Source organism: Castanea sativa, chromosome 4 (assembly GCF_040712315.1).
Source record: "Castanea sativa cultivar Marrone di Chiusa Pesio chromosome 4, ASM4071231v1".
Lineage (NCBI taxonomy): Eukaryota > Viridiplantae > Streptophyta > Magnoliopsida > Fagales > Fagaceae > Castanea > Castanea sativa.
Genome location: NC_134016.1, coordinates 12,584,151 through 12,656,239, shown reverse-complemented (window position 1 = coordinate 12,656,239; position 72,089 = coordinate 12,584,151). Strand labels below are relative to the sequence as shown.

The 72,089-nt window shown below is 34.1% G+C and overlaps 3 protein-coding genes across 4 annotated transcripts; all 3 read right to left on the bottom strand.

Annotated features, from left to right (window-relative positions):
• Positions 1–2,621: 2,621 nt before the first annotated feature.
• LOC142631124 (ras-related protein RABA5c-like) lies at positions 2,622–8,499 on the bottom strand. The gene is made up of 2 exons (XM_075805204.1): positions 7,907–8,499; positions 2,622–3,220 (listed from the first exon to the last, which is right to left on the bottom strand). Exons 1-2 carry the CDS (start codon positions 8,238–8,240, stop codon positions 2,901–2,903), a joined length of 654 nt encoding a protein of 217 aa, XP_075661319.1. The 5' UTR covers positions 8,241–8,499; the 3' UTR covers positions 2,622–2,900.
• Positions 8,500–22,902: 14,403 nt separating this feature from the next.
• LOC142631190 (transcription factor bHLH128-like) lies at positions 22,903–32,676 on the bottom strand. The gene is made up of 6 exons (XM_075805288.1): positions 31,941–32,676; positions 28,795–29,117; positions 26,287–26,418; positions 25,781–25,846; positions 24,291–24,359; positions 22,903–23,313 (listed from the first exon to the last, which is right to left on the bottom strand). Exons 1-6 carry the CDS (start codon positions 32,497–32,499, stop codon positions 23,260–23,262), a joined length of 1,203 nt encoding a protein of 400 aa, XP_075661403.1. The 5' UTR covers positions 32,500–32,676; the 3' UTR covers positions 22,903–23,259.
• A 17,227-nt stretch (positions 32,677–49,903) lies between these two features.
• LOC142630830 (proteinaceous RNase P 1, chloroplastic/mitochondrial-like) lies at positions 49,904–58,671 on the bottom strand. Of its 2 annotated transcripts, XM_075804882.1 has the most exons (8): positions 58,064–58,671; positions 57,000–57,945; positions 56,689–56,856; positions 54,034–54,063; positions 53,488–53,578; positions 50,910–50,934; positions 50,260–50,321; positions 49,904–50,141 (listed from the first exon to the last, which is right to left on the bottom strand). In XM_075804882.1, exons 3-7 carry the CDS (start codon positions 56,838–56,840, stop codon positions 50,293–50,295), a joined length of 327 nt encoding a protein of 108 aa, XP_075660997.1. In that variant the 5' UTR covers positions 56,841–56,856; positions 57,000–57,945; positions 58,064–58,671; the 3' UTR covers positions 49,904–50,141; positions 50,260–50,292. The 2 variants fall into 2 exon arrangements, with proteins under 2 accessions (XP_075660997.1, XP_075660996.1); XM_075804881.1 differs by lacking the exon at positions 50,910–50,934.
• Positions 58,672–72,089: the final 13,418 nt, after the last annotated feature.

Below are 72,089 nucleotides of genomic sequence, written 5' to 3'. Positions count from 1 at the left end.
CGAACAAGAAAAATAAAAAAGAAGTGGACAGCAAGTGACTAAAAGGTGTGATCCATAGTTTTTTCATTTGCGTATCTACAATTTTTGATTTTGACAGGAGTGCTTTGATTTTGACGGGAGTGATGTAATTCAACTATCTCATTGTATTGCTTAATAAAATCACATTTTGACAGGAGTGCTTTGATTTTAAGGAATATAACAAAATTTGTGGTTGTGCTACATTGAGCAATACGACTCTTTAACTCTTATCCTCAATCATTTTCTATGAGAGGACAAGCAACACACACCACCATACCAATAGGGCTTAAGCAACCTTTGGGGTTTGGAATGTAGCCTATAAACCAATACAAGACATTTTGAATGTTTTAGTCAATTCAAATTTTCGGCCAATTCTACTCTACTTCCTCTTTCTCTTAAATTCAAACAAGTCATAAGTTACACTTGAAGGAGCTTTCAGATTTCACACCAAGCATTCACATTAGGTGTGCTAAAATAGCCAAAATGCTATTTTAACACCTCCAAATATCAAAAAACAATCTACACCTAATGAGCTATACTTAAATTTTAGCAACTTATTGTAGCTACAAAACTAAATATTAAACCCCAATTTTGTATTCAATTCTTTCTCTATTTTATACATAAAGAAATAATACAAAACAAAGAAAGAATGAAAGAAAAAATATTTAAATGAAATGCTAAATAATAGAGAATGGGATGGAGGATATATTTTTAAAGCGTGTGTATACAAATAAAGTAGCAACAGCTTGAAACTCGACCTTTGATTTGGTTTCAAGTCAACAAATGCCAACTCGACCCCACAAAATGATCATTGAGATCAAGTCGAAGAAAAGCTTGCAAATGCCTCTAAAAAAGATGAAAGCAACATCTATTTCTTCTCTTTAAGACGATGATGAACACCGCCAAAGAAGATGTTTTCATCTCTAAATACTACATTTTTGTCATCTATGAAGATGATGGAAGATGATGAAAGCCTATGGAGAAGATGTTTTCTTCTCTAAAGACAACAAGAATTTTGTCTTTGCCGACAACATCAATTACTTCCCAAGGAGATATTTAAATTCTTTGAACACCTTTTTTCGGTGAAAATTTGTGAAGGGATTTGTTTTTTATTTTTTATTTTTCTGTCTTTTGGGTGAAAATTTATGAATTTGTGGAAGGGTTGATTAAATTTGACTGCAAACAAAGAAAAAGCTGAAGTTGGGAAGGCTGAGAGAGAGAGAGAGAGAGTTCATACTTGTGGCTTGTTAATGAAATTGAGAGTATAAAGAGCATATAGGTGCATCTGCAAAATGAAGTAGCTAAAAGCCTAAAATACAGAAAGTGAGAATATGCCAACCGTTAGGTAAATGCTATAATTTTTATCTTTCCTAAGCCAATAAAGTGAGAGAATATGCCAACTATTAGGTAAATGCTATTATTTTAGCTTTCCTATGCCAACAATCTTTGCCCAAGATCTAAAATAATATCAATAATCTAATAGAGTACCACATAAGCATTCACATCAATGATGTTAAAATTTTAACTTTTAGCACTCAAAAAAGTTACTTTATCTATTTTAATTCATCATTTTACAACTCACTCTGCATCAATGCTCTTATTTTTCACAACACAGCTAAATACTATTCATTTATTTATTATTCTCCCTCTCTCTAACCCACAACCCTATGACCTCTCTTCTCCACTGTCTCTCTATCTTCTTCTTCTTCTTCCTCTCTTCAACCCACAGCCACCAAACCCACTGCCAAACCCACAAAACTTAGCCACAACCAAAATCAATCACCACCACCACAACGCCAAAATCCATCACCACCACCACGACGCCAAAATCCACCAAACCCATGGAGAGAGAGAGAGAGAGAGAGAGGAAGAGCCAGTGAAGAAAGAAAAAGAAAAGAGAGGAGATGAACGATGAAGAAAGAAAAAAAGAAAAGAGGTGAAGAAGAGGGGAGACGATCAGACAAACCAGAGAAAGAAAGAAAAATAGCAAAAGGAAAAAGTAAGAGAGAGAAATAATAAACAACTATTATTTTTTTAGCAAGTAAGCTACAGTAAATTGCCATAGATGGCAATTTAATATAGCTTCATTGCTAAAAAATTTAGCATTAGCACCAATAATGTTGCTCTATTTTTGTTTGGTGGATTGTTAAAAATAGCAATTTGGCACCACCACTTCGAATACTCTTAAATTATATTCATCCTCCACACCAGTCGAAGTAGTAAAGCTTTACCAATGTACCATTTGAGGAATTCACATCTAGAATGATGATAGTACCCAAGCAACAGAAAGAAACCACGCCAGCTCGCATCCCTTCCCAAAAGATATCTTAAGATGTTAAATGAGAGCTCCTTGTCAATGACGAATCTGTCCCAATCGCCCCTCCAGCCAAAAAAGAACAAGGTGATAACCTCTACCCTCAAATAGTAACAGAAATGATGAAGTACTCGAGGTAATCACTCGCAAACTCAGTCAATGGGTAACAAGTAGAACAAAAACATTCACACACTCTAAAACACCCATTAGAGGATGCCACACTAATCATAACTTGCTTAGTTGCTTAGTTTGAATAAAATCAGCATCCAACTGCTGCAAATAGAGAAAATGCTAACAAACCCAGTAGCTCAATTAACATTCCCATGAAGCATTACATTATCTTATACACTATTTTAGAGGATAAAAGAATATGACTGTCCAATTTATTTTGTGCAGTTACATACTTCCTGTATTGAAAATACAAAAAATTGACTCCTTGATTTACTTTAATCAAAGATATAACAATTTCATCTCTATTTTGATAATCACAAAAGGAAACAAACAAACAAAACAACCAACCAACCAAATCGAAGTAACAGACCAACCAGAAGCCCTCAACTGGTACACTTTACCGGGAACAGCAAGAAAACATGTTTGGGTTTTGCTTTCCATCACTCCCGTTATTAACAAGGCTTACCCTGTTGACGGATAATTCCGCTTTGTAAGTATCGGAGTTCAAGACCTTCCTGCTGACATTGTTGTATATTTCTCGAATAACAATCTCAAAAGCCTTCTTAACATTTGTTGAATCTAAGGCAGATGTCTCCATGAAGAACAATCCTTCTGCTTCTGCAAGGGTTGTGCCTTCCTCAACGCTCACAGCCCTAATATTCTCCAAATCACATTTGTTCCCCACCAGCATCATTGCCACAGTTGTATCAGAATGAGCTGGATGATTGTTTCAATCAAACTTAAATCTTGAGCGAGGAAACATTAAAAAAACGAATATAGCATAAAAAAGAATCTAGCACAAAACAGAACATAGAAGAAACAACTATCATGAAGTATAAGCAAACATATGTGCAAGCAGGACATTCAAGTGATTAGAATAATTATGATTCTTTGGAGTTCTATTCAGAGAAACAGATAGAAAATTATTATATATTCTTATTTCAAGTAATTCCATGACCAAGAAGTTGATAGTTTAAAAGAAATTTGAGCGGAATATTTAGTGAAAACCACACGAATGTGAGTGAGAGAGAGACTTATGATCAAATATGAAAAAGTATGTTGTACCCTTGCCAAGCAAATATGTAATAGGATGGGTAAAATTCATTGCCTGGCTATAAGGATAATTGAATGTAACAATAGTCTAATAGAAAAATCCCCATACGACCCCATAATTTGGAGGCAGTTTTCCTACAGACCACTCTGTGCTTCACTCCATCTTGACAGCAAGATAAATGCCTGCTTTATCTACTTCTCACTATTTCTGAATGGCTTTGGCAAAAGAATTCCCACATTACCTGCCTTTCTTATAACTAAATCTATTCATGGCTGGATATTATATGTTGGAAGGATTAGGCTTACTCTCATGCTTTGCACTTTTTTGGGAAGAAAATACCTTACATGATACCAAAGTATAGGAATTGGGAGAGATTCTTATTGCCAGTTGCAGGTGCAACCCACATGACCAATGACTGGACGGCACCAGATCATACATTTGTTTATTTGTTTTTCTGAACAATATTTGATGTATATGCATATAAATTGCTTTAGACTCTGGACAGCTATCTCAACATTGTTTCAAATACTACTAACATTGCAGTAGCTGAACATGATTCCGAAACTGATTTGCAGGACTTTATGTTCCAGTGAAACCAAAGGCAAGCATTGCAATCAAGTGACCCAATCAGCATGTACAACTCCCCAAAAAAAGAAAAAGAAAATCCCTCCCAAGTAAAAAGGCACTTCGTATACTTACCTACACATTTTTAGACTAACGATTGAATTGGATCAAATGAGTCAAACAAAAAAAGTACACCAACTTATTAGTATATCAACTGCAAAAGGATGTGAATGTAAAACCAATGAAATGAACAGCAGGCTTTTATAATCAGCTGATTTATATATAGGACAGTAATAATCAGCAATAAAAGCAGCATAACTTTCAGTCAAGCTGAGAAAACCCTAAAACCCTAAGCTTTTAGGTGAAGGAACACTTTAAAAAGAAAAACATAGGTTTTTTAAACAAAATAACGAACAGCCTTTCCTGGGATTTTGTGAGAATCCTCAAACACCGTAGCTTATACAATTTCATCTATAATCATACAACAAATTACAACTCAAAAAACCTTGGTAAGTTCACCAAAAATAATAATAACCAATGCTGGGAACTACAGCACAACACCTATGAGCCCAGTCTTTGAAGAAAGACTAGTGAAAATATGCTTGTAAACTTCATTAATACAAGAAAAAATTAAACAACAGAGACTCAAGGGGAACAGAATACAGAAAATTAAGGATATCTAATGAAATTACGACAACAACAACAACAATCAAGCCTCTGTCCCAATTTGTTTTGGAGTAAGCTACAGATCCTCAAAAAATTAATCAAGTTCGACCACATGTTCTCTTTTCCGCTACTCTATTCCATCCAAAGTCATAGTCCCCATTACTTTCTCAATTGACATATCCTTTTTTATTACTTCTACTAATGTTATTTTTAGCCTTCCACTACCTTTTTCCGTTCTCTCAAAGTGAATCAACTTACTCTTTCTCATTGCTGCATTAATCACTCTCCTCTAAACATAACATAACCATCTCAAGAAATTCTCCCTTATCTTTTCCTTAATGGGGGTGTTAAGAGGGGTTTGTTGTGTGGCAGTTCGCTGCATTTGAATAATGCAATTATGAAAATGTGCTGTCAATGCAATTCAATGTTTTCTTAGTTTGGAATTTTGGCTAAAATAGTTTTGGCCACTCGTAATTTTTAAGAAAATTTACTCAATTCAAATCTTATATTTCCATGTATTTCCAACTATTCGAGCATCCACATTGGTGGAGCCATAAACTTAGCATTTTAGCACCACAAAAAGCTACTTTATCTATTTTACCACCTCACTTTACAAAACACCCAATATTAGTGATTTTATTTTAACTTTCAATACAATAAAATAATATAAATAACATAATAAAACAATATATCTACTATAATAAACAACTGCCAACACAATAAAACAATATAACCTTTTTTTTTTTTTTTACCTTCTTAGCTACAGTGCATGGCTGTGCACTGTAGCTCAAAGCCAAATTTTTTTGGCTTTCCCTCCACCATTGCAACATGCTTTTTAGTATTGGTGGTGCTAAAAATAGCAATATGGCTTTTTAGCACCACTAATACTACTGCTCACATTCTTATTTCAACTACACTTATTTTATGAATATGTTGCTTCCTAATAGCCTAACATTTAGTAGAATAGAGCATAGCTAGTTTTATAACAGTTATAATTTTTTTCCTTGAACTTAATAAGTATTTTACAATCACAGTCATTTGTATTCACCATGGGACACGGGATACAATAAGTAGGTACATATCATCAAACTTGCTATGTGAACCAGTCATATTGTCAAATTTTTTATGGCTTTATAAGCTGTCTCAAATCCATAAGCTGCAAGAAGCAACCATAGCACCTTCTAAATTCAAGACTGATTCGCATTTGAATCTTAAGTGAAATTAATTTCAAGAATTATTTCTTAGCCTAAAAGGGGAGAACTACACTCATAAGTTGTCTCAAATCTATAAGTTCTTAAAGAAGGTTCCTTGACTTCCATCACAGCGAGTCAATTTCTGAAATTTTATCCATCAGGATTCACTCCTTTGTCTGTGCAAAGGTCATATGAACACCATAATATATTCATAAATGTAATTGCAAGTGTGTTGGGATTTTGTCTGTAAACTCATGTATATAAACCATCCTCTATAACAAAGCCAAAACACAAAAAATACCAAAACCGTGGATGTAGTGATTGGGAGCTAAATCACATAAAAACTTGCTTTGTTCCTCTCTTGGTTTCGGCTTTTTCACATAAGTTGCAAGAATCAGCCATAGCACCTTCCTTCTAATTTCAAGACTGATAATTCCATCTCTGCTCCCAAAAATGCCTATCAAGGCAAAGGATTTAGAAACTAGGAAAACCCATATTGAAAAGCAATATATACCTTGATTTGTATTTAAGTATTAAATTATATCAATTTTAAGGAGTGCTTCTTAGCCTAAAAGGGGAAAAACTGAGTTCATAAGCTGTCTCAAAATCCATAACTTGTAAGAATCAACCATAGCACTTCCTAATTTCAAGAATCAAGACTGATCTTCCAATTTTGCTCCCTAGTGATAACAAATTTTTGCAAGAATTAACCAAGTTGCAAGAAAAACCGATCATTCCTTCTGCTCCTCAAAAAAGCCTACCAAAGTGAAGGCTGTAGAAACCAAGGCAACATATACCTTGATTCATATCTGAATCTTAAATGGTGTTAACTTTAAGGAGTGCTTCTTAGCCTAAAAGGGAAACCTGCACTAAAAAGTCTAGATCCAAAACCATATCACTTCCTACCAAATGATAATGACCCAAAAATGGAAGGGAATAAATGCTTTTCTCATTAATTGTGCCTTACATCCAGTGCATTTTTGGAGCCATAAAAACCAAAGTTGGACTTTAATCCAAAAAGACTTGACTGTGTTCCCTTCGGCATCTAATCCAAGCTTATCAGTTATCACAGTACCTGAATTCCACATCTAAAGTCTGATTTTGGCCAATAATTCATTGTCTCCTTGCACACTACTCAAATGATAGGATATTCTTACAAAGAAATCGCAATGTTTTGAAAATGCTGTTATAAAAACCAAAGATGGACTTTAATCCAATAAGAATTTACCACGTTCCTTTTGGTACCTAATTTAAGCTTATCACAATACCTGAATTCCAAGTATAGAGTCTGATATTGGCTAAAAACTAATTGTCTTCTTGCAGACTACTCGAATGATTGGATATTCTTACAGAGCTATCAATGTTTTGAAAAGATGCCTTAATAAAATCCCTTTCCTTCAGTTAATTAAAGTGCTGGCACATCAAGTAGTCGATTTACATGACACAATTGTACACATCCATAGACTTATTAAGAGTCTTAACTTACAACATTATCAAAGTAAAGAATTTTGGAGTGACCAATCACGGGCGGCCAGTCAGATTTAACCAAGTAGATCTCACAATTCAGTGAATCACACAGGACCCTTCATGGAAAAAAATGCAAAAAGGTGAAGACTTTGTCCAGATCTAACCTCCCATGCCCCTACTTTAGCCAGTTCATTGCTTAGATTACCTTCCAATCTATAATAACAATAATAAAGATTATAATTTACTCAACAAGACTTTAAATTAATTCCCTCTCTGTTTCTGTAACTTGCTTAAAAATGAAGTTTCTCCAAAACCCATGATTAGAAAGCAGATCTAAAGTCAAAAAAGCACTAAAAACTCCAACAACCCAGATAAAAAAAACAAAACAAAACAAAACCCAGATACCAAATCAACCATATATAGCTAGAAAAAGCAATGAAACTAGTAGTAGTAGCTTACTTTTGAGCTCATCAAGCCAGCGAGCAATGCTATCAAAAGTGGAGCGGCGACTAATATCATAGACAATGAGAGCACCAACAGCACCACGATAGTAAGCAGAAGTGACAGCACGGAAGCGTTCTTGGCCAGCAGTGTCCCAAATCTGAGCCTTGACTTCTTTGTTGTCGATTTCCATGACTTGGGTTTGGAACTCGACGCCAATGGTGGCCTTGGAATGCATGTTGAACTCGTTTCGAGCGTAGCGAGAGAGCAAGTTGGATTTGCCGACAGCTGAGTCTCCTATTATCACTATCTTGAATAGGTACTCTTCGCCTGACTCCTCATCTGATGACATGTTTTGCAGTGTTTTCTTTGTTATTTCGGTTGTTTTTCCAGTGATTGCTTTCTTTGGAATGGAAGCAGAAATGAATGAATTGATGATAGTAACCTGTTTTTTCTGACAATAATTAAAGCCGTACTATGGGGAGAGACTGTCTAGCCTAGTCTTTTGAGAGAGAGAGAGAGAGAGAGAAAGAAAGGTGCTTTGATTTGGAGGGGGAGGTGTGGGGGTTGTGGAGAAATTATTGCGTATTCAAGCTGGCAGAAACATACTGCGCATGTAGTGCCTTCATTATAGACTTTTATTATCTTGCCAAAAAAATTTAAAAATACGTTGAATTATGGGACTTTTTTTTTCTTTTCTTTTTAAACTTTTTTATGTCTTTTACTTTTTTTCTTTTTTTTTTTTGGTAAATTGATTTTTTTTTTTGTAGTATATTTCAACTTATAATGTACGCTCTTGATTATAATTTTTTATCATCAAATTAAGATATCAATTAATTTTTTATGTAAGCGAAAAAAAAATCCTAGACCTCTTATTTAACCATTAAAAACTTTATTAGTTAAGTTGATGGAATCCACATTTGGTAATTGAATTAAGGAGTGATTTGATAAGACTTGGGTTACATCGTGTTATTATCTCAACGAGTCCAGTGTAACTAAACAGTAGATACTGAACATAGACTCACCTAATTGAATATTAAGAGATGGTGAGGGAGGGAAAAAATTCTTTTATTATTATTATTGATTTTCTTTCTAGTTTTCAAGAATGAAGGTAAAATATTTCCAGATAATATTATTCAAAACCCTCATTTTAAATTTATTTTGTTCCCTCCATTTCTAGATAATATTATTAGGAGCCTTATAATTTAATTAGTTAATATTTTTGTTGTTTTTAATAAAGATATTCGGGATTCAAATCATCCCTCCCTATTGTACTGTCAAATTTATCAAAAAATGGCTCATTTCACGTCCATTGAGGGGGTCTTTCGGTCTTTCTCGGACTAGTTCATACTATGTGAGTTACCGGCCTTCAAAAATCACTAACTGGAGCCTAATTCTTTTGCCACTCTCATAGTAAGTAGCACTGCTTTTACCCCTCCACAATTTGAATTCCTCATAACTTCGATTTTAGAGCAAGCATGAATTTTGGATGGCCTTCTTCATTTATGCGGAAAATTGCTAAGGAAATTATATTGGTTCAAATCACTGCATCGACCCTTACTTTGGCCCATCCACAAAAAGTTGGAATTTATGCTATATTTGGTTAGGATTAAAAATAATAATAATAAGAGTATGGAAACAGGGATAAAGAAAAGGCAGAAAAAAAAAAAGTGATTTTTTTATTATTTGCTTTTGGTGAAAAGAAAAATGAAAGAAAATGAGGTGAATGTAATTTTCTACCTAAGCCTACTGTTTTTTCTCCTTCCAAAGAAGAACTGTTTTTTCTCATTCCAAAAAAGAAAATAAGGTAAGTAATGGTATCAAAAAAATAATTAAAAATTTACCTATCCATTTCTCCATTCGCCCACCTTTAATAATAAAGGGCATAACAACAATTTACTCTTCATCCTTCCACACTTTCATCCTTTCTATCAAATATATATGGGGGGGAAAAACACAAATATTTTTACCTCTTCCCAACATTTTTCATCCTTCAGATGCTAAAGGTAAGACTAAGAGTCCGTTTGAATAGAACTTATTTTGCTGAAACTGAAAACTGAAAACTGAAAACACTGTAGCAAAATAATTTTTAAATGTGTGAATAGTACTGTGGGACCAATTTTTAATGAAAAAGTTGCTGAAAAGTGAAATTTGTGGGACCCATGAACAGTGCATTTGTGCACTGTTCATGGCTGAATAGTCAAACCTTGCGGCTGGGTTAAAAAAAAAAAAAAAAAACGAAGCAAAACGCGACGTGGAAATGCAGAAGTTGTATCCAAACTCCACCTAAGAGTGCTTTTTTTTTTTTTTATGATATCAAGGAAATTATATTAATAAAGAGGGAAGCTAATAAACATAAAATAAGCCAAAAGAGAAAAAAGAGGGGGGAGGGGAGGTTTCAAGCACAAGACAACAGATTAAGCTCTTGCAAGAAAACAAAGACAAAGGCTTGAGGGCCACATCTAACATCCAAATGATAAAGAAACTGTTTCCTCAAGGACCACACAAGAAGTTCATGAGTGACTTCAATTGGCTTCTATCCTAAACAGCGTGAAGGAGCAAAGGGGGAGAAGATAAGCTCCCACTTAATATTAGCAGCACAATCTGCAATCCTACAAGGAACCTCACCACATCGCTTTTAGAGGGCATGAAAACATAATTTCGAGTGGCCCTCACACACAACCTTCTAAAGCTAGAAGGAAACCGCTAGACTTATTGCCTGTAGCATTGTATTGGCTTCAGCTTAGATAAGGATGTCGATGTTTTCCCTTTTAAAAGTGGCAAATACCAGTTAGAAACTAAACTGTGCATTTGAATGACCTTATTCTCATAAGCTTATTTAGTTTATTATTTTTATCTATTAAAAAAAAGAGTAGTTTTTAATATATATATATATATATATATATATATATATATATATAATTTGATAATTAAGAGAGGAAAGATTTTAAAATTTGGACGTATTTTTTAAAAATACTAGAAGTTACTAATTGATTTACAAGCTCTTAGCATGAAAAATGTATAGTTGTACCTCAAAAAATATGTTAAAATGGGGTTTTACCCCTTTCAAAAAAACTTTCCAGCATTTTGCCTTATTTCTCAAACTATGTAGGGAAATACTCCTGTTTTGAAACTCAATTTTTAGAAAATTGAGTTTCTAATATAAAACTCAATTTTTGGATAATCGAATTATAGTAGAATTGAAGTTAGAAAAAAAAAAATTTCTAGAACTCGAGTTCATGGAACTCAAGTTCCATTTGAATATTTTCAAGAAACTCGAGTTTCATGAACTCAAGTTCCACAAAGTTTTATTATTTTTTTATTTTCAGTTCGCTATAACTCGATTGTCCAAAAATCGAGTTTTAAATTGAAACTCGATTTTTAGAAAATCGAGTTCCAAAACAATGGCATTTCCCTAAATAGTTTCACACAAGGGGCATTTTGCTAGATATTAAAAAAAAATACTCTCCTCAAAAAATATAAATTCTCTTTTAAGGTTAAAATATATTCATTCATTCATTTTTGACTCGTTTGCTTTAGACTTTGTAATTTTGTAGCCTAACATAATATTGAATTAATTTAAGGCTTGAGTTGTCAAGAAATATTTGTGAGCATTACGATTTTAATGATCCAAAAACACTTGGTTATCTTGCAATTAGACTTTTTCCTTCAAGACCCATTTTATTAGAGAAACCCATCATGAAGTAATTAAAGAAAATATGTGGGCCATGAGCCTTGATTTTTATTGAGGAGATAATATGGGTCCTGGGCCAAATTCACAAAACAAAAGAAATACGAGTCATGAGTAAATTCTATGATGTAGAAAAAAAAAAAAAAAAACCGTCCATGAGCCTAATCCATATAGTAGAAAATGTGAATTTTGAGCCCATTTTATAAAGTAGTAAATAAGAATTTTTGGACAAAAAGACTCAACTGCAGTTGAGATTTGAGTTTTGTAGACTTTAAAATGAAGTCAGCCATGAGTTGACATGAATTGGCCAATTAAATTGTGCCATGTGAGACCTCAAGAAAAAAAAAAAGTGAACCGAAGCTTCTGCCATTGTACTACACAATTCTCATTTTCTGTTTTGTAGTCAGGCCGCCAGTGTTTCTTGTATAGTTGTATCTGCTTCTGAAGAGGTTTTTCCAGACTCATTTCCTTGGACTGGAGTGGCAGTAATTATTATCCTAGAACCAAAAAAGCATCATTTCAAATTTCTGTTTGATGAAATGAGATCTTTAGATAAAATTGAGCAGTACAATTACTGGTTTTTAAGCTGCAACATTATTATGTGAACCACACCAACATCACTAATTTCACAAGGACTCGTGAAAAAGCTTTTACCATGCTAAACGAAATCATTGCAATCCCTCCCTTTTCTTTTTCCTCGAAAACAAAAATGAGAAATTCGAACAATCTAAGTCTTAAGTTTTAACCCTCCCCCCCAAATAGGCATAGAGCAAATCTTTAACTGAAGAAAAAATGTGACAGCTGGTTTTAACTTTCTGCAACCACCATAGGGAAATTTAGTACTTGCTAAATGTGACAACTGCTTCAACTTTTCCACAATCATAATTGAGGAAATTTCGCGCTGAGATTGAGATCGGGTGCACCATGCAATTACACCTTTTTCTTCACAATTTTTTTTACATTTTTAACTTTTAACTTTAACTTTTTACATCTTTTTAATATATTTTTATTTAATGGTTGAGATTGGAAGTTACTTTTGTAACTTTCAATCTCCACCCTTCAATGTTATTGCATTAAGTGCAATACCCTACACTTGATCTGACTCCTTTGGCGCTACTTGAGTAAAACTTCCTGGAAGATTCCTTGCATCCCAACTTCAAAACTTTCTCAACAGTTGGCACCCTTATTTTCCTAAATGAAACTTAGAAAAAAAAAAGACAACAATTTGATGTATAGTCTCCCTCAAACTCGCTTTTATTACGTGACAATCGGACTATATCATCCTTTTACATAAATGTGGGTCTTACATGCAAGATCTACATGTAAAATTCACTTTTATATGAGAGGAAAGTGTAGTGCACTAAATAATTTCATGTCAAATGACTACTAACCACATAATCACTATTCATGCATCAAAACACTCATCCACATACAAACACCACTCTTAAAATTAATATTTATTGCCAAAAACAAAACAAAAAATTTGAGAATCTATAAGATCAAAGACCAATTCCGCTAAAGACACTTGCTTGGAGGAAAAATTATCTTATGAAATAGTCTTGACCCGACTAGATCCAACTTTGTATGGAGCATCCAAGCAGGTGCTCGTGCAAGACATCCAATAGTTAGTTTCCCATTGGGCCAATGTGGTCACTTGCCTCAAATCCTCTCTTTAAAATCAGATTGGGTCGTTGGCTGTCTCCTTTCTCTTTTCGATTTTTTTTTTTTTTTTTTGATCTAATGAATTCACGTGGCTTTCATAATAGTCAGTAACTTTGAATAGATTTGAATGTGTGAAGAGTGATGATGCAGCTAGGCACTATTGGCAGTGTAAAGGAGAGTCTTACACTCAAGTTCTTATCAAATTTGTTATCTTGAAATTTAACCATGTGGTTACATATTAGTCTTATGGATGAATTTAATTGTCTTTGGATGAGGATAACAGTCAAACACATCTTGTGTTGGTCAATGCAACTATATAGTTATATTCCTCAATAACCATTCTCTTTCTATGTATAATTCATTCCCAGCATATTAGCTATAGATGTAGTAAGAACTTTCTCAACAAAAAAAAAAATGTAAGAAAGTCGATCTCTACAAATTAGACATGCTACCCTTTTTCCAACCCCCGAAAGAAAACCAGCGCCCCATTTGTACATTTGGATTCATATAAACATTTAAAAGAACTTGTAGCAATTATAAATACACAAGTGAAATGGAAACAATCATGTTCCTTATAAATGCACCTATCAATCAGTCATTTAGACTGACCACATCTCAAAATTAAAGCATATATCAAAAGGATGTACAAAAGGATCAAAGATTAGGAAACTGAACCGCATTCTATTCAATCCCCTCTACAGAAAGAGATGCACATATTTTCCTCATGGAGTAGGAAATAACAGTATTGCTTCATTATATACATCTGAATTCAATAACTCACTACTGCAATATTAGATCTAATTTGTTAAGGTAACAAAATGTGGCCTAGCTTGGGTTCCCTACCATCTTCAACATCCCTGACTCCAATGCAAAACCTGTCTATCATTTATTTCTTGTTAGCAAACATTATGTGGTTTGATTGCATCCACAGGTGCAGCCGTCAAGATCTTTGCGGAGCTTCTGGAGGAAGGAAATAAAATAAATGGTAAGGAAAGACCAAAAGGAAGGATAAGAGGTATTCAAATGTCTTTAATCTCAGAATCATCCAATGCTCCTTGTTAAAGGACAACATTGTTGACCCTTATAGAATGAGAACAATCGTTTCCAATTTTTCACCCACAAAATTTCATAAGGATCTTATTTCAACGATGTCTACCTGTTAGGATTAGTGTCCTTAAATCTTATTATATGATACTATGTATAACATCATGCATGATTTAATGTTATGATTAATAAAATTGTTTTATTATTATCTAAAATAATGGTAACATGAATATTTTGACATTATTATATAGTTCATGAGATGCATAGCATGTGATTTAGTCATAGAAGATATAGATCACAAGTTCTTTGTAAACTCAAAATTTTAGTTCGTAATTGGTGATGAATTTGGGCATGTCATCTGAGAAGACTATAATATATCAACTAAGATGATTTGTCTTGATCATGGAAGTGGAGACTTCTAGTTGATATGTTGATATGTTTAAAAAGTTAAGACATATTAAACCGAACCATTGTGAGATTTATTATTCTCCTAACGACTATCAAATGAATAATAAATCTCAGGACTTTAATTTACATAAATTCGCAATCCTGAGAGAATAGTGAACCTGATTATGAAATGTAGGTTAATTTGATATATCAGGAGTGAGATCTAATTCAACAGTCAAAACCTCAATATGTTAGATAGCCACACGTAGTGCTAAAGGAACACATATCCTCAAGATGAAATTCATAGTCTCTTTGTAGAGATATAAAATATTCTCTTGAGATAAATTTAATGAATTTGGTTATTTAAAATGTTAGGTCTGACCACTTTAGTAAAGTGTTACTAAAGTTTATATTTTATGAAATTTGATTTCATAAATATATATATGAATAGCTTAAAGGATTAAACCGGGTACTCAAGGATCAAGAGGTAGTAATTTTCAAAGTGGTAGTTATATATTATGACTTTGTATTACTACGAATATTTTCATGAAGGGGTTAATTGTTTAGATAATAAAGTCTTGGGATTTAATTTTATTAATAAAGCCTAGAGTGCAATTATATTTATATAGTGGTATTAAATATAATTAATGGTAACTTTAAGCTTGTTAAGAGTTGACAGATTAGCCCGAAGCCCATTAGAGTTAGAGCTTTATTTGTCCCTTTGGTCTCATCCCAAGCCACACACTAAAGCCTAATTGGACTGGCCCAAAAGGCTAGCCCAATTAAATAATCAGTTATTTATTTAACAAGAGTTATTAAATAAAGTAACTGTCTTTTGACAGTTAAAAATCGTATGTACGATTAAAAGAGAAACAAGACAGTTTTCTCAATATATATATATATATATATATATATATATATATATATATATATATATATATATATATATTATATTCTCTCTTGAACAAGTGCGTACATAACTGATTGAGATACCACACATCTTGGACATATGTGGAATTGGGGTGAAGAGTAAAGGTCTTCCCAAGTTTGAAGTTCTTTTGTTTTGAATTTCACTCCATCAAGGTACGCCTTTCTATTCTTTGTTTCTAAAATTCTAGATATTCCATGTTATCTTACATGAATGAACACGATACTTGTGTTACTTCTGCGGTGTGTTTTGTATGAGATGCAAAACCAATTTTTCCAACACTACCAACGTTCGAATTTTCAATTTTACAATCGCCATCACTATTATAACGATGTTTTTCATCATTCATCATCATCATGGAACCCTATGCATCATACTCTATATGAAGAAAGTAAAGATCTCAGCTTGTTTAACTTAAATGAGTATTCCTAATATTTTCATGAACAGTGATGGAGATAGTATTTGATTGAAGGGGGCAAACATACATATGTCTCGTACACTTGCAGACATACGTAAATGCACACAATCACACACATTTTACACATAATACTTAAGATCAATTTGGACAATAAAATGCTACTCATGTGAATGCTAAGTTTTAATGTTAAAAACCCATAAAAAGATAGCATATATATATTATATTGACATCAAAACTTTTTGAATTAGAAAAGAACTCTGTTCTTTCATAAATCATTCATTTAAAATCTCCACAAAAAAAAAACAAAACAAAACAAAAAAACAAAAAACAAAAAAACAAAAAACAAAAAAACAAAAAAACAAAAAACAAAAACAAAACAAAACAAAACAAAAAAGGCAGCTCAAGCAATCACTGATTTATTGAAAAGCAGTGGCTGTAAAGGCATTGTGTTACATTGTAAAACATGTGTTTCTCAGAAGGGTACTTATACAAACCTGAACTTGATTTTGAAGGCCTTTGATATGTTGAACTGCTAAGTCCAACATGTCCGCATAACTCGTTCGCTGCAAGTGTATATTAGAGAGAAATTTACAGATTGTAAAATATATTCACTCAAGCAATAATTTGAAACATAAAAAAATTTAACAACAATGTTGGCATGCTAAGTCCCGACTATTTCTAGTTAGGGTAATTATTTATGTAGAAGAATGCGATTATCAAAAACAAATGCATGTAGAAGAATTTTCTAGTAGTGAAAACATAGTGGTTTTATTGGGGCACATATTATCTTATATAATTTTGGATTTATGAAGAAGGTAAGCATTATAAATTGAATACCACAATACTTCAACAAAAAAGTTAAAAGAGTAAAATGTCTTCCCCACCCCTTCCTTGATACACGCCATCATATATGACAAAGTGAGACCTAGTCTTTTACATATCAGTATAGATTCTTATATCCTTCTAAAAAAAAGTATAGATTCTTATAATTTTATGAAGTATATTAGCAAATTCCACCATGTCTCATATCTGAATTAGTCTCAAAATCGAAATCAATTCAGAAATACACAAGCACATCAATCAATAACTTCTAGAAATATTGAAATAATCACATTAATTAGATGACTCGAGCTTAACCTTCACTCTAACTAACTGAAGTCAGCTATATGAATCTTCTTTTGCCATTCAGGCTTATCTAAGGTCCTGTCCAACGTAAAATCTTCATCATTTCTTTCTGCTTTTTTTAATGAGTAAAATGGGGCCCACTTATCCATGTTTGCTCTGTCAACAAAAACCATATCTCTACTGTCTCCATATTAACACATTTCTAGATTTTCAAAGTTTTGGGACTAAGGGTTAGTTGTGGTTGTTATGTGATCAAACCATCTTAGATGTCTTTCCCTTATGTTTTCCTCACTTAGAGTTAACCCCACTCTTTCTAAAATTATTAAAATTTCTTAATCAATCTTATCTTGTGCTCCCACATTTCTATTTTATTATCCTCCTGTCTGCTATAATTTATTTTGTGGACATTTCTTTGTGTCCTAAAATTTTACCATAGAACATGGTGATGCATCTGATACATCTCTACATGTGCTGTACCTGATACATCATATACTACTATTTATTGTTAGACAAAGTTTAGCTACAAAATTGGTTGTAACCTTAAGCTACAAATTTACTCAATATCTTGTTATTAAAAGTGAATTTTGACAAATCCGCCATTGGATTACATCTTCTTCTTATATCCTCCATACTTGCAAAATTTCAAAAAAATTAAATATCAATAGCTATGTCATCAATAAATTTTTTAAATTGCAAGTTTTTGTAATTTAAAATTATGCACAAAACATAAACTTATAGATCATATAGTAAATAAGATCCGATTGACACAAAATTTAACATATGTATTTAGAACATAAAAAATATGCAATTCAACGGTTAGATTTTCAAAATATGTTATAATATTTATTTTATTGAGTGATTTTGTCGCCTTAAGCTACAATCAATTTTTTAGCTAAACTTTGTCCTTTACTCTTTCTTGACCATCGATTCTTTTCTTTTTCTTTTTTCTTTTTTTATCCCAACTTTTAGGTTATAAACCTTGCATTAAACAGCCGAAAAGATTAGATTCTAAGTTATCTTCTCTATGATCACATTCTAACTAATCCCTAATTGGCTTCATCACCCAATACAATGTCAACCACACATACATAATAATATGGGCCAAGGACATTAATTTAAATGATTTTGTGAGACAAGAAAGTAATGCCCAATAACATTCTCAGGACAAAGGAATAAGAGCATATCTTGAGAAGTCAAATTGCTTGTAAAATAATCTTCTAAGCATCTACTTAGGTACTCAACATTTGTTGCTGGTCCAGAATAAACGAATTCCAAGTTAATACCTTATCCATGATAGGGATAAGATCTTGTAATTTCTTCAATTTCCCACTGATTCCGGTTCTTCTCTCCTGTGAGTATTAAAAAAAAGAACAAAGAAACAGAGTCTATTTGTAATCTTGAACGAAAAAATATACAGGGAAAGATGCTATGCACTTCAATCTTTGCAGATTTGTGTTTTGATCCAAGATTCCTAGTAATGGCCCCATAAAAAATGATAGACTTATATGCTTATATCTAACAACCTCTAGGTCAATTGGCATGTCAGGCTCTCCCCATTGGGGTGGGCTTGGGTTCAAAACCCGCTGGCTGCAAAGTCCCCCGCCTTTATGTAGCAAATAAATAAATAAAAAGATTTGTATACTTGTGATACATTCATAATGACAATTCCACATGATTCATGACATGAACCAAAATGGAGCAGTAAGATTTTATTTTGGGTATTCTAGATGACCAGTTTACTCCAGAAGTTTTACTAACCCTTTCAGCAATGCTTCGGGGTGAGTGGCACAGCCACGCTTAGCACGGATTTTACGTGGAACAGAGTCTTCTGGGATATGTGTTGGGTGCAAAAGCACGTGGTCCAGCCCACATATGGGCTTGTATTTTTATTCCGTGGCCAACTAGTATTCCTAGTTCAAGTGGATTTTGTATTTGTGTGCTACTAGGATGGGTTTGCAGCTAGGGTTATTTAAATAAGGATTATATGTGATTTCCTTTTGGAGGTGCCGCATAGTGAAAAGAAAAAGAAACAAGTATTGCCGCCATCAAGAAAATAGTCAATGAGAAGAGAGCAAAGAGTTGCCGCCTTCGAGAAGGATAATTACTGTGTGTGTGTGTGAGAGCAAAGAAAAAAAAAAGATTTTTCTTTAGTCGTGAGATATACATAAAAATTATTGTAATTGATTTGATAATAGTAAAATTAATTCGGAGTTTATCCTGTAGTTTTTTTCCTTCAAGATAAAAGGTTTTCCATGTAAATATTTGTGTTCTTGTGTGTGATTGCTATTTTGAATTGCTAATATTTGTGATAATATTATTTGGGACCCAATAATATGAAGTAGCTTCTCCACTGTGGCCATCTCAAGAGTTGTTTGCGGCAGGCTAAACTGAGTTGTCAATGAATAAAAAAATCAACCAGAAGAATTGTGAATTGATGAAAGTCAGGAAGTTACTGATAAATATCAAGGTGAAAAGGCTTATTGAATTTCCATTATTAAATGACACATATCATGTACAAAAACCATGCTCTAATATAAGCTCAAAATTCTCACTTTGAGTTATAAATTTTTCCTTGAAGAATAAATTGTTAACCTAAATCCAGCAGAAAATATATCCAACTAAAAAAGAAAAGGCTAACATGGTAATGATTTGAGCTAAAATTACTACATAGTGCAAATGACCTAACCTAAGCTCACAGCTCACTTCTTTTCCTTTTTCATTCTTTTTTTTTTTTTTTCCCTTCATCAAGAAATTAAAATTTACTTCTTTCTATTTAAAGAAGAGAAAAATGCAACCAACACACTTGTGGGAGAAGTTAAAGCAAGACTCTATATAGTTTGAAGGAAGTGTTATCTTAAGTTCGATGCATCTGGAAAAGGTAAGAATAGATTATGAGAAACTACCATTTGCCATGATGATATACTATCCATGTGTACCTAGAATTGGAACTATTAAACAGCAGATACATATTTGGCTAACAATAAACAAAATTGTGTTTGAAATAAAGGAGCTTTTCATCCAGTTGAAGTACTGAAGAACAAAGCTCAAAATTTAGTAAAAGAGTGCAATGTAGCAAATGGGATTAGATTCTGCAGCAATTACATCACATATTCACTTACAAAAAGCGGTTTAGTCAAAGTCGCCTCATGTGGTTATTATAATATCAACTTAGGGGGTAATGGGGACCCAACAAGACAGTTTGGAAAGATTTACAAGAGACATGGGAATCCAAATTCTAAAGCATGGATTAAATTTTTGTAGACTACGATGATGCTACAAGCTCCACCTTGGATTTTTTAATATTGGATTGCTGGGAGTTCTATTGTGCTTGGGTCTAAAGTTAAATCTGAGTTGCTGTCAGATTATCTTTTTTCTTTTTCTTTTTTGAAGTTTTCTATGAGCCAACTTATAATTAATGGAAGTGTTAGGGTTCATAGATGTGTTGGCAAATCCTAGCGCCAAATTTGGGTTGTATCAATAGAATCTTGTTAAAGTAAAGCCTGGTTCAGAAGTTGCTTAAAGACAATTGGGTTATGATCTATTCAAAGTGATCAGTTGATCTTTTGCTCATATCTTTTACACCATTACGAATATTTCAGTGAAACTTGTTTTGTAGACATTTGCGACTTGACACAAATTTGCCTCAATTTGAATATGAAATGATAAGACCCTTTGAAACTATCACAACTGTGTTAACCCTGAGAGTTTGCTCTCGACTCTCACTAGACACTCTCTCTCTAGCGAAATTGCGGCGGATAGTAAGCTGACTTTGAAGACCTGACAACTTTGCCTAATGATTTTCTAAATAAAAACAACCCTCGTTACACAATTTGAGAGGAGAGGGATCGTCATATCAAGATTAATAGGCATAGAGCAAATCTTTGACTGAATAAATAATGTGACAGCTGGTTTTAACTTTCTGCAACAACAATAGGGAAATTTAGTACTTGCTAAATGTGACAACTGCTTCAACTTTTCCACAATCATAATTGAGGAAATTTGGCGCTACTTGAGTAAAACTTCCTGAAAGATTCCTTGCATCCCTACTTCAAACTTTCTCAACAGTTGACACCCTTATTTTCCTTTAAAAAAAAAAATAAAATAAAATAAAAAAAGAAAGAAAAAGAAAAAGAAGAAGACAATAGTTTGATGTATAACCTCACTGAAACACGCTTTTATTACATGACAATTGGATTATGCCCTCCTCTCACATAAATATGGGTCTTACATGCAAGACCCGCATGTAGAATCCACCTTTATGTGAGAGGAGAGTGTAGTGCACTAAATAATTTCACATGACCGCTAACCACATAATCATTATTCACATATTAAAACACTCTCAATCCAAATACAAACATCAAACTCTTAGAATTAATATTTATTGCCAAAAACAAAACAAGAGATTTGAGAATTTATAAGATCAAAGACCCAATTTTGATAAAGACACTCGATTGAAGGAAAAATTATCTTATGAGATAATCTTGACCCGACTAGATCCAACTTTGTATGGTGAATCCAAGCAAACAGTGGCAGAGCCACATGTATCCTTGGGGGGGGGGGGGGGGGCCAAGGCCCCTCCAAAATTTTTAATTTTTTTTTACAATTTAAGTATATTTTATAAATATTTAAAAGTTATATGAAAAAAATAGGAGTCCCCCCCCCCCAAAAAAGAAAGCATTGATCAAATAATTAATTTAGCAATTTTTTCTAAAAAAAAGAGAGTTTAGAGTTGATATACAATTGCAATAGAATGAAATAGTTAGATAGTAAGTTTTGTGAGTAAATAGTGAAAGTATGAAACCCCTAATTTTTAGCTCAATTTCAATTTCAATTAATACGTTCAAATCATTCAACATTGATACTATATGCAATTTGGTTGAAATTTCCTATTCTCAAGATTTTATCAAGAAATAAAAAAAACTCATATGATACTTCAATTATAACATTATGATATTGATTTGTCAAACATGGATGAAGTTTTGCAAACAATTTATATATTTATATTTTCACACATACACACACACATATATATTATGTGGATTTTTAGGAAAGTGTCTATTTTTTATTTGAGTTTATCTTCACAGAATATATAATTCCCCCCCCCCCCCCACTCAAAATTCATGGCTCCACCATTGCAAACAAGTGCTCGTGCAAGATATCCAATAGTTGGTTTTCCTTTGGGCCAATGTGGTCGCTCACCTCAAATCCTCTCTTTAAAATCGGATGGGTCATTGGCTGTCTATTTCTTTCTCTTCTCGAATCAGGTTTTTGATCTAATGAGTTAACGTGGTTTTCATAATAGTTAATAACTTTGAATAGGTTTCGATGTGGGTGAGAACAAATTTGATGGGTGAAGAATGATGTAGCTAGGCACTGTTGGCAGTGTAAAGGAGAGTCATACACTTAAGTTCTTATCAAATTTATTATCTTAAAATTTAACCATGTGGTTACATATTAGTCCTATGGATGAATTTAATTGTCTTTGGATGAGGATAATAGTCAAACACATCTTGTGTTGGTCAATGCAACTACATAGTTATATTCCTCAAAAAACATTCTCTTTATATGTATAATTCATTCCCAGCATATTAGCTATAGATGTAGTAAGAACTTTCTCAAAAAAAAAAAAAATGTAAGAAAGTTACGATCTCTACAAATTAGACATGCTACCCTTTTTCCAACCCCCTAAAGAAAACCAGCGCCCCATTTGTACATTTGGATTCATATAAACATTCAAATGAACTTGTAGCAATTATAAATAGTGAAATGGAAACAATCATGTTCCTTATAAATGCACCTATCAATCAGTCATTTAGACTAACCAACATCTCAAAATTAAAGCATATATCAAAAGGATTTACAAAAGGATCAAAGATTAGGAAACTGAACCGCATTCTATTCAATCCTCTCTACAGAAAGAGATACACATTTTTCCTCAGAGTAGGAAATAACAGTATTGCTTCACTATATACATCTGAATTCTATAACTCACTACTGCAATATTAGATCTAATTTGGTAAGGTAACAAAATGTGGCCTAGCTTGGGTTCCCTACATCTTCAACATCCCTGACTCCAATGCAAAACCTTTCTATCATTTATTTCCTGTTAGCAAACATTATTTGGTTTGATTGCATCCACAGGTGCAGCCGTCAAGATCTTTGTGGAGCTTCTGGAGGAAGGAAATAAAATAAATGTTAAGGAAAGATCAAAAGGAAGGATAAGAGGTATTCAAATGTCTTTAATCTCAGAATCATCCAACGCTCCATGTTAAGGGACAACATTGTTGACCCTTACAGAATGAGAACAATCGTTTCCAATTTTTCACCACAAAATTTCATAAGGGTCTTATTTCAACGATGTCTACCAACGTTCAAATTTTCAATTTCACAATCGCCATCACTGTTTATAACCATGTTTTTCATCATTCATCATCATCATCATCATCATCATAGAACCCTACGCATCATACTCTATATGAAGATGGAAAATATCTCAGCTTGCTTTAACTTAAATGAGTATTCTTAAGAGTTAAGATTTTCATGAACAGTGATGGAGAGAGTATTTGATTGAAAGGGGCAAACATACATACGTCTCATACACTTGAGGACATTCGTAAATACACACAATCACACACATTTTATACGTAATACTTAATAAGATCAATTTGGACAATAAAATGCTACTCATGTGAATACTAAGCGTATTTCAATGTTAAAAACCCATAACAAGATAGCATATATAATATATTGCATTTATTTATTAGGATTATATATATAGTTCAGAACAACCCAAGGGATAATTAATGTTGCGCAAGCACATGCAATTTTTGCAAGAACTATAAAGACTTCTGTATTTTCTTTCATTTCTCACTAATTTTGTACCCCATATTTCTTGCCCACAAACAAATTTGTTTTCATCTTCACCATGATCACTTTAGACATAATTTATTATAATGCCAATTTGACATCAAAACTTTTTGAATTAGAAAAGAACTCTCTTCTTTCATTAATCATTCATTTAAAATCTCCAAAAAAACAAAACAAAAAAAAGGCAGCTCAAACAATCACTGATTTATTAAAAAGCAGTGACTGTAAAGGCAGTGTTACATTGTAAAACACGTGTTTCTCAGAAGGGTACTTTACAAACCTGAACTTGATTTTGAAGGCCTTTGATATGTTGAACTGCTAAGTCCAACATGTCCGCATAACTCGTTTGCTGCAAGTATATTAGAGAGAAATTTACAGATTGTAAAATATATTCACTCAAATAATAATTAGAAACATAAAAAATAAAAAATTTAACAACAATGTTGGCACAGTAAGTCCTAACTATTTCTAGTTAGGGTAATTATTTATGTAGAAGAATTCAAATATCAAAAAAAATTTATGTAGAAGATTACTTGTAGTGAAAACATAGTGGTTTTGTTGGGGCACATATTATCTTATATAATTTTGGATTTATGAAGGTCAGCATAATAAATTGAATACCACAATACTGCAACAAAAAAATTAAAATAAAATGTCTTTCCCACCACCTCGATACACACCATCATATATTACAAAGTGAGACCTAGTCTTTTATATATCAATATAGATTCTTATAATTTTATGAAGTATATTAGCAAATTCCACCGTGTCTCATATCTGAATTAGTCCCAAAATTGAAATCAATTCAGAAATACACAAGCACATCAATCAATAACTTTAAGAAATATTGCGAAATAATCACATTAATTAGATGACTCAAACTTAACCTTGACTCAAACTAACTGAAGTCAGCTATGTGAATCTTCTCTTGCCATTCAGCCTTATCTAGGTCTTCATCATTCGTATTGTTGCTTATTTCCACCAATTACACTTTGGTCTACATTTTCCCATTTGCTCCTTTTTTTTTAATGAGTAATATGGGGCCCACATATCCATGTTTGCTCTGTCAACAAAAACCATCTCTCTACTGTCTCCATATTAACATATTTCTAGATTTTCAAAGTTTTGGGACTAAGGGTTGGTGGTAGTTGTTATATGATCAAACCGTCTCAGATGTCTTTCTCTTATGTTTTCCTCACTTAGAGTTAACCCTACTCTTTATAAAATTATTAAAATTTCTTAATCAACCTTATCTTGTGTTCCCACATTTCTATTTTATTCCTGTCTGCGATAATTTATTTTGTGGACATTTCTTCGTGTCCTAAAATTTTACCACAGAACATGGTGATGCATCTGATACATCCCTACGTGTGCTGTACCTGATACATCATACACTACTATTTACTGTTTCTTGACCATCGATTCTTTTTTATTTTTATTTTTAATCCCAACTTTTAGGTCTATAAGCCTTGCATTAAACAGCCAAAAAGATTAGATTTTAAGGTATCTTCTCTATGATCACATTTTAACTAATCCCTAATTGGCTTCATCACCCAATACAATTTCAACCACCCATACATAATATGCGCCAAGGACATTATTTTAAATGATTTTGTAAGACAAGTAAGTAATGCCCAATAACATTCTCAGGACAAAGGAACAAGAGCATATCTTGAGAAGTCAAATTGCTTACAAAATAATCTTCTAAGCATCTACTTAGGGACTCAACATTTGTTGCTGGTCCAGAATAAAAGAATTCCAAGTTATTACCTTATCCATGTTAGGGACAAGATCTTGTAATTTCTTCAATTTCCCGCTGATTCTGGTTCTTCTCTCCTGTGAATATTTTAAATAAAAAAATAAAAAAAACAAAGAAAAAACAACAACAACAACAAGAAACAGAGTCTATTTGTAATCTTGAACGAAAAAAATATACAAGGAAAGATGCTATGCACTTCAACCTTTGAAGATTGGTGTTTTGATCCAAGATTCCTAGTAATGACCCCATAAACAATGATAGACTTATATGCTTATATCCAACAACCTCTAGGTCAATTGGCATATCAGGCTCTCCCCATTGGGGTGGGCTTAGGTTCAAAACCCACTGGCTGCAAAGTCCCCCGCCTTTATGTAGCAAATAATTAAATAAAAAAATTTGTATACTTGTGATACATTTTTAATGACAATTCCACATGATTCATGACATGAACCAAAATGGAACAGTAAGATTTTATTTTGGGTATTCTAGATGACCAAACTCCAGAAGTTTTACTAACCCTTTCAGCAATGCTTCGGGGGTGAGTGGCACAGCCACGCTTAGCACGGATTTTACATGGAACAGAGTCTTCCGGGATATGAAGTAGCTTCTCCACCGTGGCCATCTCAAGAGTCGTTTGCGGCAGGCTAAACTGTGTTGTCAATGAATAAAAAAATCAACCAGCAGAATTGTGAATTGATGAAAGTCAGGAAGTTACTGATAAATATCAAGGTGAAAAGGCTTTTTGAATTTCCATTATCAAATGACACATATTGTGTACAAAAACCATGCCCTAATTAAAGCTCAAAATTCTAACTTCGAGTTATAAATTTTTCCTTGAAGAATAAATTGTTAACCTAAGTGCAGCAGAAAATATATCCATTTAAAAAGAAAAGGCTAACATGGTAATGATTTGAGCTAAAATTAGTACATAGTGCAAATGACCTAACCTAAGCTCACAGTTCACTTCTTTTCCTCTTTCATTCTTTTTTTTTCCTTCATCAAGAAGAGAAAAGTGCAACCAACACACTTGTGGGAGAAGTTAAAGCAAGACTCTATATAGTTTGAAGGAAGTGTTATCTTAAGTTCAATGCATCTGAAAAAGGTAAGAATAGATTATGAGAAACTACCATTTTCCCTGATGATATACTATCCATGTGCACCTAGAATTGGAACTATTTAACAGCAGATACATATTTGGCTAACAATAAACAAAATTGTGTTTGAAATAAAGGAGCTTTTCATCCAGTTGAAGTACTGAACAAAGCTAAAAATTTTGGAAAAGAGTGCAATGTAGCAAATGGGATTAGATTCTGCAGAAATTACATCACATATTCACTTACAAAAAGAGGTTTAGTCGAAGTCGCCTCACGTGGTTATTATAATATCAACTTAAGGGGTGATGGAGGCCCAACAATACAGTTTGGAAAGATTTACAAGAGACATGGGAATCCAAATTCTAAAGCATGGATTTTAATTTGTGGACTACGATGATGCTACAAGCTCCACCTTGGATTAATTTATATTCGATTGCTGGGAGTTCTATTGTATTTGGGTCTAAAGTTAAATTTGAGTTGCTTTCAGATTATCTTTTTTTTTTTTTTTGAAGTGTTTTATGAGCCAACTTATAATTAATGGAAGTGTTCAGGTTCATAGATGTGTTGGCAAATCCTAGTGTCAAAACATGTCAAATTTGGGTTGTATCAATAGAATCTTGTTAAAATAAAGCCTGGTTCAGAAGTTGCTTAAAGACAATGGGGTTATGATCTATTCAAAATGATGCGTTGATCTTTTGCTCGTATCTTTTACACCATTACAAATATTTCAGTGAAACTTGTTTTACTGGAAGGTAGACATTTGAGACTTGACACAGATTTGCCCCAATTTGAATATGAAATGATAAGACCCTTTGAAGTTATCACAACTGTGTTAACCCTGAGAGTTCACTCAACTCTCACTAGACACTCTCTCTAGCAAAATTGTGGCAAACAGTAAACTGACTTTGAAAGCCTGACAACTTAGCCTAATAATTTTCTAAATAAAAACAACCCTTGCTGCTCAATTTGAGACAAGAGGGGTCGTCATATCAAGATTAATTTGAGAGCAAACCTCACTAAATCTGAACGGAAATTTCCTCCTCGAGTTTATTCCATGTTGAGCGTAATCTTAGATTCCTTGAAACCCCAGAATTTTTTACCTTCTGAAGAATTTCTTTGGAGCACTAGAGTTTTGGGTTGTTGCAGACGAGGTCCGGTTGTGGAGAAAGTTTGAGTAGAAGAATTCAAGTTCTACGGTCACTACAATGAGAAGTCCAGCAAGGCGTTTGATAAGGTTTCATAAAGTATAGGATTGCATAGGTTTTGTAAGTATAGGCTATTGTAACAGTTTCTTCTATAGCAAATTTTCCACCGGGTTGCTCCCCCAGAGTGGTTATTTCTTTGAAAAGGTTCTTCATTGGTTTCCCACTTCATCACCAAACTTTGCATGTTGCTTTATTTCTTTTAGATTTGGTAGTTGATAATCATGGTTGGACTATTTGTTTATGAGGAGTCAATGGATAATGGAGTCAAAGCATTTAGAACACATAAGGGTTAAAACAGAATTTTTCAGAAAATTTCTGGAATTTTTCCACCGCCATTGTCTGAGCATGTGAAGCATTCAAAGCCTAGGAGTGAATCCCAAAATCCAACAATGAATCTATTTCTTTTTTCCCTCTTGTTTCCCCTCCTTCCTTCTCTATTTTCTAATTATGATCAGTCAAATAACCTGAAATTCTAACACTCCACCCTCCGCCAAATATCCCAATTTAATTTCCTTAGCCCTAACCCAATTTCAAGATACAACCCTATTAGCCCAAGTTGTTCAACATAATGGGGCCTTAGATAGGAAACATTGTTGCATATGTAATTTTTTAGTTATCAAGAAATGCAAGGCTGTGTATTATTACAAGTTTGTGCTTTTATTCTATTGACTATCAGATGCCACATGCTGAATATTGCTTCAAAGATCCATAAAATAAGTTTAATACCTGAGTTTCTAGACTATTCAAACAGTTGTAAATGTCTCCATCAAGATTTTTCGCTCGTTTGCTTGGTGGGGCTGAAAATATTATAGAATTTGTGTTGTCCCAGGAATCCATTCCAAAGCTACTAGTGGCATAAGAATGCGAGGCATTTTGGTGGCCATTGTCAGAGCTGATGCCATCAACAACTTCCTCGCTCACCTCTGAGATTTGAGAAAGAGAATCTTGTCTTGTGAAACTCAACTGAGACTTCAACCTTGATACTCCATGGCCACCATTAGAGCCACCTTGTGAGGCGTAGCCTCCAGATCCCCTTGTAACTGAAAAACCTGCAGTTCAGTTGTCGTTAGTTACATTGATTTGCTAAATACGCCTGTTTAGTACTACAGGACTTTTTCTTACCTTCCAATACAAATTCATTTAAGAAAGTTGCACTCTTTGAATCTTGTCAACTTAGCCATGTTCGACACATGTATTGGAATTTCATTTAACACATTTGATCACCATTGCCAGATGCTTTTGTTTTAAATTTATCAGAAACATTACTTTGACTTTTTACTAAACGCATCATCCTAGTTTTGCTAAAAGAATCATAAAGACCTTGTTAAGCATAATATTTTAACTTTGCCAAACAAATTGTTTTGATATCACTCTTATTAAACATACTAATCTTATCTCGCTAGTGGACATGTGAGATTATTCACTTTTGACTTAATTTAAAAAGTTCTTTCTTTCCTTGTATTGTCAATTTCCTTTTCTATACCATCTTTTATCTTATTTCACTTTTCTTACTAATTACATTATTTTATTGTTAAAATGGGAGCACATGATAGCAGCCAATGGGTGATCCATTAACATGATTTTCGGACTCAACACCCCTTCAAACCCAGTTCTAACTACGAGTCTACGACGTATTAAATCATAACAAGTGTTCCAGCGACAAAAACCCCAAACATTAAATATGTATAATCATTCATAAATGATTCCACATACATGCCTTTTTTATTTAAATTGTGTAACACTTTCTATTATTCGTTGAGAAGTTAATTCATTGTAGTGTGAATGTTTGGCCTTCTGGCTAAAAGCAAGTGTCAAAATGTATCAAGAAAAGGAAAAAAGACAGAAAAAAGAAAAAGAAAAAGAGAGTTTAGTGAGTGATATAAAAAATATACTCCTAATGTCAGCATCTGCACTATGTATACTAATGGCCTGTTTGGATGGAGGGGGTAAGGAGGAGGAGTAAAGTAGAGTTGGCTAAAAATAAGCTAATTTTGTGCTAAATCTACTCTACTCTACTCCCCTCCCTCTCCCTCAATCCCAACGGACCATAAAAGAATCTGGCAGTTTTTTTTTTTTTAATGCAATCAGGCAATCTATTATGTGGTGCCACGTTGGCCAATGCAAACCCCATGTGAAGTTCACATTGATGATTGAACAAGTCAGACTTGTATTATGCTTTAATCATCACAATGACTTTAAAAAATAAAATGAGAGCTGTGATTAAAAGTCTTCAATCGACTGCATAAAAAAAAAAAAAAAAAGATTTTTCCCTAGTCTTCTTTATTTATTTTTGGTCATTCTTTGATTCTTTCCATTTCGTTACAGTCAATGTATCAGAATTTCATACCAAAAAAATAAAATGGTAACATGTACATCTCTATGGACCCTCTATAAACAATCTCTTAAACCTCGACAGGGCATACACTTTTCTTTAGTTTCTTACATCTAAATCGTGACATTATAAAATTCCCACATGTAATAAAATAACTAGGTTAGTAATGATAAATGTGACAGGCCTCATATTTAAAGGTGGCCAATGCTCTATGTCTGCTTAAATAAATAAATAAAACTTAATCTTCGAGACACCCAAATAGAAAACAAATATAAAATAACAGAAACGACACCAACTGCACCATGCTTACACGTGATTTGCCAGCTGGAAACATGATATGTAACGTTAATGTGAAGGAAAGTCTTTAAATTAGAAAGAAAAACATATACAAAGACATTTATAGTCGATGCATTTAGATTCATTGAATTATGTTAACATATATCTTTGTCACAATTATTATTACGATCTAAGCATTTGAAAAAGGTAATTAAGAACTTCTACATTGAGCTAATACTCATTTAAAAATCAAATTATAAATGCAATATAGGAGCATTGATGAAAAATGAAAAGAGGTTTAGGCCTCGAAACAGTTTAGAAATACAACTTTTACCACAACTATGAAATAATCGATTCTAAGTTTTAGGGAAAAAAAAATTGTAAATTCATGTGAAAGTGATGGTCCGTTATCGACTATGTCGAGAATTCACCAATATATATATATATATATATATATATATATATATATATAGAGGAGTCACTATAAAACATAGTATATTACACCCTCACAATGAAAATGACATGTCTAATAATTTTTGCTTTACTTAAATACCAAGTCAACGTTAATCGTAGTCCTAGACGCGTTGAAAGGCCCACCAAACTAAGGGCTCCCTTCCCCCACTATTCCTATATTCGCCCACCACAAACAACACTCATCTATCAAGGACAAAATCGTCATTTACTCTCTATTGGCTGATTTTTCATGTGGACCATACCTTTTTAACTTGACATTTTTGTCAATTCATAAATCTCTTTTTTTTTTTTTTTTGGATAGGAATTTACTAAACTCTATATCAATGTTTAGTAAAGATACTATCAACCTAAAAATGGAAGTGTACGAGGCAGTCAAAACTTCCGAAATTACTCCACATACCATTAAATTTTCATATGCAATCCACTCCATTTTTATTTTAAATTTTATAACGACACTAATTAGATTTTGTTTTTATTCAATAATTAAAGACTTTACATTATTAAATATCAAAAATTAAAAACTTTACTAATGATAATTATATTCTGACTGGTTCAGTAATTATTTAAAAAAAGTTATGAAATATGTTCAACGTTAATTTTAAACCGTTAAAAATGCAATTTTCTATAAACCCAGAATTTGTAGTTGACCACGTTAGAGTTTTGGAAAAAAAAAAAATTTACTTATTACCTAGACTTTTCCGAAGTGAAAAAAAAAAAAAAAAAAGCATCTAAAGTAAAAAAAAAAAAAAAAAAAAAAAAGTGAAGAGAGTTAAGATAAGGTAAACGGTACCATTATCAGAAGCGAGATGGCTAAGGAAACCAGCAGGAGAGCTTCTTTGTCGGACCAGAGCTGAAGCTGAAGAAGAAGATGAACACGAAGAAGAAGAAGATGAAGATAATCCAGCTCCACCACCACCACCTCCGCCAATTTTCAAATTACTAGTGAAATCACCAAAAGAGGGCATTTCATTGAGACCGTACGATCTCTGCAACCCTCCTCCTCCTCCTTTGTGGTGGTCTTTGTTGGGATCGTTGGATGAGTTGACTTTGCAGGTTGACTCGGTGGTGATAGAAGAGGAGTCACTAGAAAAGTAGTGGTGGCTGTGGCTGTGGCTATTGTGGTGGTGTTGTTGTGGGGCCATAAAAGAAGGTGGTGGTGGTGGCGGTGGCTGTTGTGTTGATCGAAGGGCTGAGAATTCACGGCCGGTTTGTCCGATGATGGAATCGACGGCTGTGGTTAAAAGAGAGCCCGGGGCCGAGCCGTAGCGTGTGAGTCCCGTCGTGGTTGTGGGTGGTGTGGGACCCATGAGCTTTTGGGACGATGAAGAAGGTGAAGATGATGGGTACATGGGGAGTTATATGAGTATGTTTTGAGTTTTTTTTTTTTTTTTGGGTGTAAGAATTGTAGAGAGAGAAAGTGAGAGATTGGAGAGAGAGAGAGAGAGAGAGAGAAATGGAAAAGAAAAAAAATGGGTGGAAGGTGAAGGAAGAGGGGATGCTTGTTGAGGAAAAGAGACTAGGAGAGATTATTGCATCACAAGTAGGTGATTAATTGAATCTGTCACCCTCACCACTTCTTTGTTGTTTGGGTTACAGTTGGATAAAAGTTAAACTAGACACTGTACGAGGCATTCCATCAATGTTTTTAAAAATTTTAACATTTAGTATTTCAGAAAATTATTTTATCAATTTTAATAACTTATTTTACAATAAACTTAATATCAAAAGTTTTATTTTTTTACTATTTTTTTTAAATAATATAAACTATTCATTAAAATAATAAAAAATAACTACACAAATTACCTTTCTTACCACAAGTATTAAAACAATAATATTTTTTTTTAAGATTAGAGTTACCGTGAGCTTTCAAAAATAAAAGCTCACTATAGATCGGATTGAATTTTTTTAAAATTTAGCATGTTTGTTGTATCTTGTTTTTTGGTACTTTTTACAAACTTAATGTTAAAATTGAGTATTTATAGCATTTAACATTCTTAATAAGAATGCTCTAATAATGAATCTTTTTTTTTTCTTCTTTTTTCTTTTCCCTCAATTTCCTTTTTATATAAGGAAGGTAGTTAGTGGATAAACCGTAAACAGACAAAGGCCCATCTATAAATTAAAATTTATGATGGCTAAGAGTTGGTTTGGGAAGTGGCAATAGCTTATTTAGTTGAAATTGAAATTTTTTTTATTAAAAGCATTGTAGATAAAGCTAAAAATAGTTAGAATAATACAATAGAACCTATAAATAGTATAAAAATATAATAAGACCCATAAATAATAATAAAAATAAACTAAATAATAAAAAAAACTACATTTTTAAGCCAATACTGAATCTACACTAAAGTTAAAGATTCCCTATAGCATTTAAAGTAATGCCATTATTACAGAGTTTGTTAAACTTTTATCAATTCACTAATACTCTTATGTTCAATTGGTACTTTTTTTTTATTGAAATATTTAAGATTCAAATATTCATTTATTTTTTAAATAAGTGGATAAGATTCTGTTGCGTTATTAATAATATTAATAAATGGTTAAAGCAATAAAACATGAATAATACTTTTTTTCTAAAAAAAAATTATGTTGTTTTGTGTTTGAATTTAATTGAGAAAAAATTTCTTTAAAAATTGATAACATTAATAAAATATTAAAATGGAATCTACTCATATCAAAATAAGTGAATAAAATTTTAAAAATTCTGTAACAAGGTTGTCCTAAAAACTCTAAAACAACACAATCCACTCCTTAGGTAAAAAAAAGGAATTGAATATCTTTATTGATATAATTTCTTTATTTTTTTCGCCTCCAGTGGCTAGCAACTGTCAAAGTATATTAATTTTATGAAGGCTAGTGATCCATGGCACATTGTCAAAAATGAAGGCCCTAGAATGAATTACAATAATTGATAAAGTTGGCTAATCATTGTAGAGAAGACTTAATTTAAGGGTTACACTTCGAATGATCAAGGGCTAATCTTTTTTTCCTTTTACACATTCTTCTATAATATTGACATAATATGTTAAACTACGTGTTAATCCCAAAAGAGTTTTTTTTTTTTAAAAAAAAACACGTTAATCCCACTTCCTGGACTAGAAATATTTCCCATTTAAAAAAAAAAAAAACATTAAATATACGTGTTTCTATATAAATTTTGATTTTATGAGACCAACATAATGACATATAGCTAAACATGTCATGTTAGGTTTTTTTTTTTTTTTTTTTAAACTTACATGTCATGTAAGGACTATATAAGGACAGGAGTACAATTTTTTTTATTTTTTTTACAACATCATAAAATTATTTCTATAATGGCCGTATGATAAGTTAAAGGCTTCCTCTACAAAAAAAAAAAGTTAACGGCTGGTCAGCCGAAATATATAGTATGAGCTACTCGTGGATACACAGCCTTTTTTTAGTTTTTATTTTTATACCAAAAAATATGGTTTAGAAACAAAATTAAAATCCAACCCGAAATCTAATTCAAGAATCGAAACCATAGTTTACGGTAAAATATCTGATAATTAAACAAAAATTTAAATATAAAGAAATATGAAAGATGTGGAAAAAAAAATGTGGTGCTCATCATTACTTTAAGGTAGCAAATACGAAACTTGATTGGGTGAGAAGTTCCGTGGATTCCAAATCAGCCAATTAAATTACTGAATTGTGGCCTCATCCGTGAAATGCAACTAGGGGTGGACTGGCCTGGTGGATAGATACCGACAAGCATTTGATGCAAACATAATAATTCATTGGTGGCTGTGACTCCTACCGCGTGACATGTCACATGTTCAACATTTCATTCACTTTTTCTTTTTTATACTAATTTTTTTCATAGTCTTTTTCATGAAATGATAGGTTGTGATTTGCCTAAATAAAAGTCATGTTGCGGATCAGTCTATGTAAAAGTGATCGGTTATTTTACCATTACAATTTATGTACCGCAACTCTAAAAGTGATTGACGGTAAGTGATTGCCTAAATGGGTGAATTTTTAGAAAGATGGAGCTGTTATAAGGATTCCAACAAAGACCAGATTGTGATCAGTTCTTACAAATCTGAAATACTAAAGAGAAACCCAATTCCTCCAAGACCACTCGGGGGTTGGTCATGGAGACTTCGATGGTCAAGTTATTGAACCAATGAGATAAAATTGTTAGAAGTATTAGTTAAATGATTAAATTTACCAATATTCTAATAGTTTAAGCTTTTTGGACAATCGGTAATTTAATATGATATCAGAGCATGTAATCCTGAGTTCGATTTATTAAACTTATAGTTAAGTGATTAAATTTACCATTTTCTAAAAGTTTAAACTTTTGGGACAATCAGTAATTTAACATGATATCAGAGCAAGAGATCTTGAGTTTGATCCCTGACTTTACTCTACCTGCTATTTAAAATGTTAAATTCTCACTTGTTGGGCTCCCACTTATTAAGGAGAAGTTTAGGCCCACAAGTGAAAAGGAGTGTTAAACTTATGGTTAAGTGATTAAATTCACAATTTTCTAAAAGTTTAAGCTTTTGGGACAATTGGTAATTTAACACGATTCTTGTCTCCTTCATTCTACCACCCATTTAAATTTTCACGTATTAGGTCTCACCTATTAAAAGGTAGTTTCAGCCCACACATGAGGGGGAGTGTTAGAAGTATTGGTTAAATGATTAAATTTACCATCAAGAACTTAAGCTTTTGGGACAGTTGATAATTTAACACATGAGAGGACTAAAGATCAGAGAAGCAAAACTCCAACTAATGGATAAGGTCTAACCAAGAGGGAGAGAAATAGAATAGAGAATTTGAGAATTGAGAGAGTATAAGAGTTTTTTACCTTTTTCATACAGATCTATAATTTATTCTCTATCACTTTTCAATCTACGGTATAAAAAACGTGGTAAAAGTTGTTTTTACCAAAAATTGATTGTCACAACTCATAGAGCTAAAGTTGTATTAACTAAAGCATTTTGTTTAATCTAGGTGAACTAATGCACAAAACTGTCACCCAAAGTAAAAGCAAAGATTAAGATATTTCTTGACAAAGATATGCATGTGGTGAGTTTGAGTAAAGTGTCGTGGTATTCCAGGTTAAGTGAACTTTGTTAAAGCCAAAATTAAGTATGAGATTCAATGAATGTTGGACTTGATCAATTATAATGGAGACCCCATTTTGACCCAATGGAGATGGAGACAAAGCACACAAGGTTGTGTAAGATGAGACATTGTTTTGTGTATTCGTGTCTGTCACGTTCTAGTGTGACAACTTGGGCATGGCCAGTTCGGAAATTTGACCATTTCTGCCTGCGTCACAAATCACAAAGTACACAACTTAATTGGCAGCACAAAGCATGGTAGTATGTGGGGTTAATACAATAATACTTGCTAATTACTCAGATTTGCGTGCAAAATTAATATTTTAAAAAAAGATTTGCGTGCAAAAACTTTTGTTAATATTGTTTAAACTTTAAAGACCATTCTTTCTTTTTGTTAATGAGTCCGTGAGCTTTTACATCATCATACTTTTAATTTTTATATAAGGTGGTGGATTCGTAAAAGCTACTCTACAATAAGAACAGAAAATGTGAAAACATGCAACAAACAAAAAAAAAACAAAAAGATTTAAAATTAATACCATTACCATCCAAAATTCTTTTTGTTATTTTCCTTGGCATTCACAGAACTATCTTCTTTCTTTTTCTTTTTTTCTTTTTTCCTTATAATAAGTGGGATTGATAAATTGGAATCCAAATTCTCCCTAGTGAGTTTGGCATTCCCCGATGACAAAACTATTGCATATACTATTTGGGTAGATCACAAAAGGTGGGTTTAGACAAAAAATAAAAATAATTCCCTTACTCTCATTTCTTTTCTATTCTCTCATATCTACCAAGTAGAGGAAATTGCTTTTCCACTTAGTATTTTTCTTCCTATACTTTCCCTTCCCTCCTCTTTCACCCATTCCAAACACAAAGTTAAAGTGTGTTTAGATGAGTTTATTTGACTTGAAAGATAATTTGATGTAAAAAATGTTGGAAATATTTTAGTGAATAAACAAGTTTTGATACAATAAATAATATCTTAAATAATTAGCAAAAACATATAATTAAAAAGAGTTTAGAACGACCTCACAATACCATCTAATTACGCTACGAAAGCGTTGTTCTTAAATGTTGATTTATGTCACCTCGAGTAAAATTTGGTGCGACCAATTCTCTTGGCCAAACAACCTCTCAAGATTAGACTATAACATCAACTTTCATGATGGACCCATTTCCATTCACGAAGATTCAAGAACAACCTCTATTGTCTATACTTATAACAAATATAAATTGTAAAAAAATTTGTGGGAGAGAGAGAATAGAAATGATGTATTTGAAAATATAGAGTAATAGAAAATACTTATAGGAAAAGGTGTGATGATGGGTATTATACAGGCTATTCATGATAATAATAATCTATAGTTGTTGGTTACTAATAACTCATAAAAGCCTAACGACTATGTTATCAATTATTGCCCAACGACTATTTTACTCATAAATTTCCAACGGCTAGAAAATAAATATTAGTAAAAGTGTTTGGAATACACATCCACACCAAATATATATATATATATATATATATATATATATAGAAATTATGCATAGAAAAGAAAAAAGAAAAATAAAAAGAGATGATAGAAGCTTTAAACTTTTTGTCTGTCTCATCTTTAATTTATCCTAAGTCAATGAACTCACTTAATATCTAATCAACTAGGGCATCACATAAGCTACAAGAAATTATGGGATGCCAAACTCAATAGGGAGAATTTGGATTCCTTTAGTGGAAGAAAAAAATGTACTTGTTTTGTGGAAGAATCTACATCATCCATTTGCATCATTTTTGCTTCTCAAAAAAAAAAAAAAAAAAAAAACCAATTTGCATCATTCTTGGTGTGGACATGGTATGATAGGATATTGTACCCAAAAAACATATGTTAATAGCCCGACATATCTATTGTGGGGAGTAAAAAAACCCTGATGGGAATATGGGCCTCTAGGCCATGCTAAGGAAGGCCGACCTGCTCTTGGGTTTAGAACTTGTTAGTACTACGGGTCGGCCCATACGCCGAGGATCCAGCCGAGGGTGAATTTCCCTTCGGACGGACACCGGAGAACCCGGGACTTCATGGTAAAGGTTAGGGAATAACACGGTCAAGACCAATGGTTAAAGAGGGGGAACCCTTGAATGTCCTAGAAGCACCGATGTTAGAGAAATACCAAAGATAAAGGCTGCCACCTCCACATTAAAGACCCTGCACCTACCACCCTGGCCGCATTAATGGGGAAGTGACACCTGAACAGTGGAAGGGAAACTTCTGGTTACTATTCAAAGGCACTGAGAAAAGAAATATCTAGGCTAAAGGGGAGTTGGGGCAACACGTGTACAAAGTATCAAAAGAGGAGTATTTAAGGAGCAACTTAGAACAGGAATAGGGGCCTTCTTTGGGATCTAAAAAGAAAAAGAAAAAAAGATAAAGAGATAATATAAGAACAGCTCTCGGCTTACGTCCGAGGAGGTTGATTTACAATATTCCTTGTCATTTTCAAGTGTTTGCAATCTTTTACTTGTCATTTTATCCTTAGACACTTCTAACCTGGGTTTAAAGCCCACACTCTACAAATTCATATTGTTTAAGGCTCATTGGGCCTGAGCCCGTAACTGTTCTTGGGGCCAGGTGCAATTGTGCACCTACATCTATCATTGAGTAAAAGTCCATAAATATATCAAAAAATGGTACCATCGTGACATGAGTGTTGTAAAATGTCTAATACATTTCTTTAGAGTAACCGCATCAAATGGTGTAAAATTTTTGTCTATTTTGCACACAAAAAAAAAAAAAAAAAAAACTTTTTTTTATTTTTTACACCAACTTTTACAAAACACCCATATTAGTTTATCTATTTTAAACATTTATTTAATAAAATATTCATTTTTTTACATTCTTTATTATTATTTCCTTCAATGATGCAAAAGAGAGAGTCATGTGAAGGAGAGAATCAAATAGTAAAATATTAAAAGCAAAGCTACATTAATTGTGCATATATACACAATTATTGTAGCACTTTTGTATATTTGCACAATTTTGCAAACACTAATGTGGGTTTTTTTTTTCTTTTTTTGTTAAAATGTGAAAAATTAACAACTTTTTGTATTTTGCACAATTTTGCAACCTTTGATAGGGTTGCTCTTAGAGTTGTAAATGAACTAAATCGATTATGAACAACTCGAGCTCAGCTCGATTAAAAGCTTGTTCATATTTGTTTGTTTATAAGTAAGTCAAACTTAAGCCTTAATTTTAGGCTCGTTTAATAAACAAACCGAGTCCAAACAAACAAAAAAATTTGTTCACGAACAAGCTCGTGAGTTATTAGGCTTGATACACAACAATTTAAGTATAGACTCATTTATAAGTTTACATGTGTTAACTAAATATACCCATTACACATATCTCAATAATGACATGGCCAACATGAGACCACTACTTATATAACCTTAATTTTTTCCTTCCCTTTAAACTGATCAAAAACCACTTTAAACTATAGTTACGTTTAAAAATAAATAAATAATTAAGTATGCTACATATAATCCTTCCCTATCAATCATCTAAAGTAAAGTTATGAAATATGTTAGTAATTTCTCATTCGTAATAATTACAAACATGTATTTTTCTAGTCATTCACCATCTAATATGAATGTAAAAATTGTATTTTGAATAATTGCTGAAACTGTAGATAAGGAATGATGAATGAATGAATTATATTATTTAAATTCTTAATTTGAATAATGGCTAATCATAAGTAAGACTAGATGTATGATAAATGAGTATACTTTTTTTTTCTTTTTTTTTTCTCTTAATTTTAAAGATTTAAGCATTTAAAATGTAATTTTTTTAGATCTCAAGCTCAAAAACTTGACTTGAGTTCGAGTTTGAGTTTGATTTTAAGTTTGAGTTTGGCTTGACTAATTAATCAAGCCAAGCCAAGCTCAGCTCAAACTTTTTGATTTTCCCATGAGCTCAAGCTCAAATACTATTTATAAGCTTGTTACAAGCTCAAGCTAAGCTCAAGCTTTTGATTTTTTTTTTTTTTACGATCTAAGCTTGAACATACACTACTTGATAAAGCTCGGCTCATTTACAACCTAGACTTGCTCTTACATAAAACCAAACTTCTAAACTTGTGTATATTTTGAAACAATAGTTTGACCCTAGTATGGGAGATCCTGAAACGCCCCATTGGCCTAGGTTTGGTAGCAAAATATAATAGATATAGGTTAACATCTACACTTTAGAATCCCAATGATTGACAGTGACTCCTTTAGCATGAACTTTCACCATTGCCTACCTAATAATGTCCTTGGAACACCCTTTCCAAATAATCTTACTATGCTAAGAATTTCGTTAGTTGCCCAGTTTTGAAAGTATGTGGGAAACTAACATCTCGAGTTTCTAAAACTCAAGATCAGACTAAAAATCGAGTTTTTAATACTCGATTTTGGGGTTTTTCCATACACTGACGTGGACAAAGTTTTCCACGTGGATATCTTACAAACTCGAGTTTCTAAAACTCGATTTCTAATCAACATTTTTAAAACCGAGTTTCAGAAACACATTTTTGACCACTTAAAACCTAAAATTTGACCTGACTAGAGCTTTTCTCACTCTAGCCCAGTTACTCTCACTCTAACGGAGACTCTCTCTTTGATTCTTACTCTAACGTTGCACTTCAACACACTCTTTCTATTCTCACTCTAACGGAGGCTCCATCCTTTTTCATGTCTCTCCCTTCAAGATTCAATATTTCTCTTCGATTCGATTTATTCCACAGTAGTTATCTCTTTCAGCTTTTGTACCAAGGTATATCCTTTTCAAATATTCCCTCTTGAATGCTAAGAAAGTTTGATCCTTGACAGTTGAAACTGTGTTTGTTTGCATTTTTATTTATTTTTAATAGCATTCTTTCATATAAAAGAAAGACTGTTTTATGTGTTTGTTTGTGTTTTGGTTTTGAATACTTTTGTTGGTGGTTGTTCTTTAACAGTTTGTATATATTTTGTAAGATTTAGTTAGTACTTTCAAATGTTGTTATTTGTTAGTATCTTTGAATGATGGGGGATTTCGTTAGTAGTTTTGAATTCTTATTATTCGTTGCAAGTTTTGTAACTAGTTTGCTCAGAATTCTATTTGGGTTTGCGATTTTCAAAGGTATAGCCTTTTTCTAATTAGTTCCCTCTTAAATTTATAGTTTGGTTCATATGCTTTGATGTCTGATATTGAAAATTGACAATGCTATCGATTGTTATATCCTTATTGTGTTAATGTTGAGATTTATTTAAATGGTGATACTTTTTGGCATTGTTCAAACTGCTATGGGATCAAGAGTCTTTCATTGGTTTTTTTTACAGTGAAATGCATATTGCGTTGTTAAAAATGTGTTTGTAATCAATATACACTTGCATGAATTCCAATCACCATAATGTTTTCTTTTAATCTATGTGCTACTTGATCAAATGATGTGGCATTGAAGTGTTGCATCTATTGTGCATAAAAATTGAAAATTTCATTTTCACTTTTGAATGTTGTTACTCTTTCTCCCAACTAGTTTTTTCTGTATTCCATTTTGAGATGTTGCAATATATAGTCTTATTTTGAATGGGGATCTATCTCATATTGATTTTGTTGTTTAGGCTTATGAATCTCCCATTATATATGTGCGTGCTTTTTTATCATGACTGCAATGACTTTCTTGAGTTTCTTCCCTAGTGTTTATATTTATTTGAGATGGTCAGAAGTTGGAGTTACATTTGGTTGTTTTGGTTTTCACAGTTGAAAGGCATCCTGATGCATATGCATTTTTTTTTCTAAGAGGTTATTTAAATACTCTAATAAGATTCTAAGTGAATGTGAACATTGTTTTATTGCTACTTTAGATGTTATGTTAACTAAATACAAAAATATATACCAACATGATTCTCATTGAAAAAAAAAAAAAAACCAACATGAATCTTTAGTGTTCAACAATGAATCTTTAGTGTACAAACTCAGTACCACACAGCTTAACTCAAATGAATAGGTAAACATAGAAACAAAAAAGATCAAGGTTGGATTGAATCCCCAATTACAGCAAAGTACTCTATTTAATCCTGAGTTATAGATGTACTTCTTCATGCTTTCCATTCTTTTAGCATCCTTTTTTAAATAATGCCAATAAGTGGATCTTCAATATAGATTTTCCTTGCATGTAGAATAGCATTCGTTTGCCCAAACACTATTAAAAAAGGATGCTCTGTTTCAGGCAGAGAGGATGCTCTGTTTTTTGAGTGTTCACACTAGGAACTCAAGTTTTATACACTCGATTCTATTAAAACTCGAGTCTATGAAACTCGAGTTTTATTGCTTTGTTTTGTTTTGTTTTTTTTTTTTTTTTTCCAGAAATAAAGCATCCTTTGTTTTAGGCAGAGAGGATGATCTGTTTTTTGAGTGTTCACATTAGGAACTAAAGTTTTATAAACTCGAGTTTTACACAAAACTCGAGTCTATAAAACTCGAGTTTCACTGAGAATTTTTTTTCCCCTGGACATGCAAGCTAGCCAGATGCATCATAATCCACAAACACTCATTGAAAAGCTGAGAATGTAATCCACAAACACTCATTGAGAGGCAGAGAAGCTGAGAATGTAAATGCACTTAAATTACATCAAAATGCTTTCTCAATAAGCACTAAACTATACAAACTGTTACGTTCTCTGCATAAACATAGTTTTACAATATAAATGCACTTAAATCACAGCAAAAGACATTCTCAATATATCAACATTCTAAACATGTCCAACCACGCTTAATTTGCAGTTCTAACCATACTACTCAAATCACAATCTTCATAGAGATATATTGGATAGAGAATTACAAGTACATTCAACAAAAACCAAAAAGACTCTTCCCAATTCCCAAACATCTTCACAATCGCCTTTTGTTTTGCATCCCATACTTTGTAGTAAGAAGGCTTATGACCCTCATATTTCGTCTCTATCATAGATATGAGATGCTTAATTGGGGTAGTGTGATCCTCGCATGACTTCTTAAGGATGTCTGATGCAATAAAATTACAAGTCATCATTCTACCATCATTTCGTACCCCAATCGGTATACACGTGTGAGGACCAACATACACGATGACTATCCATAGTCCGTGGAAATCAGGCTTCATGACTGCACAAACATACAACTTGCATGACTCATCCACGCATTTCGCACAAAGTTTTTTCTTCGTCGACGACTGATCATAAAATGTTTGTTTTCCTTGAGGGCACAAATTGTTAATCAGGTCTGCACCTCCACTTTATTGGCAAAAGTCAACTCTTTGCACAAATTCATCCCCTATCTCCAAGTAGACACAAATGGTATCTCAATATGTGAAGGATCAACCATATTTTCCTAAGTATTTGCAGAAAATGACAAGGCAGGAGGTGCGTACGCAGGGATTGTGTTCGTAATGTTTTGGACACTAATAACATTGTCTGCATCTAGTTCACTACCGTCCAATGTCTCATCGTCATCAATGTCCCTCTCAAGGTCCACAAAGTCCCCTTGTTCAATCATCTCTTCAAACTCATCTCTATTGACAAAATATTCACCATTAATGGCAATAGTCTCATCAACATAGTCGTCATCATCATCGTCATCATCATCGTCATGAACACTATCCTCTACATGTGTAGAATACTCATATTGAACATCTGGAACTATAACCTGTAAACTTGTGGTTGTTTGTTGGAATTCCTCGATACTAACTTCTGCACGCAGCTCCAACTATATGTACAACTGAATACCATTTACTTCGGGTATTCTCTCCAACTTGTCAAACATCATCTTTACATGCTTGTCTGCTTTTATCGCCATATACTTGTAATTAATCTTGTACTTGAAGACTTCATGTGGCATATGATAAGTAATTTGTACGTCGTGCATAGCAGGATTCACACACAATTCTTCCATAACTGTCTTCTTCAATTTATCAAGGGTTTTCAACCTACAATCAATTTGGGTGAATTCCATGTTTATATCCGGCCCTTCAAATGACAATCCCTTGTCCGCATTGATGTTCTTAAGCGGACCACCGTGGTATAGGATTATATCAATTACAGTCATTGTGAACCTGTTCGAGTCAAATTACTATGTTAGTTAAAAAACATTTTAACTTGTCAAATTACACAAAGTACAAATTCCGATTCATTCAAAGGGCATGAATTTCATTACACATTCGTTACACATTTCATAGCCAAATCATTTTTCTGTCATGCTAAGACTACCAATTTAATACCCAATACAACAAAAAAAAAAGCCAAAATTATCTAATCATATTTACTTACCCATTTCATACCCATTACAAAAAAAAGCCATTTCATTACACATTCAAAGGGCATAAATTACATACCCATTTCATTAGAATTCATTTGAAGGGCATGAGTAAGTCACTCATTTCATTACATACCCATATACCCATTCAAATAATTAGATACATATCCATTTCATTACAATTTATTCACTACCCATTTTGTACCTAAAGCAATGATGAATAAAGTCAAAATCTTTGTAAGATCATGATAAAAATAAGAGCCTACAAATGATGAATCATGATAACAAAAACCATGTAAATAAATACTCAAAAAATTAACACTAACAAAACAAAGTTCTATAATTCACAATATTGGTATCTTAACTAAGTTATGCTAACTATCTACAAAATAAATAGTCAAACTTTTTGGCCCACACCCAACATCAAATAATACCCAACTACAATGACAAAGTCCTAAAAAAACCCATACCTGATATATGGATTTGTTGAGAGGGAGGAGTAGTGAGAGAGGCAATGTGGTGAGTGAGGCAGTGAGGCTAAGTGTGGGTGAGGCAGTGAGAGCAAAGTGAGGCTAAGTGGGTGAGGCAGTGAGAGCAAAGTGAGGCTGAGTGTGAGTGAGTGACCTAATATGGGTGAGTGACATGATAGTATATGAGTGTGCGTATTTATATTTTGCCCAGCAAAACTCGAGTCTCTAAGACTCGAGATCTATGTGTCAAAAATGGTTTCCACCAAAAAAATCAACTCTCTAAGACTTGATTTTTTGTTTCAAAGAACTTGAGTCTTTAAAACTTGAGATCTATGTGGCATTTTCTGTCCACCTCATCAATTACAAAACAGGCCCAAAGCGAGTCTTTGAGACTCGAGTTTTACCTACATCTCGAGTTTCTAAAACTCGAGATGCTAGTTTCCAAAATCCTTACAAACATGCGTTAACTTATTATATTCTTTCTCCCCTGCAAACTCCCTCAATGTCCCTGTATTTGCACAAGGTGGATATTGACAATGTTCATAATTATTTTCTATTTAAACCAATGAGTTAGGGGACTTTTAATTAGTCTTTTGAAGATTGATGAAAATTAACCAAATTTAATCACATGCATGGATTATCATTTTGAAACTATTTTTTTAAACCAATACAAATGGGGGTTGCACATAATTTAATTTAAAACATTAATTTTAGCTCAAAAAAGACCATATTATCCTTTAATTTCATGATGAGTTATTATGATGTAGATTTTAACCAGAAGTAAATTATGAAATTTTTACATTTATGTGAAAATGACCTTTTGGCCTCAATTTTGGCCACAAATTGGATTTTTCATAGTTGTGAAATGGGGATGTTTACAATTTTGGTAGTTATATTTTTAATATTTGTGGAATTAATTTTACTTTTTAATGTTGTCTCCTATAGACATTTTGGCACTGTCAGTCTTTGTTAAGTTTTTCATTGGGAAAGGAGAGGATTAGAGGTTAGTTCCTACTACAAAAGTTTGTTTAGTTGAGGTAAAAAGTGAGAGAATAGAAAATAGAGGAGGAAAAAAAAGAGGAAGGGAGGTGTGTTTGGTTGGGACAGGAAATGGGGGAAGAAAATGGTGGAGCCCTGTTGTTTTTTCCTTAAGCCCACCAAAACTCTTGAGACTAAGGAGCAAAAGCTCCAAGTTTTTTTTTGGAAGATATTGCCTAAGTCGTAACGTAAATTATTTATTTATTTATTTTGTCTTTTTCTGAAGTTATCATTTATCATTTGGTTTTTTTAATAATTTTTTATGGGGCACTAATTAGTTTCATTTCCTATCAGTTTTTTTTCTTCTTCGCGGTAGAGCCACCACAACCACCCTCACTGCTATTTGCTATGACCAACTCGGTCTCTCTCTCTCTCTCTCTCTCTCTCTCTAACGTTAATTAATTTTTTTGGGTCTTTTTCTGATGTTATCACTTATCATTTGGTTTGTTTGTTTGTTTTCTTTTCTTTTCTTTTCTTTTAATTTTTTTATGGGGCACTAATTATTTTCTTTTCCCATAAGTTTGGTTTGTTTTTGTTTTTGTTTTTTTTTTTCTCACGGTAGAGCCACCACAACCACCCTCACTGCTACTTGCTATGACCAACTCTCTCTCTCTCTCTCTCTCTCTCTCTCTATATATATATATATATATTCAATCTCACTCTTTCTTAAGCGAAATTCGATCGGATCCATGACCAATGGTCACTACTAGTGGCCTATTTCTAGGGTTGTTGTTTGCTTTGGGTTCGTGTTTTGCTAACTTCATATCTCTCTCTCTCTCTCATTTTTCTATTTGATGTTAGGATTTCATGAAATTTGTTTGTACTAATGGTTTTTCCGGTGGAGATCTCGGCTAAGTTTTGATTTTTTTTTTCTTTTTTCTTTCTGTTATGGCTTGCAACATGGAGATTTGGGTTGGGTTTTTGCTTGCCACAATGGTTCCAGTGGGTTTTGGTTTTGGTTTGTTTATGGAGTTGTGGTTAGGTTTCAAAAAATTATGAAGATTTGGAGTTATGGCTAAATTTGATGAAGGAGATGAATGATTTCTAGTGGGTGATAAGGTGATTGTTGTTTTTATTAGAAAATGGAAGGATTTGAGCAAAACAAAAACTAGACCAAAATTGGTGCCAAATAGAAAAAGAGTTGTAAAAAAAAAAAAAAAATTAGTATATGATTTGAGAAGAAATAAGTACAGAAAATGAAATCCAAATCTTTTGGTCTGTTGTTCGTGATTCAACTCACTTATGCATCATGTTAGATATGATCATTGCAACCTTTCATCCTAACTTCATCCACATGACACTCACACGTGCCTTAATACTATCCCTCCTCCTCCAAATACTATATCATAGGTTGACTCGGTTTCCTATATCACCCTCAACATATCCAACACAATAAAACTAGATGTTGAAATATCTATTATTGGTAACAAGTAGAATCATTCTAATTGGGTAACTCTTCAAGTTTTGTTTCTGTAGGTGGATGGATTTTAGGAACATAAATCACAACAAAAAATTGAGTAGGGCAATCCAATGTCCAAGGTTTTAATAACCAAAGCTTTAGGAGTATAATGGAAGAACAACTTGCAAACATAATTAAGCAATTAAGAGAGTTGGTAGGAGGCAAGTCGAGGCTCATGTTTGAAAGACATGGCAGGTTAAGGTTGGAAAAATATTAGTAAAGACATACATTCTCCTTTGGTTTTTAGGGGTATTTATAAGGGTTATATGGGTGAATAATAGTGAAATTTTCTCTCTTGAAATTAGGATAAAATCATGACAACTCACCATCCCTTTTAGTCAATCGAGGGAACGTGTTCCGTGGTGCAACTCCCTCAATAGTAGAAGAATGCTTCCTATTTTATTGCATTTAATATAAAGGCAATAGTAGAGGGAAATTAATGTGGTTGTGACATGTTTTGAATTCTTACAAATGCTTCTTTTTAAGCCGTGTGATGCAGGAGCACGGTGAAAACTTATGAGGCATCATGTGGACAATATGTGTCATTTATTTTATGAGTGTATCTATCTTTTATTTGTAATTATTATTTAGGAAAAGTTATAGCCTAATAATTATTGGGAGATGGAGGTATTGTCAGGAAGTTGCCTTTTCGTTGGAAGTTGTCCAGAATTGATTGTAAGCATTTAACTTTCATGCAATGTAATCACCTTTTTTTTTTGAGAAACAATGCCATCACCTATATATAAATCAATGAGAAATCAAAAGGGAATATTCTCATTACCTTTGGTTGAATATTTTCTACCTAGGTTGAGTTCCATCCCAAGACTATTCTCAGTACCTTTGGTTGAATATTTGATTTAATCAAACGATGGGTCATGACCTGCACCTCTGTAGTCGGTCACCAAGTTCCAAGTCTACAAAAACTATTGAAGTGGACTTGACATGTTCATTGCTCTGTCACAATGGGATTTGCTTAACTATAGCAAGCCTTTGCATAGGGGGTGTTGCAAAATTTCTTGAATATTATAGTCTCAGGCTACATTTAATTAGACTATGCTTAGGCCCAATGGACTTGTACAGGGGCAGGCCCACTATGTCCGTTGCACGGTGACTATGGTACTTGCTTGACTCCAACAATCCTATATGTGGAGGTGTCACAAAATTGCCTAAATGCTACAATCGGTGTTTTATAAAACTAAATTGACATAATCAATTTTTTTTTTAAAGAAATGAATATGAATGAAATTAAAGTCTGATATATAGTCCATGAACCACAGTAAAAATTTAGGCTTTCTTTTATACACAGAGAAAGCAATAGAGGAACTAACTATCTGATTAAAACAATAAGCAATTAGTAAAATAAAAGTTGTGTGATATTCAGTATTGTAACTTGCCTCACATTCCTTTAAAAATAAAAATTATTATTGTTTTTTGAGTGGAATATTTGGTATGTCTTTATGTTAGAACCTCATTCCCTCTTCCTTGTATGTGTAATTGTTTTTCAAACATAAAACAAAAAAACAAAGAGCAAATAGTCAAATTTCATGATTTTCACCGTGATTATCAAACATTTTCAAGGATTTGTTGGTATTTACTGGCAATATTAATTTATCCTAAATTTCCTTTTTAATGTTAAATAATAAAAAAAATCCTCTATTTTCTTGCTAAAACCATACACTGGAGTCTGGTGGCTTGGCCTCAACTATAATAAGCTTTTTTTTTTTTTTTTTTTTGAGAGAGATTTTCAACTATAAGTTTTTGGTATAAGCGATGATTAAATCCCAAATTTCTTATACAACCATTAGAAATTTTACCAATTGAAGTAATTGGAATCTCCTCAACTATGATAAACTCATTAACAACAAAAAGGATAAATAATAATAATAATAAAGAACAATTTTGATCTAAAACCTAAAACTTTCAACAAGTTCTTAAAGTGGAACAGAATACATAAATCACAAGCTTTGGTTTTATTTCCAGATGAAGAGAACTACGAATCTTATACCAATAACGTGCTAATGTATTTTATTATGGACTCGTTTTTTTTTTTTTTTTTTTTGAGAAACAACAAACTTACGATTCTGATCGTGAACTGTGTCCAAGTTTAATTTTTTCCTAACAGATAGATTATGCTAATATAATCCTCAAATTTTAAAAATAGTTTAGCATCACCCTTTCCCTTACCATCAGAAAAATTTGTATCAATCAATTTTGACAAGTAGAAGTAAAGAAAATATTAGGTTGCTTTTACTATTTCAAAACTGTTGTAAAAAACTAATTAATTTGTACCAAATCCACGTGGTTAAGACTTAAGAGGGAGGTCTGGTCAACCAATGAGAAGAAAATGAAAAGGTTTTCTTTGTTGTGTAGCCTACTATTGCCACTTGATTAAATAATAATAATAATTTATAATTGAAATTTGAAATTACAATAATGAAAAAAAAAAAAAAAGACTGAATAAGATTACAAAATCTCTCTCTCTCTCTCTCTCTCTCTCTCTCTCATGCATAGAGCCGAGATGAGAGTATGAGGGTCCAGTGGCACACAACCACTGCCTTGGGGTCTCAGTCTCAACTCAAGATCGTCACCTGTGATCGTTGGAACATGCCAACTACCCTTTTCTGACTCCTGCGTTTACATTGTACCAAAATTATTATGTTTGAGAGAAACTCCTAATAAGAAGAAAATGCATCTTTATTCTTAATAATTAATGATCATTTTATATAAGTGATTAGCAAGCAGATACCTGGAGAACAATTGAATAATGTGGAGAGTAGGCTCACTGCCGTGCGAATGACAGTCGAGGATCTGCAAATTTATCAACATAAAATAAGAAAAAAGAAAAGAAAAAAGCAAGCTTCATATTATTAGAATGAATGACGTTTCTCATGTACACACAAGATTCTCATAAAGAATTACAATCAGAAAAAGAGGAAGTCAATAAAAACTACAACAGGATTCACATCACTTGCACCAAATGCCGATCAGCAAAATAATTATCTCAAATATGCTGATTTCAGCTCAATTACAGAGAGTTCCACACAACTGAAAGTACAGTTAAACCTTTGCCTCCATATAGTCCCATATTGATATAGATAAAATCCTCATCAAACAAAGGGGTTGCATTTTCACACAAAGAACTTCTATACTCACAAAACAACCTCTCCAACTGAAAAATGCAACAATGACCCTCTTAGGCACCCACTTTTCTTTAGATGAACAATAAGTCCAATGAATTATTTTTGCACATTCCTCACCAGTCTACCAAGATAATACACCTTTTAATAAGGTTGTCGCCCATCAAAAAATTTCCAATGGCTGCCGTCTGGCCCAAAAAAAAAAAAAAAAAAAGCAACTTTCCTTGGAATGCATCAAATGCTCTTTCAGGGAAATCACCTGTCATGGCACCTCTGAGGACTTCCTAAAAAAATAAATGGACTTATTCATCAGAAATCAATGGACTTATTCATCCTCCACCAAAAAAATAAAACCCTATGGACTTCTAATAAACCAGATAATAAAAAGTTTAAAGAATTGGAGCATACCAGTCATAAGACATAATTCAGATAATGTAGAATAGTGGCCCAGGACAACACCAAAAGGATCCAACAATAAATTTAAGAAAAGAAAAATAAAGAATAGATAACCTAGGAGTCAACACCTGGACTTGCTTAATGACAGCACCAAGAGAGGACAAACATTAGTCACCACCAAACCATTAGAAATTTCTAAGAGATTTCATTAATCCATCAAACATTAACAGTCTCCATTGGATTACAATACTGTACTTATATAAACTATGTCTTAAACCCTAATTTTCCTTGATTTAGGAAACCCTATTTTTTATTGACTTAGGAAATCACAATATATTGAATTACAAAAAGCCCTTGATTCTAGGAATTTAAATAAAATAGTAATAACCCCTTGACTCTAAGAATTTAAGTAAAATAGTAATAATCTAAATTAACTAATAAGACCTCAAACAAAATCTAATTGACTAATAAAAATATATGGTTTTCAAAATTAAATAAAACTAAATTAGAATAAAATTTTCTTTGCACCTCTCGCATCATTCTCCCTTGGTTAGAGAAAACTCATCCTTGAGGTTTGAAATGTCAAAGGATAAGAATTATGGCACATGACACTCAAGAACTCTTAACTTACCTTTGGCCGTGTTAAGATCAGAGAATCGTTACATTCCAACACATCATTAAATTCTTCTGGAATTACAAATCAATGTCTGGAATCAGTATTGTAAATGAGACAACCTTCTCTTGATTCAAAAGAAGCATCATTGTATCAACCTTTTCCATTTCTTCAAGTCTTTCACTTCATGAACAATAATTGATAATAGATGCATCAAACTCATTTTCCATATGTGCACCCTCTCAGTCTTTGCGCTCTTATTGAGCTGTCTCCTCATCAAGTAGTGAGGGATCTTCCTTTTGCGCTCTTGTTGGCAGTTGCACTTCTATTTCAGTACCACGTTTTTGTAGATCAACACTATTGTCTCTCATGGGCAAAACTTTACATTCAATGTTATTAGTCATTCCTGACACTTCTAATGACTCCAACCTGGCAAACTAGTCTTGATCAACTTTTACTAGATTTTCTAACGTTTGTTTCATGAAAAATTGTGCTGGAGTGGGCTTTAGACTAAAAACAGAGTGAACACTCATTTTGTTTTCTTCAAATTGTGCCACCGATTGTTTGTTCCATTGCCTCAGATTATTTCTTCAATCTAGAAATCATATCGATAGCATTGTGGTGGATATCAACCCATCTTTTTTTGCCCAACTCATTGGATTAACATAATTGAGCTTGGTTTGACTTATTTGTCAGCTGTCAAATATTTCCAATACTGCCATTCAAGTGAAAAATGTAACTTGAAACAATGCTTTCACCCACCAAACACTCCATGTGAAGGAAAAGACAATTCCTTGTCTACTTTCCTCAGCACACTGCACATACTAAATATGACTTGACCATGAATTCCCTTGGTTTAGAAGCCAACCATATCATCCTGTCATCTTCACCCCTTTTGGATTTTAGTTGCATACAACAAAATCCAGGAAAGAATTCAAAGGCTCCAACTCCCAATCTCGATCTAATTTAATAAATCTAGATGACCATGTAGCATGCGCAAGAAAATAATCTAAATACTCTGCCTTTCATGTAAACCTATCTGATGCAATATGGAATAATTCTAGATAAGTAACTTTCAGCAACATATGTCCACACCATTGCTCAAGCCAGAATCATATGTGAGTACCATCTCCTACCTCATATCTAACTAACTTAGAGAACAAATCCCATCTGCCCCTAATGTATTTCCACACACCCACGCCATAGCAGCCTCCAACTACAGCTGAACACCATTGAACACATAAACACCATACTTCCTATCTGAAACTTTCCTCCAAAATTCATCTCTGTCCATCACATATCTTCACAACCATTTCCAGCAAAGCTTGGTTGAAAACATGAAGCCTCCTCGGCCCTAAACTACCAAAGTCTTTGTAACTTCTCTAGTCTTGGAGCCATTGATACAGGTACAAGAAAAAGAGATAAAACATGTTGGCAAACTCAAAAGGGAGCCTTCTATTAGCGTTTATCTTCCACCCCCCTTCCCTCCAAGTGTCAAACATAATATTTTGCAATTTTCTAACCATTGTTCTATCTTCTCTAAAATCTATGCTATACAAATTTGCATATGAAAGAGGAATCCAAAAGTAATACCCAAATATGTCACTAGGTAAAGCATCCACCCCAGAATGAAGAGGACCCACTAACTCATTATCCATTATTCACTACTTTAAAAACCTGAACTAAACAAGCCCAAAACTCTCTTTAAAGGGTAGGAATTTGGATAATATATCATAAATCATTCACCTCCTTTGTTGTGCTTGCATATGAATGTCAGTGACATGTCACTATACAGAAGATTCTCTTAAAATGCAAATAAGAATAATACCTGATGCTTTTCCTTCCATCTTGGAAAAAAGCTTGTCCCTAGCAGTTGGAACAAGTGATCCCTCATCTCATCATTTGTCACCAATAAACACCTATGAAGCACGGGTGCGTTTCGGGATTCGGGTGCGGGTGCGGGTGCGGGTGCAGGACTCGACAATTTTTGAAAAAGTAGAGTGCGGGTGCGGGTGCGGCGATTAAAAAATTATTAAAAATATTTTTATTTATATTTTTAATATATTGCTAAACATATTTTTTTCACATTATATAAATATATACCAAATTTAAGAGCAATAGTAAATAATAACTAGAATACAGAGAATGGGAGAGAGCCTAGCTGAAGAGTGAAGGCAGAGAGTGGGAGAGAGGCGCAAGAAAAATGAAGAGGGAGAGGGCTGGGTCTTGGTTTTTTTCCAAACGCGCCGAAAAAATTATTTTTTTAATGCCCGACGCGGCACAGACGCGCAGGCAGCGGCGTCGCCTGCGCGTCCCCGCGTCAGACGCGGGTGCGGCGGCCCAAACGCCGCACCCGTGCTTCCTAGGTAAACACTTACAACTAACAGCAGCATATAACCAGTACCTGTGAATAATGAGAGAACAAACTTTTCACACAAGTTTACTAATAAAGTCATAATCAAGCTACAAATGCCCTGGAGATTTGAATTTAGTAACTTTTTGGTTAAATTACAAATTACACCTTCCATTTCAGTCCCTTAATTTCATTTGTTGTCAATTTAGCCATTTTGTCTAATTCCATTACATTGTGTCGTTAAATATCTTATATATATATATATATATATATATATTATAAGTAAGAATAATTTTATTAAAAGAGACTATTTCGTGTATAAATGACACAAAGAAGACTAAAGAATTACAAAAAAGGAATTATCTACATAGGTAATGACTATGAATAACACAATGGAAGCACTATCTATAAAACCCGATGCAGAAGACCACTCGTATAAAAAAATAATGAAGGAATCAAATTCCACAGATCAAATGAATGATTAACTCTCCCATTTTGCCACTCACATAATAGATCAAAGACCTCGTCCAACAATACCCATTGAATCCTAAAGGATCTAAAGACAAAACTCCACAGCTCAAATGCCACATTACAATGTATCAAATGATGGTCCACCGTCTCTCCACAACTTCAGCACATATAACATCAACCCACAAGGTTTTCACAAGTAAGTATTTTCCCCCAAGCTGCTGTCCACACAATGAAGGAAACTGAGGAGTTTTTAACCCCCATATGGCCTTCCAAGGGAAAGACATAGGGGATGAACCCCATAATGCTTCACAAAAAGAATGAACACTAAAATCCCCACTTCTATTAAGCTTCCATAGCATCCGATCTCCCCCCTCCCTCATAGGAACATGAAATTCTAGTAGGTGTAGTAATGAAGCCACCCCCTCCATCTCCAAATAATTAAAATTCCTAATGAACCCCACATACCACTGCCTTCTTCCTTCCTCCTCTAGTCTCTCTAACAATGACTCCACTGAAGCGTCCCTATTTGTGGCATTTTCAAACAGTATAGGATACATCATCCTCAAAGATTGATCTCTGCACCAAAAATCATGCCAAAATCTTATCCAATTGCCAAAGCCCATGTCAAACCAAATGTATTGTAAAAACTATCCCTTCTCCTTCTAATACTCTTCCACAACCCACAACCATGAGTGCCTCGAACAAGTTTCGTACATCATCCACCCCACTCCTCCCAACACTTCATAGTAACTACTCGCCTCCACAATTGAGTGTCCACCCACCTATATATAGCGTCACAAACATTTACCCACCAAAGATTGATTGAAAGTAGTAAGCTTCCTAATCCCCAATCCTCCACTAGCCATAGGAGTACACACCTTATCCCATCCAACCAAATGATGTTTGAACTCCTCTCCTAAACCACTCCACAAAAATTCCTCTGCAACCTCTCAATCATATCGACCACACTAGTGGGAGTGGTAAACAAAAATAAGTAATATGTAGGTAGGCTCAAAAGTGCACTCTTTAACAGTGTCAACCTCCCCCCTTTTGACAAGCCTAGCCTCATCCAACTAGCTAATTGACACTTCAATTTCTATAATAGGGTTCCAAAATGTTGTTGATTTGAAGGAGGTCCAACAGCATACCAAGGTAAGTCATTGGCAAAAACCTACCTTACAATACAAAAGGTCAGCTAATTCAATCACACTCTCCATCTCACCCACTAGCACCATCTCACTTTTCCCCAAATCAACTTATAACCCCATCACTGCCTCAAACCAAGTCAGCAACATTCAAATGTACAAGATCTGTTCAGTGTTAGCATCACAGAACAAGATGGTGTCATCAGCAAACAATAAATGTGAGATAGACAACCCACCATTTTCATCACTCCCAACTTTAAAGCCTTTGACAAGACCTTCCTCCTACATCTTCCTCAACATTCTACTAAGAAGCCCCATAACCAGGATAAAAAGCAAATGGAATAATGGATCTCCTTGCAGTAATCCCCTAGAAGTGCCAAAAAATCCATAATGAGAGCCATTGACCAAAACAGAGACTTGTATCGTTGTAATGCATGCATGAATCTAATCTCTCCACTTTTTTGGAAGGAGAAGATCTTTGAAAAGTGGAACAAGATTCTTAAATTTTTTGTTAATCCTTTTTTCTTCATGTTCTTCTCAGGGTTTAATCCTTCTTTTTTTAATACCATATAGGAATTTCTATTGTTCAAAAACTTTTTTTATTAGTAAAATGATTTTTTATTCCTTTTTTTGGATTTTTTAAGAAATTCAAAATAACCAAAACTACTTTGTTTGCACAATTAATGGCAGCCCACCTAGCAAAATTAGACAGAAGGACTAAGTTGACAACAAATGAAAGTTAAAGGATTGAAATTAAAAAAATAATAATAATAATAATTAAAGTTACAGGACTAAAGTTAGAGGGTGTAATTTGTAATTTGCCTAACTTTTTTCAAAATAAATTAAAAGTTCCTTAAATAAAAAAAATCAAAGATCAATTTCTGTCGTGTTAATAAAGGGGAGTTTTCATGCATAACATGATAAAGAAAGCAAAAATGTGTTGAGACAGCATATATAACCAAAACATATATATTTTGCCAGTGACCTCAATCTAACCTATCTATAGTTCAATTTTGATTATGGTTCAACTGAATGAAAAGATGCAATCATGCAAACTTACCAATCATCGTTTGAAGCAGGAGGAGTAGCAAAAAGTGCACCAGAGTTTTTCCAATTCTCTAACAACTTCTTGTTATTAGGATGCTGAGCAGGGCCACCAGTCACATGATTTTTATGCAATATAACCAGGGGCAATCGCTTGGAAGGTTTCATTTATAATCATATTAAACTACAACCAAAAGGAATTGATAAGCACTCCATTGGTAGATTTTTTGAAGGATTCAAAAAATAAGTGTCATAAGTTTTAATATATATCATTCTTACTTATCAAAAAAAAAAGTGTCATAAGCTATTTCTCATTATCCCACTCACCTGGGAAAACTTGAAACTATGCTGGTTAATAAACATTGGCACCATCTACATCTGCATCAAATGGACCATGCCATTGGAGCCACTCCTAAATGAGTTCACCTTCTCAATCAATGAGGATGTCACTGACAATCATTTTATGCATTACTTGTTGAAGCATACAGAGCCAGCAAGTATCAACCAAACCAAAATAGTCAAACCATTTCAACAATGACAAAACGAGGAAAAAACAAAGAAGAAATATTTCCTAAAAAGCCTTATTGCACCAAAGATATTGGCCTTCCAATTTGGCCTTGGATACCAAGTCTTTTACATGCATTATGTGCCAATTTTTCCCGACATACCAAAATTTCAAAACAGAGCAGCTTAAGTGTACTTTTTTTTAAAATTTTTATATATTTAATTTGACAAGTTACATATGCATCTAGTGGGTTTTGACTTTGGAATCATGATCAAACCCTTCATCCACTCTTGTGGGAAGATGAAGTGCCATTTGAGCCAGAACTCAATGGTGTAAACAGTAACAAAGAGCAGCTTAGGCATACTTGCTTTTATAATAAATTTTAGTTCGAATTCCAGCATAGGGCAATCAGGCCATCAACATTCCTTAGTGGATCTTACTAACACTTCAATACTGTGATTTTCCAGAACTTACAGTGAAAAGGTCTCCAAACCGTTTGTGCAAGAGCCTTCACAAATATGCATACAATCAAGCAACTCAAAACATAAACAAAAGTTAGAATACTGATATGCAATATACAAAAAACCGAAAAGTTTTATGTTTCCATAAATCTCCAAATACACACTCATTCAAATCAACAACAACAGCAGAAAGTACAGGGACTCACTCAATTGTTAGCAACTTCCACTAGTTCTTTATGTGTTGGTATTGTGTACAGGGTTTTACTGATAGTAATTACATCATGACGTTTATAAAGCTGTTGCCTTTCTGCACATAATACATTTTCGTTGTAATTTGGGTCCAATGTACATGAAGTAATCTTCTTCTTGATAAATTTATCATTACCTATTAATAAAAAAAACAACAAAGGAACACATTTTCGCACCTGGAACCGAACAAAATCGGCCTTAACCTCTCTTTGGCAAGCCACATTGATCAATGAGGCAGCAAAAATTTCCGTCTCCTTTGGATCAATATCAATACAAACAAGCTTCTTGCCACACGATTGACAAACCCAAATACCATTCATTGACGATGCCATCCTCCACCACCTCTCACAACCCCTTTCCTCACTTTACTCGCTCACATCCCAATTCTCCTGTGCATTGTTTCAGACACCTTATGTGCATTCTTACAAACACCACTAACTTTTAAAAATCGCCGAAAGCTCAGCCTCCACAGCCACCACACCGAACTCAACCATATCAGCATCAACCTCGTAAGCCTTATCCTCCATCACTTTCTCGCAAAATCCAAACAATGCCTCAACTTCGGCACAATTCCAAACCCCCATATCTGGGTTTTCCTTCGCTGCAGCCATCCTCGCCAGGCTTGTAAACGTGGCCTCATTAAGACAACCTTGTTCACAACAACCATGGCTTGAAAAATCTGAAAACCTCTGTTTCTATCCAAAGAGCAGAGTAGAGATAGCTCAACACGTTGGTAATGAGTAATTGCGGCTTCAGTTTTAGTTTAGAAAACTCGACTTCTTGGGGGCTGTTTGACACACGAATTCAAATAACAATTTTTCAGTATTTAATCAACGTTCACCCACTTTTTCACTCACAAATATTTCCAAAAAAAACTTTTTATACTTGAAAATTGTTGTTTAAACACACGTACCAAACTGTTAAAAACTGTTGTTTAACTAGCTTTATTTTTTGCCAACTTATTTTATAATTCAGCTTAGTTTTGCTATTATTCATGGCTTCCACTGCATTTTTTAATACCATTCATAGGTTTCATTGTACTATTTCAACTAACATTTATCTACTTTTATCTACAGTACTTTTAACAAAAAAATTTTAGTTTCAACAAAATAAGTGGATCCCAAACATTACCTTAATTATCAATTTTCACTTTTTAACGTTACAAGACACTTTTTTAAATAAGTAAAAAATTGTAGGTTCCATTTATTAGATTTATTAGACTATATGTCACCGCTTAAAAAAAAACACACACACACATGTACCAAAAATACAATTATATTTTTTTTTCACTTTTGAAAAGATGTTATTAGAAATATAAAACTAAATACATTTTTTTGCATTATGAATACTTTAAATATGTGTTTTTACAATACTTTTTAAAACCACAGTTTTCACATTATTTTGAACAACAATACTCAAACAACTCTACCTATCATAAGGTTAGGACAAGTTTCTTTAAGCCTAGTTTAAAACAATTTGTAACCTTAAAAAAATTAAGTTTTTTTTTTATTGGATTAATAATTTTAAAGCATGAAAATTTAATTGCTTACTTATATAGGTTAAACCATTACAAATCCAGATGGTATAACATCGAAAATTTATTTAGTTACCTAATTAAATTATCCTAACATGAAGTAAATTGCTCAATTGTTACTATTTTTTTTTGTAACCCTCAATTGTTACTATGAATCATGTGGAATCATATATTCATATTGATGTATGTACAACTTTTATTTATTTATTTTTGGGTTGATAATTTGATGTTTGTACAATTTGTCACATCTATTAGTGGTAAAATTTAAAAATAAGAAATAAAAAATCGTTACAGTGGAATTATATTACATTACATTGCCTGACCTAAGTTTAAAATTATGTCAAGATAGAGATTTTATTTTTCGGAAACTTAAATACCTTTCAATATGCTAGAAATGTCCTCTAAAGTGCAATCTTGCTTTTTCTGGCCATAATCATGGGCAAAAATTGGCAAATAACACTAATCCCCAGACAATATAATTAGTTAGCAGAGTTTCTAAACTATATACTAAACTAGCATCTTGAATTTAAGAGACTCGATTTACCCCTAAGAACTCGAATCTTAAAGGCTTGATTTCCGTGTTTTGATGTAGATGACGTGGTTTTTTTATCCACGTGAAATCCACCTGGAACTCGACCCTTAGAGACTTGATTTCTGTGTTCTGATGTAGATGACGTGGTTTTTTTTATCCACGTGGAATCCACTTGAAACTCGACCCTTAGAGGCTCGATTTCATAAAAGCAAAATTCCTTTCATGCTATCATTCACTCACACTCTCACCACTCTCCACTCTCCACTCTCAGTCGTTCACACTCACCACTCTCAGTCGTTCACACTCACCAAGTGACTCTCAATTCCTCACTCTGATTCTTCCTCTACATTCTTAATTCCTCGTCCTCCACCAAATTCCTCGTCTAAAACAAGGATTCTTCTCCCTCAGTTCTTCCCCCTAAATCAAACCCACACACTTCGAGCTTCCCTCAACACTGAAACCCACACACTCACCCAAACACTCCGGGCACCCTACCTCACTGAAACCCACTACCCATAAGTCCTAGCTTTTGTACCATCGAAACCCACAATCTATAGAAGCTCATGAAACACTAGGTAATCCATTTCTTTGTTAAATGCTATTTTTGTTTTGTGGGGTTGATTTTTTTTTTTTTTTTTTACGCTTTTTTGTGTTCGTGGGTTGAACTGTTGATATATGCTTAAATCATTGAATCATGTATATATTGATATACAGATCCTCACTGTCTTAAAATTCACTATTAGATTGAGGCCTTAAATTTCAATATCTAATTATTAACTCAAAATTTGTTGAGCCTTTATTAGATTGAGGCCCTAAACAATGGCCTAAATGGCCTTAACCTAATGCTAGCCCTAGCTATGAGCTATAGGACGATTTTAGTTACGAATGTTGTTAGAGGAAGAAAAGAAATATTGTGCAGCATTCAACCTTTCAATCCATTTGACAGTGTTGATGCAAATAAGATAATATGGATAATTACAGTAAACTCACCTGTGGTATGGCTCGTTTTCACTTTGCCTACCCGTTGTTCAATCATTTACACTTTGCCCACTTGAACTTCAATCTGTTACCCATCCGTTACTCACCTCTGTTAAAATCAAGGGTAAAAATGTATTTTATCTTCACTTTTATGTCTCTCTCCTCTAAAAACAAAAAATAACAGAAAAAACTCAAACAAACAAGATCAAATAGGGGGGGGGGGTTTGTAGCTTGGGTTCAAGAACACACTTGCTCTTGGTATGAACAGTCTTGAGCCAATCAATCCAAATAAAATTTTCATATTCGCACAAATCCTAAAAAACATTTACAAAAATCCTACACTTGAAAGTGCTCTACTCTAATTTCACAAAAATCCTTTCAGACACTTTCAGTTATTCACAAAAATCATACAAGGCTTTAACTTAGTTCTCTCTCAAATCTCAAACCAAAACCAAAGCAAACCTCTCTTCAAAACCCATACCCACCACACAAATATAACAAGACTCATCACATTCACAAACCCAAAGGCCACACCCCAACACTCACCTCCTCCACAACCAAGCAACACAAGCTTGCATAAACCCACAGCCTCAACCCACGACACATGGTGGCTCCTCTTCTCCCTCTCATCTTCTCTCGGCCTCAAACCACGAAACAACTAACCACTGAACCCACAGATCAGACCACAACCCACAACACAACCAACCTAGCACCATAAATCAAACGGCAACCCATGACACAAGCACAACCAACCACCGTTGTAGCTAGACACCGAACCACCATTGCTACTTAGCAACCTAAGCAAAAAAAAACCCAGCACCACAACCACGACTCACGGCCCATGGCCAAACCAACAGTGACACCCACAACCCACAGCCAAACCCACAAATCTGACCACCACAACCAACAAAAAACCCACCGGAGGACAACCAACAAAAACCCATATCACAACTGGAGCACAGACCCACAATCTCACAGACGGACGAACTGGAGCACAATCAAACCCACATAACAGAGAAGTGAGACAAGAGAGAGGGAGGAAGGACTAAAAAAATGAGAGAGCAGGAATAAAAAAAATGTTTATTTATTTATTTTTATGTTTACCTTCCTCCTACAATGAGATTGTTATATTTGTTTTTGCCTTCCTGCTACAGTGGCCTTTTGATTCTTGTTATATTTGTTTTTGCCTAAAAGTGTGTTTTTCTAACGGCAAATGAAGAGGTGGGTTAAGGAAAGCTAATGGGACTAATCTCAGGTGGGCAAAGTGTAAATGATTGAACCACGGGTAGGCAAAGTGAAAACGGGTCATACCACAGGTGGGTTTACTGTAATTATCTCAATATAATACTTGCATTAGAAAACTGTGTATTGAATGGTATAAGCAAAGTTAGGAAGGACAAAAGGAAACAAGTGTTGTTCGATGTGATTCAAGGGCATAAGTAAATCCTATCATGCTCGGGACAAAATGATATCATTTCAAAATTAAACATTAAATTTGATTTGGTATATATTTCATTAATGCATTTCTATATAAAGTGTTTTTTTTTTGGTGCTAAACAATGCAATTCGTGTTTCTGTGATATATATTTGATTTGGTATCATTCACTAGAATTTTAATCTATGGGTATGACATTTATCATCTTTTGATGTCCGAACTATCTAAGTTAAGATGCCCTGATTCCAAATACCTTGTCAGATTTAAGATATATTTGGATATATTGAAACTTAATTTTGCTGTTCTTGAGTTGACTTTGCTCAATTTATGTTAAACATTATTAAAAACTGAATTGAAAAAACTTCATTATTAAAATCTAAAGTGAAAAATTGTGGGAAACAACATTTAATGAAGTGAAAAATGGAAGGTTGCTGGGTTACCAAATTATACTAATGTCTAATGCTTGCTGTAGTAAATGTAGGGGTGTGGTTAGTTAAATGTTGAAGTTCCACATGGGATACTAATGACAAGTGTGAGTGTTTAATAAGCTTAAGCTTTTATGTGTTATTTTAATATTTTCTCCTCAATTGAAGTCTCCCCACTGTGTTATACCCCATGAATTCAAACATAAGAGTACTTCTGCAGCTTGATAGGGTTCTAAAAGCTGATTATTCATTTTAGGCGTGCATTAAAATTAATTATATTTGATTTAGTATCAGTGCAACAACTACAGTTGCTGTAGAAACAAGAATTCATTCTATGATATTTTCATCTTTTGATGTCTATTTTTTTTTTGGTAAGTATGAAGTTTAAACTTATAACTCTTAAGATTAGTATGCAATTGTTTTTGTTTTTATTTTATTTTAAGATTGGTAATTTATGTTAAACAATCAATACCTTGCAAGTCACTAATTTATCAAACTAACTGCTTATCATTCTTGTGCAGTATGGCTGCTACGAATGCTAATGAGATTGAGACTGTGCGGCCTGGACTCATTGATGATTTGGTGTTGACTTTGCAAGCCCAACATCAGTCAGATGCTATTTGGACTGGGCAGGTAAAACACAACACTAAAACTAGGTGTTATGTTCTGAATTCTATCCTTTATATGGTACCCCATTTCATTCATAGAATGTAGACACACATTATGTCGTATAACTTTCCATAGTATAACTTTATGTAAATTCTATATTAATCCATGGTTCTGTTGTGTCCGAGATCCAGGGGCACTTACTTGTCGTAGTCCTAATGAAGAGTTTAACAATCTAGAGCCAATGGTGGATGACTGTGTGGTTGACATAATTTAGGGACTCGGTTTAGAGGGACTCCTTAGGACCCCAAGTAGAGAGATTGATCATGGGCTGATAATAGAATGGCAGTTCGAGACTCACACCTTTCACATGCCATGTGGTGAGGTGACCATCATGTTGTAGGATGTGGAGGAACTTTTCAAGCACCCTATTGATGGCGAGGTTGTAGTCAGGAGCACTGAGAAAGTTTGGAGGGACATGTGCTGGGACTTCCTTGGCTTTACTGTTCCTTTGGATAATACATCAGTGTTACAAGGCTAGAGGATTGTCATCAAACGGCTTTTGAGCAAGTTGCAGTTCCATTGCTGCCTAATGCTGAAAAGGATCAAGTGCATAAGTATGCACGATGTTACATTCTAGCGCTACTAGTGGACACAATCTTCATGGACAAGTCTGGCGATAGGGTGCATCTAATGTGGGTGCAGTTATTGGAAAACCTTCGCAACCCAAGAAGGTATAGTTAGGGAAATGCTTGCCTTACATAGTTGTATAGAGAGTTATGCAAGGCAAGCAATAAGATGGCTAGTCAGATTGGTCGGTCCTTGCAGTTGGTCCAGTAATGGGCATGGGCCAGGTTCCCATTTTTGTGCTTGAGTGTTGAGCGTGGCCCGATAGTAAGTGCTTATGGTCCTCCAGTGCGTGGTTCATTGTCCTTGAAGTAAGTCTCGACCTCAGACACCTTATATACATTCTGTGGTCATTACCTAACCATGTAAGTTGATTACATTATAGTTTTAATCATAAAAAAATTTTAAAATGTGTTTTTGGGATTTTAATCATAAGAGTATGTTAGTAGGAAAGTTGTAGATATTGATCCCCTCGTTCTTGATTGTAGGTGGTTGTGGGTCCCAAGCAAGAAAAACAGGCCCTCTAAGATCTTTTTGCTCCAATATCGCAAGCAAATGGCTTCAATGCTGCCAGACCAAGTACCAAAATGTGTTTTTTGACATGTTTAGGAACATGATATAGCTTTGGTGAACTTTGAAATATACACATTGTAATTGTATGTTACTTGAAAAGATGGAAAGTTGCCTAATGTTTTGCCTACTTGTTTTTTGACTGCTGTAGGTGGTGTGGCAACCGTTGGAAGCTAAATTAAGCGACCTTCCTACGTACTGCATTGTAGGGAGGGCAATGTGGATGGAAATAGTGCCGCTTGTATGTTTCCACCTAGCAGAGAAACATACACCGGATTGTGTAGTTCATCAATTTGGGATGGTCCATTCCCCAACCTGTTAATACTGATGTAGTGCTTCATGGGATTGATTTGAGGGGGAAGGTCTGTGTCAATTGATTGCAGAAACATGTTGGTTATATCCACGATTGGGGTAATCGATTTGAACGACAGTGTCATGCAGTGCTTGGTGACAAAGATTGTAATGTAACTGCTGGTTGACAAAGATTCTAATTGCTAGTACATTGATGTTGCATGTGAAGAAAGATAGGCATTAGTCTAGTATTTTGATGTGAACAAGTGTACAAAGTTAGGCATGTCTCTAGTATTTTGATTTATCAAATTTTGTGAACAAGCAGTGGTGATATAGAAAATGCCTTTTTGATGTGTTATATTATGTGAACAAGTATAGTTTGATTATGAATATACAGGGTGATAGACTAAAAACGTATTGACCTTTGTGATGGATTAATAGATTAATTAGCCAAGTTTAATTAATTAACCAATTTAACATACAAATGCGTGGTAGCACTAACAAATCACCAATAAACTAAAAGTGCGGCAAAAAATAAATTGACACGGTGATTTGTTTACGAATGGAGAAAACTTCAAAGGCAAAAACCCCACTGGGTGATTTTAAGGTCACCACTTCTGAGAATCCACTATTATCACAACAAGCGGTTACAAGTAAAGGAATCTCAGTACCTTATACCAACCTACAGTTGAACCCTTACCCTAATACCCAATTGGACTTGTTCTGTAGTGACAATCTCTCCTTTTGATGCATGTCTCCCAGTACGTGACTAACCAATTGTGCGGATCCCAGTATGCGACTTCAATCACCAACTTGAGAAAGATGTTGGCTGCAAAGTTCTTTAAGTCATCCTCACAATGAAGAACAAGAAGATACTTGATTACAAAACCCTACGGTGCACAAACATAACAACTTCTTCACAAAAGAGATGAACTAGGGCAAACTTTGTCTCCAGTCACAAATAGCTTTTGCAACTTGCGCTCTTTATTGTGTCACTAGTTACGGCCTTTAAAATAATCCTTTTATATGTCTAGGGTTGTGAGAAAAGAAGGCCCAAAGACATATCCACGGATTGGAATTAAAACAGATCTGAAATTCTGTTTTTCTTAAACCTCAACAGATAGAGGTGTTGAGAAACTGTTGAGCAGTTGTCGAGCCATGGGGCTGGAATAGCTTCTTAAGCTTGATAGATGCTGGCTGTCGAGCTTTAATGACAGACACTTCTTTAGCTTGTTTCTTGGACAGACTTGCATGGCTTTAACATTTGATCTTGGAACTTTGTTTCTTGAAGTATTGAAACATCCTAGATCTACCCAAAAGCAAGTAGAGTGCGTTTTGTCAAAGGATTAGCCAATTACATAAAAGAACGACATATGTTCTTAACAAGTGAACCATATATGTCCTAACAATCTCCCCCTTTGGCAATTTGTGACAAAACCACAGCAAACAAATGAACATACGAGAGAAGTCATAAAACACTCAACTTATACTTACTTGTTGAATACAATAAAATCTATTCTAACACAAACTCTTGAAAAACTTTGCAAGAAGAGAGTTTATGACAAGTAGACTTTGACAACCTGTCATTCTGAAACATTTTAAACAAAACACATCAAGACATCTTTGTGTGAAGCAAGTATAATAGATTGCATACAAAATAAAGAAATATGTGTATAAAGATAGAAAAGAAACAACACATGTAGAGATAGGTGAATAAAACATACATCATCACATATATATCTAAGATAAGCACAATGTATGTAAATATGGTCACAAGACCTAGGTACAAGAACAATGTATCTCTAAAAGAAAGAAAAGAAAAGATACAAGTAAACCTTACTACATCCCTCGAAAAAAAAAAACTACACACTCCCCCTAACAAAAATCTCCTAGATCCTAACTCTCCCTCTAAGAATGACTACTCTCATATTCAAAACTACATCCCTCGAGCATTCATGCGCTGAAGCTATGCCATGATCGCATCCAAAGTCACACCTCCCGTTGAAGCAGAAGGAGCGGAGGTAGAAGGAGCTAAAGAAGTGGGAGGAGTTGCTAAACCGGACTGCCTCGAACGAAACTACGCCTCGCTTCGTTTAACGGTAGCGTAGTCAATGGCACATATAATGGAGAAGTGGTCAGATGAGGGAAAAGAATAGAAAAATGGTATAAAATTCGCGTGATAGCTGAAGGAAAGATGAGCTTATCACGGGTCACCTTATCCCTATACACATCTATGATTGAAATAATAAAATGTGAAGGAGCTGAAGGAAAGATGAGCTTATCACGGGTCGCCTTATCCCTATACACATCTATGATTGAAATAATAAAATGTGAAGGAAAATCTATAGAAAGATCCTCAAGAAGGGACAACAGAAAACGAGCACGAGACTCAGTGATAGAGTTGTAACGAGACAGAGGATACAAAACAAAAGTCATCACCATGTTCAAGAATCTAGGACCTTTAGCAAAAGACCGACATGATGTAAACTGACGTTCACCCAAATCAGCTGAGCACTCACAGAAAGCAGAGATCATCTCGTCTTTGGACACAGTCTGTAGACGCTCACAAATGGGGTAGTCAGGATGCACAACCCTCGGAACACAGAGCACATCGGATACCAACTCCGGTGTGACCACTATGCGTGTACCTCGAACGTGAGTATGAAAAAGAGGTACTAAAGTATCAGTTCCATGCATGTTGGAGTAGAACTCCTGGATAAGCACGGAAGGAGAAGTGACTGGGACGTCACACAGTGACTCCCATTCCCGACTGTGAATGACATTGGCAAGGTCAGTGTTGGCGAAATCTGACAAAATAACTCGGCGTTTCGAATGAACACCTCGTTTAGAGAAGTTCTCCGAGAAGTCCTTTTGGGCTTTCTCATCACGGAACCGAACAGAAGAAGGAGTAGGATCAGAGGATGAAGAGGCCCTAGAACGTAGAGGGTTTTGGGACGGAGCAGACTTACGTTTCGGTGCCATTGACACACTAATGCAAACAAGAGAGATAGGGGGAAGAAAGAAACACTCAGAAAAGTCCTAACACAGTTCAAATACAACAATTATATTGAAAGGAAAGAACTTATGCATGAAAAATGCATGAACATGTGACATGCAATATAAAAGGTATCATGGGCTTAGTCCAATCCAATTCTATCAACACACAATCAAATTGCACACATCTAAATGCATGATAATACAGTTATAATGCTCATGGAATGCAATGTATGAGATTTAAAATTCATTTAGACAAAAACCCATCCTAAAAATTTCAATAAAGACTCCTCAATTTTAAAAAACCCAAAAATTTTCCAAAAACCCCAACACTTAGGTTTCAAAACATGAAATGCATGTAAATGAAAGAATTGAAACTTACCAAGTGAAGAAAAACTTTGAGAAAGCTTGAAAGATGCTTGGGAAAGAGGTTTAGGGTGAGGGAGAGTGATTTGGGAGGTGAACAGACGCGGACAGATTGAGAGAATGAAGTCCGTATCGCGTTTAAACATATATATAGAACCTCAGTAAATCTTAACAGATAGAGGTATTGAGAGGTATCGAGGTAGGTGTCGAGAACACAAGCGTCGACAGATTCAGCTATCGAGAGGTGTCCAGAGATGTCCACAACAGAAGCTCGATGGATCAAGGAGCTATCGAGGAGCTATCGAGGAGCTATCGAGGGGACAAGAGATTTCTCGATCGACCCACCTAGCTATCGAAAGGTGTCGAGATTGTGATAAGATGCAACAAAAGATCTCGACAGAAAGCCAAGTGTTGAGAGGTGTCAAGGAGGTATTGAGATTGCTTAAAAACAGTTTTCAAAGAGGAGAAAAACACAAATGTGAATGCAATCAAGAATGCAACTCAACCAATGATCCAAACAACATTTTGAACTCTTAAAATCATCTCTCAACAATAAAAAAGATAAGCATATAGATCCCAAAAACACACACACACCCACACACACACATACACACACACATACACACACACACACACACAACAAGTTTAACCAATTTTATATTTCAAAAACAAGTTAAGACATTTTAGTGAGCATACATCAACACATGTAAACCTTGTGATGGCCAAATCACATTGTACCTGCACATGTATCAAGAATAGCAAAGAATATTGCGTGTTGTGTGTGAAAAACATCACAAGATTACACAAGTGTCTCTATGTTATAACAATTTAAGATATGAGGAAATCACTTTAACTCACACACAATCATAACTGTTTGATGGAGACTATCACCTTTGAGGTACATTCTATAACTCCTACATCTCCTAGAAAACACACTTGCAATCATGTTTTAAAGCATTTTGTTCTTTTTGCTTTTATTTTCTTTGCATATTTTATTTTATCAAGCAAATCATGTATGGGTATACAAGAGAGAGAAAAGAAATATCTATTTATGTTAAGTTTTTTGACATTGCACTTTTGCTATGTCGAAGCATACAGATGTCATTGTTATGATTGGCGGGTAACAGTGGTGAGATGGTTATTTATGCATTTCTCTTAGGATTTTCTAGTTATTCTCGTCAAAAAGAGTGACACGGGTGTTAAGTACAAGAGATCACTTAACCTTACTCATCACAAATAAAGAGTCACAAAGCTCAGCATTTGAAAGGAACATAAGGGCTTTGAGAAGATCTTCGAGAGGAGCAAACGATGATGAAAACTGATTCTGGTTTCAAGATGCCATCATGTTGTTGCTATTTTGAGTGGCTAACCACTTATAGCAATTCGATTGAGTATGACCAGCTGCTCCACAGTGATGATAGAGATGTTGCTTCTTTTGTTTAGGCCTTTGAGAGTTAGTCTTCTTAGCCCTAGGGTTTTTAACTTCTTTCTTATCCTACTTAGGGGGTGCTCCTAAGATAGATTTACCCTTGTCTATGTTCCCACTAGCTAATTCAGTTTTAACATTAATGTTCTTAATTTCAGCATTATTGCTAAGAGGAACAAAAACAGTAGTACTAGAAGAAGTAACATTAGAGGAAGAAAAATCATACCTTAAACCTATTTGATCTGAAGCAGATTTCTAAAAACTGAGCATCTCATCGAGCTTAGCGCTTGAAGTCCTTTCCAACTGAGCTCTGACTTGGAATTGTTCTGCCTCAAGCTTCTTAATCTTCTTAGCCAAGAAGTTATTCTCAAATCTCAGTGCTCCAATAGTTTGATTTGCTTCATCAAACTTTGTGGAAAGCTCTTCACGTTCAAGCTCCACATCACAAAGTTTCTTGGTGGTCAACCTATACAACTTCTTGTGCTTTTTTGAGACCTTATATAATTTAGCATAGGCTATGTGAATGTCATCTTGATCATCCATCTGCTTAAACATGGATTCCACCAATTCCTCTTCTTCATCCATATTTTCAACAATCCCCTCAATAGGATTGATTGTGGCAGTGAAGGAATTCAAGATTCTGTCATCCTCATCATCGGAATCATCTTGAGGCTTGATGTCGCTTAGCGTAACAGCAAGTGCCTTGCTCTTCCCAATTGTCTTGAGATATATTGGCCACTCCTGTTTCATGTGTCTGAAGCCTTGGCACCCAAAGCATTTAGGTCCTATAGGAACAGTGTACTGACTGCTATCCTTAGCATCCTTCTTTCTTTTGTCTTAGCCCTTGAACTGAGAAGAACTGGATTGCCTTCGGTCCTTGTTGAAGCCTTTCCCATTGGCATTTTTCATAAACTTCTTGAATTGCCTGGTGATGTAGGACTTCATCTTATAATCTTCATCGTCTGTTCTTGGCCTTCAGTGCCATACTCTTACTCTTGCTAGACTTTCCGATTCTAGACAAACCCAACTCATAAGTTTGTAGATTTTCAACCAGCTTTGTTAAAGGAATTTTATCAATATCCTTTGATTCTTCAATCGCAGTGATCTTGGCATGGAATCTTTCAGGCAGAGATCTGAGCACTTTTCTTACAATCTTGGGTTCTGGAATAGTTTCTTCAAGATTAAAGGCAGAGTTCACTATGTCTTTAAGTTTGGCATAGCATCAAACGACTCATCCTCCTCCATCTTTATATCTTCGAAGCTTGTAGTGAGCGTCTGTAGCTTCGAATCCTTGACAGCCTTTATTCCCTCATAGGTTGTCTGGAGGATGGTCCATGCTTCCTTTGCAGTTTCAGTGGAGGATATCTTGTCAAAATCCTCATTCGTGACTGCACTAAACAACGCATTCAATGCTCTGCTGTTGAAGTTTGCCGCCTTGATCTTAGCCTCATCCCAATCGGTCGGCGCTTCCTTTGGTTTGGTCCAGCCAATCTCTACAGATTGTCGCACCTTCTAATGTAGAGATTGTAGAAAAAGCTCTCATGCGTACTTTCCAGTATGCATAATTAGTTCCATCAAATAGAGGAGGTATAATAAGAGATTTTCCTCTATCCATGACAAATATGGGTCAATGGATCACACACAAGGATTAAACCCTAATCAGAGTGTGCTTGCTCTGATACCATTTGATAGGCCAAAAATGTATTGACCCATTGTGATGGATTAATTGATTAATTAGCCAAGTTTAATTAATTAACCAATTTAACATGCAAACGCGTGGTAGCATAAACAAATTACCAATAAACTAAAAGTGCAGTGGAAAATAAATTGACACGGTGATTTGTTTACAAATGGGAAAAACCTCCAAGGAAAAAACCCCACCGGGTGATTTTAAGGTCACCATTCCCGAGAATCCACTATTATCACAACAAGCGGTTACAAATAAAGGAATCCCAGTACCTTATAACAACCTACAGTTGAACCCTTACCCCAATACCCAATTGGACTTGTTCTGTAATGACAATCTCTCCTTTTGATGCATGGCTCCCAATACGTGACTAACCAATTACGCGGATCCCAATACGCGACTTCAATCACCAACTTGAGAAAGATGTTGGCTGCAAATTTCTTCAGTTCATCCTCACAATGAAGAACAAGAAGACGCTTGGTTACAAAACCCTACGGTGCACAAATATAACAACTTCTTCACAAAAGAGATGAACTAGGGCAAACTTTGTCTCCAGTCACAAATAGCTTTTGCAACTTGCGCTCTCTATTGTGTCACCAGTTACAGCTCTTAAAATAATTTTTTTATATGTCTATGGTTGTGAGAAAAGAAGCCCCAAAGACATATCCACGGATTGGAATTAAAACAAATCTGAAATTCTGTTTTTCTTAAACCTCGACAGATAGAGGTGT

Excerpts from the sequence above, each read along its gene's own strand:
- LOC142631190 (XM_075805288.1), bottom strand. The coding sequence starts at position 32,499 with ATGTACCCATCATCTTCACCTTCTTCATCGTCCCAAAAGCTCATGGGT. Across the intron at positions 29,118-31,940 it reads CCATCTCGCTTCTGATAATG|GTTTTTCAGTTACAAGGGGA; the intron begins GTACCGTTTACC and ends ACTGAACTGCAG. Across the intron at positions 26,419-28,794 it reads TGAATAGTCTAGAAACTCAG|TTTAGCCTGCCGCAAACGAC; the intron begins GTATTAAACTTA and ends TTGACAACACAG.
- LOC142631124 (XM_075805204.1), bottom strand. The coding sequence starts at position 8,240 with ATGTCATCAGATGAGGAGTCAGGCGAAGAGTACCTATTCAAGATAGTG. Across the intron at positions 3,221-7,906 it reads CTGGCTTGATGAGCTCAAAA|CTCATTCTGATACAACTGTG; the intron begins GTAAGCTACTAC and ends ACAATCATCCAG.
- LOC142630830 (XM_075804881.1), bottom strand. The coding sequence starts at position 56,840 with ATGAAACCTTCCAAGCGATTGCCCCTGGTTATATTGCATAAAAATCAT. Across the intron at positions 54,064-56,688 it reads CCTGCTTCAAACGATGATTG|GTACTGGTTATATGCTGCTG; the intron begins GTAAGTTTGCAT and ends CATTATTCACAG. Across the intron at positions 50,322-53,487 it reads GATGGAAGGAAAAGCATCAG|ATCCTCGACTGTCATTCGCA; the intron begins GTATTATTCTTA and ends ATAAATTTGCAG.